This window comes from Procambarus clarkii, chromosome 72, assembly GCF_040958095.1.
Source record: "Procambarus clarkii isolate CNS0578487 chromosome 72, FALCON_Pclarkii_2.0, whole genome shotgun sequence".
Lineage (NCBI taxonomy): Eukaryota > Metazoa > Arthropoda > Malacostraca > Decapoda > Cambaridae > Procambarus > Procambarus clarkii.
In genome coordinates this window covers 7,467,749-7,539,837 of record NC_091221.1, presented here as the reverse complement: position 1 = coordinate 7,539,837, position 72,089 = coordinate 7,467,749, and the positions used below count along the sequence as shown (strand labels likewise).

Sequence of the window (72,089 nt, the reverse complement as noted above, 5' to 3'; positions counted from 1 at the left end):
AGGTACAAGAGAAGTGTTCTCAACGCTTACATCGAATGTGCTCTCAGCCACAGCTCAGGATGGAAGGAAGTCGATGAAGAACTCTGTAGGGTAAGGCAGGTCCAAGTCAACAACGGCTTCTCAAATGGTTTCGTCGAAGACATCATAAAAAGAGAAGTGAAACGCCATGCAACCTCTGAAGAGTCAACTAACACAACACCTGTTCCCCCCTATTAGACTATTTTATAGGAACTTCTTTTCCACAGCTCATAAAACGGAGGAAAGGGTCTTGAAAGATATTGTTGATGGGCACGTTATCCCTACAGACAAAAATCAGAAGATAAAATTGACGATTTACTATAAAACCAAAAAAACGGCCAATCTACTCACGAAAAACTCTCCAGGCACAAAGCAGAACGCCATAAAGGAGACCAACGTCGTCTATGCCTTCAAATGCCCACTTGGGGACTGTAAGCCCCAAAGAACTCAGTATATAGGCAAGACAACGACATCTCTTTCCAGGCGATTAACAATGCATAAGCAACAGGGCTCCATCAAGGAACATATAATCTCTTCCCACAACCTGACCATCACCAGAGAAGTCTTAACAAACAACACAGAAATTATCGATAGACACAGCGATAGCAGACGGCTTGACATTTACGAGGCACTACACATCAAAAAGTCAACACCAGCAATCAACAGCTAATTAATGCACAACTATATTCTACCCACTTCAAGACTCCGTACTAATATAGAAGCATCAAGAGGAAGTATGGGCCAATAGGACCTTTGCAGTTACTTACATTCTTCCTTCTCATTTATCCAATTTATACCCAATGTTCCGTGTTCTGTCTTGTGTTGGTCAAAAGTTTGTTCACCTCATCCAAAACTGTTGTAGCATATCACTTCACCCAAATGCGAGTATATAAGACAAGTTGTTCAATGTTAGCATTAAGTAAAACTCTGTTTAGTGTTTTCAGGTTACAGTTGTGTGTGTGTAAACTAAAAGTCTTTGAAAATCTAATAAGTTATTACGAAACGCGTTCAAGAATCACGTCAAACTAGAAATAAAAATGAATTTTGGAGAATTGATTTTTCAATTACCATCGACAGTAAAAAGAAACATAAGAAATATTGAGAAAATTCGTGTTAGAATTATTAATCTTACTTTTTCGGTCATATTTAAATATATATATATATATATATATATATATATATATATATATATATATATATATATACTCAGCAACTAAACCTCAAGTAATCATTCTTCACATCAAGATGTCCCAGAAGGGAAGGAAACGTTGTAGAAAATTAATCCTTCAATAATTACCAGAGTTTCTTTACCATAAAACTTGATATCCTGATTGCGACACCGCGAAAAATTATCGTACTAGAAAATTGAAGATGCTCGTGAAATTGTCATACTGTCTAGTTTTCTGTTTTGGGTCCTCTGGAAGGTTAGGATAAGGGCACTGTAGTACGACAGTTTCCTGACGTTGGGAGACTTTAGGAGGACGGGCTGCTCTCTCAGCAGGGAGGCAATCTTTCTGCTCTTTACTGGTATATTTAAGTTAAAGCACAGTAAGACAAACAATCAGTAAGCTACCATACATATTTTGATTAAATCATCTCAATATGTTCTTTATTTTTATAATTTAATACAAAAAATTGTAGTCTTAAGACAGCTCTTATCATCACATGGTTATGCTTCCTTATGTTCATTCCCGGATTGTCCGGATATTCCATATTCTTAGTACATGTTTGTTTCTCTACGCGGTAAATAATACTTCCGTTCTAAGGAACCTAAAATATTTACTAATTCCAATGATTGTATCCACAGTTACATCTTTTTTTATGCGTTAAGGCAAACCTAACTCAAAATGTAATTTTTTGAAGAGCGGATTCAAACTGCGTTTGTCTGTGCACTGTTGGGCAAGCCAGGGTTTTTTTTAAGCTTTCAGCCTCCAGTTATGTTGCCTTCGTTTTTCCTGCCTGACTAAGCTTGTTAAATCAACATTTAAAAATTGGTCACGACTAAATTTGGGTCAGAAATAAAACACCTATGTGCCTGGGGAAAAAGTAGCACGTTTATCCCATTAAGAGAATGCTCATCGGGAAATTTGTAATATTTCCACTTCTCAAACAGCCAATAATAGCTCATGGCTAAATCAATTAGCATTAGAAACCTGCAAGCATTGGACCGTATATAACTGGCCTCTGCTTCGAACAGACTCACTCCCACCCTAAACCAGCCTGCTGCCCTCTTCCACCCTACTGCCCTCTAGTACAATCTCGGCTCCACTAAACTCCAACATGAGGCGAGTTTTCTGGCTGGGGTTAACCCATCCTACAGAGAGACACTAGGCTGTTACATGCAAACCCGTAATATTCACTCTTATTGCTTTTTATCACTTAGCATTTTGGGAGGGGGTATATCAAAAGCTATATTCATGCTGGTATTATTATATATATTAATGAACATCTCCCAAAACAGTTCCTTTACTCACAAAACAACCTATGTGGCTCAGTCATATGAACTGTTTAATTATTTGTTTTAATAACTCATACCTACATCACCGGAGCTTCACCCATTCGAGAAGACAAAAGTATCCTTTCATTTTTTCTTTAATTATCTCCCCGTTTTAATTGTAATTAAATCAAATATAGTTGGCATAATCCATAGCAAATGTCTATGGTGTTGTTCTTGCATATCTCACACTGAGATATTCTTGATTGTATTGCGTTTCAATTTGAGTCGTACAATCGGTGATTTGTTCAAAATACTTTAACTATTACATAATTTAAACCTATCCTCTTACCTCTCCCCCACAAGTACATCTTCGTGTTATCTCACTCACCTTCTCTTCTTACCTCTCCTCTACAAGTACAGCTTCGTGTCATCATCTCTCTCACACCTTCCTCTCACCTCTTCCCTACAGATGCAGTTTCGTCTTATCATATCTCATATCTCTCACCTCTCCCCCACAGGTACAGCTTCGTGCTACTAGGTCTCCTGGCCTTCGTGTGTGCCACTTCAGGCTACGTCCTGGAGGACCAGGACGACGCTCTCAGCGACACGGACGACGCTCTTGGCGATACGGACGATCTTCCAGAAGGGGCTCTTTTCAAAGACGATGATGGGAACAGGTATACAATATTGCAGATTTCCTGTTAAGTGTCCCTGAACGTCGTGATCACTTGCATGGATTCCATTAGAACCGTGCAGCACCCTTTCTAAGGCTAATGTGGTCGACTAATCTTTGTAGATAAAGTGAAACTTTTGCCTAACATGCTGATTATTTCAAAAATTTTGATTTGGTTTCCATTCTACATCCATCATCTTGTACACAATTATGAGTAATGCAAGGCCTTATCGCCCTCTGGACCGACCTCTGAAATTTATCTATTTTCATGTGTGTCACCTCGTTATTCTATACTTTTCGATTATCTCTTAGACATGGTACATATAGCACCGAGAGAACTGCCTCCTGTTAGAGAAGGAGCCAATGGTGACAGTGTGTATATGTGTCCGTATGTGGGTATAGATCGCACTAGATCACCTGATTCAGAATTCTCATGTACCCTCATGTTTCACTTGTGCTAATTCATCTATATATATGTCTTGATGTTTCTACTTATATTAATGCATTTATAATCTGTCTCCCTCCCCACAGGTCAAAAGATAAAGACGATAGGAAACACGGCTCCCATAGCCACGAGCATGGTCGTTGGAAGTGTCATACTACCACCACTAAGAAACGTACCACAACTAAGAAACCTACTACCACTAAGAAACCTACCACTACCAAAAAACCCAGATGTCACCACACTCATACACCACGCCCCAAAAATCACAGCAACAGTCGCGAGCATTAGGAACTATGATCATAACAAAAACAAAAATACAATGACAACGATATTACGACCAACGACCTGAAGAACACCAAGAATAACAACGTGAATTACAAGGCAACCATAACAAAATAAAAACAATTAGAAGTTAATCAACGAAAAAACAGCAGAGCCATCAAAACAAAAGCAGAAATTCAGCAGTCAGCTTCGTATTTAACGTGAAACACGTTATTGTTAAGATGAAATTATGAACATGATTGTTTAAATAGCGTGAAACATACTATTGTTGAGATGAAGAGAAGCACATTATTGCTTAGATGATTTGAAGCACATTCTTGTCTAAATGACATGAAGCATATTATAGTTGACATGACGTGAAGCACAATGTTGTTGAGATGATTTAAAGCAAAGTCTTGTTTAAATAATACAATTTACAATATTGTTTACATGACGTGAAGCACTTGATTATTCAAAGAACGAGAAGCATAGTATTGTTCAGATAAGGTGAGCAATTTTATTGTTTGCTTTGTTAAAGATAATAAAGTATATGCTTTGTTGGATAATAAACAGTATTATACAGTATTATGGTCTGTGTTAATCCCGAAACTTTGTTCCTCATATATTGTAGTGTGATGTTCAGTTGATCATTGTAACTCACCCAGTTATTGATTAAATTATTTCATCATTCTGGTAATAATATTGTCCCTACACACTCTTGCTTGCACCCCCTTTACCAGTACCCACACCCTCCTCCAGCACCCACATCATCCTCCTATATCCTCAACCATCTCCTTCTTCACCCATTCAACCATGAACACAATCTATATATCAATTGGTATCCAAGATTCAGAAATGCATTGCCCTCATGGCGCAGTGGTAACACACTCGCCCCGCGCTTCACCAGCGATTTGGCCTAGGTTCGTCTGCTGGCTGGGGGAAGGATTGACTAGGCACCAATCATTAACTGTACACCTCTGTTTACCAGGCAGTGAATGGGTATCTGGTTGTTAGACGATTTGGCCGGTCATAATCCAGGGAAAATTAAGATTAAGGACCTGCCCGAAACGCTACGCATGCTAGTGGCTTTACAAGAACTTACATTCTTGTATATATATATAAATAAATTAAAAAACAAACATGCCCTCCCAGTCTCAACCTTCCCTGCGAGTGTAAATGACGCTTTAGGCTAGAGAGGTCTGATATTAGATGGCACTCTTAACATCCAGCCACCTTAACATCCAATCATCCAAGTTAAGTTAGTTTAAAGAACTGGATTATCAGTACAAATTTGTACCAGCTGCTAAGGAGACCTTTGGGGCCTAGGGGCAAAAGTGTCATGAGACTGGGTGCCAGGAGGATCTGGGTTCTAGAGTTATCGATATAATAAGAGACCCAAAAGCCGTGGTTTCTATTTTCAGCACCTGATCGTGGCAATGCAAATGGATTTACAACTTGGTATACCTTAAGATTTTACCTTATTTGCTTTTAGTTAGAAAATCATTTACATGGTTTTAAATTTACATTTAATAAGTGTAAATTTATAAAATGTAAGTTTAATAAATCTAATACTGATGCTTAAAACATGCAACTTACCTTGGTCAGAAGCCATTTATTTCCATCCCGATAAGTCAACTCACCTGAAATGAAAGACATTATGAAAATAAAATATTATATTATAGGGTAGAGAGGGTGTTAGAGGGACTATGACACTTACACACCCTCTATGTTGCAATTTTGAAAGTTGTGTGAGGGGCCCCAAGCGAATAGTCTCCTACTTTAGACAAAAATATAGATACAAATAATACCCTTTTAATTCTTGAAATGCACGGAAGGTATCGATTTTCGTAACTGTTACAAATTGGAGAGGTAAATAATGCGATATGATGAATAAATGAAAACTGAAACATATGAGAATATGTGTTCGACGCTTTCAGGATTAATGTTAGCGTTTAAAATTCTGAAACTGCTTCATGGAGGGTGCGTGAGTGTGTAAATATGAATAAGGAAGTGGTGTTCCTTTTTAAGTGAACATATTTTTTTTTTTTTAAGTAAAGTCGCACGTAAGGAATGTTGTTCGCATGTAACATATATTGGTACGGAGTCTTTAAGTGGGTAGAATATAGGTGTGCATTAATTGGCTGTTGATTGCTGGAGTCAACACCAGCTATCAACAGCCAATTAATGCACAACTATATTCTACCCACTTCAAGACTCCGTACCAATATAGAAGCATCAAGAGGAAGTATGGGCCAATAGGCCCTTTGCAGTTACTTCCATTCTTCCCTCTCATTTATCCAATTAATACCCAATGTTCCGTGTTCTGTCTTGTGTTGGTCAAAAGTTTGTTCACCTCATCCAAAACTGTTGCAACATATCACCTCACCCAAATGCAAGTATATAAGACAAGCTGTTTAAGTGTTTAGTCTCTAGATGACGTGAGGCATATTATTGTCGAGATGAAGTGAAGTATATTATTGCTGGCTTTGTTAAACAGTTATGCTAATAAAGAGTAATGTAGAAAATTATATTTTCTTTCCTTATTCCAAAAATAGCGACAAAAACCTAATAATTGATCTCCAGAGGTGATTTGTGTTTACCTAAAGTGTGAGTTGATTATCCTAACATTTCACTATAATAATTCCGTCTCTTGGTCCTTGTTATTTCTGCCTCGTGCAGACGATGAGACACAATAACGTGACTGAAGATATGATGACCAAACCTCATATCAGAAGATGGAAAACGACGACGTTTCGGTCCGTCCTGGACCATTATCAGGTCGTGTGTGGATTTGATAAAGGTCCAGGACGGACCGAAACGTCGTTGTTGCTTCTATATGTGGTTTGGTCATCATATTTCTACCTCACCAGCCTCCATCACTCCACTTGTAACTGGCCCAGAAAGCGCTCTCGACCAGGTTACATGCTTTCTCGGAGACAAAGACGAATTGAATGCAGAATAAGTGAATAGAAGACCTATATGATCCACGCTACCATGGGACTGGAAATTGTTGCTGGAAGTCACGTGCTCTAAGTAACAAATCCTAATATACCAAGACTTAAAGGCAAACGGGTTAAAAAAATTCAATAACTGAAATTTAATATAGTAAAATTCAGAACAATAGGAATAAAATATTTGAGTTAATAGTAAAGTTAATAGTAAATGATTAAGTAGGAGTTGAAGTCGAGAGCTAATGGTCCATTATAGAACACGGCATGAAATTTTAGGGCTGTCTAAAGAAATCCACAAACACTGCCGTAGAGATAAAACTTGATAGTTAGAAACTAAAACAAGTAATAGTTAATTATAAGGCCCAGGGCAACACCAATACATAGGGCGCAACGGTCCAGCGGGTGACCAAGGAATAAGGCATTATTAGGAATAGCCACAAAGAAGTCCCTTGCTTCGGGTGCTTGCACAGCTAGAAGTTACTTTGGGAATGCTTTATCCTTCCCAGAAGCTGCCATCACCATTGCCGATGCAATGTTCTCTACAATGGACTTGTCTCATTTGGTTTCTTTGCAGTCGTTTAGAAAAGCTGGTCGCGGGTTAGAGTTTAGAGTTAATATATATAAAAATATATATTGAGGTTAAATTACCTTTAAATATTTAATATGCACGAAAGGTACTGCTGTTTGTAAGTAACACAGGTTGGACAGGTAAATAATGTGTTACGAAAGTAATTGAGATTAAATATATGATAAAATGTGTTCGACACTTTTAAGATCAGTGATAGTTTAGAATTCAGTATTCTTCATTATTTATTCTTCACGGAAGAATAAATAAAATGGTTAAATTTAAACACGATAAATAAAATCGTGTTTAAATGGTTAAGTAAAAAATTTTATTAGCTCAAATATTAAAAGGTAGGCCATGTTCTCGACAAGAGAAGCACAATTATTTATGTTTTGTTTATATTTAAGCGAGGAGCAAAGAATTCATTAGAGTTTTTATTTGGTGATTGGTTACAAGTAAGAATTTTAATCTTAAAGTCTTTTAAAGACTTTCAAGACTTTAAAGTCTTTTAAAAGATCGTCGTGAGAGAACTCGGTCCTACCTGCTTTTCCCTTTCAAATATTTAACATGCAATCAAGATATTGCTCTCCGGAAATATGTCAGGTTGGGCAGGTAAGTAATGTGATGCGATGAGAAATTAAAAGCTAAAATAAACGAGAAAAGGTGTTCGATGCTTTGAGAGATTGATGTTTTCGCTTAGAATTGCCAATATTCTTCATCGATGGTACGTGTGTGTGCGGGAATATGTATAAGATAGTGTTGTTAATTTTTTTAGTTTATATATAAAGTTTTATGTAAAACAGTGTGAAATACGTAGTTCACTTGTAAAAAAGAGGTGGCTTTCAAGGAAAATGACTGTCGTATAACGGAGGGGTGACTCGTTAGGGAAGGTATTCTATAACAGCCTGTGTTGTGGCCTGGTGTTAGGGGAAGCAATGACACCTGGCTGTGTTGTGGCCTGGTGTTAGGGGAAGCAATGACACCTGGCTGTGTTGTGGCCTGGTGTTAGGGGAAGCAATGACACCTGGCTGTGTTGTGGCCTGGTGTTAGGGGAAGCAATGACACCTGGCTGTGTTGTGGCCTGGTGTTAGTGAAGCAATGACACCTGGCTGTGTTGTGGCCTGGTGTTAGGGGAAGCAATGACACCTGGCTGTGTTGTGGCCTGGTGTTAGGGGAAGCAATGACACCTGGCTGTGTTGTGGCCTGGTGTTAGTGAAGCAATGACACCAGGCTGTGTTGTGGCCTGGTGTTAGGGGAAGCAATGACACCTGGCTGTGTTGTGGCCTGGTGTTAGGGGAAGCAATGACACCTGGCTGTGTTGTGGCCTGGTGTTAGTGAAGCAATGACACCAGGCTGTGTTGTGGCCTGGTGTTAGGGGAAGCAATGACACCTGGCTGTGTTGTGGCCTGGTGTTTGTGAAGCAATGACACCTGGCTGTGCTTGTGAAGCAATGACACTTGGGGAAGGATTCATGAGCCTGTGTCAAGCAATGCTAAAGATCAACAGTTAAAACTTTCCCTAGCATTGCAACTACTGACTCTGTATTCGTTGCATTGCATGCTAACACACATGAACAGTCACCTGAAACCATTTGAGAAAATAATTAAAGTTTGATAAATTAATAGATCTATCAAACTTAAAAGTCGAGCCTCCTTTTGTGAATACAATAGGAATTTAGACATGTTTCCTCAGCTTAGTAGGAAATTGTGCATATACAATATAGAAGTGGCAAGTGAATTTCTAAAATACTATACGATAGTCCACATTCCCAACTGAAACAGCGCCATTTTTATTAAACATTAATAATTTACCTGTCATTTTAAAGAAGAACAATTAATTTAGCTTCTTACAGGCCGGTATTAGAGTTGAAAGTAACGGATTTATTCTTAAAAGACCTTAAAAGACTTGTTCTTAAGTTGTAAGCTAATTATTCTTAAGAAATATCCGTATTGGACAGCAAAAGCACACTGGACTTATAATGCCGTTAAAACTAAATAAGACAATAAGATCCTGAGCAGTACAGGCTAATCTGGTGGAAATTAAGCCGTTTATTATCACGAGAACTGAGCCTGACGATGCAGCAGCAGCAGGGGAAGCTAACCAAAAGCAAACTGAGTCAACATCTCAACTAGGATCTAAAAACTAGGCCGCAGGTGTCCAGCTCGAAGATAAATGGCGCACCTCATTACTCGTAGAGGCGGAGTGTCTATATAACCGGTCTCCTCTCCTACCCTTCACACATTCTCAGTGCTTTCTTGACCGCCTAGGTTAAGCTCCGGCTGCGTTCCGCCCGCCTCCGCTATGAGGTGAGCACCCCAGCTGCAAGTAATACTTGTAGCATCAAGTTTTTGGGTGTTCGTAGCTAAGCTGAACTAGATTAAGTTAGCTTAATTGTAAATGGTTAAGTTTTCTTCATTTGTCCAAAAATAGCTGTTGAATGGCATCGGGCATGAAAGAAAGAATGGCATCAGGGGCACCCTGATGATCCTGTTCAGCTAGCAGTAAATAGGCATCTGGGAGTTAGACAGCTGATACAGGCTGCTTCCTGGGGGGGGGGGGGGTAACAAAAAAGGTCATGAATGTGTGTGAGGAAGTGTGGACTCTGCAATCACAAATGTATCCAATAGGGTAGAGCGACGGTGTAGCTTTCTACTGATCCCCTGGCGTTTAGTTCCCGATCGTCCAAGTATTTGGTCACCATTCCTACCCTTTGTTTTATCTTAAATCCTTGTCTATATACCCCCTTCCAAGTGCTACATATTTGTAATGGATTAACATTTTCTCCTGACAATCACCTTTACCGTCAAAACTCAAATGTGGTTATTCTGCATTTAACGGAAGACTTGAGTTGCATGTATGTATGTATGGATAGATGAACCACAAACATTCTCTCTTGAGTGAAATACATGAACGATCGTGAAGTACATGTGGGAAAATTTGGTTTGTTGTCACGGGAATTATAAGCATAGGTAAGGCTATATGATACTATAGCTTCTATAGGAGGTCCGAAAAAGCAGAACACTCATACCCACACGTATATATAAACACCACCCCCTTGACGATCTGTGAAAAATACCCACTAGAGTATCCAATTCTTCTAAAAGATCTCCTCTAAACCTCTCCCCTACAGGTACAGCTTCGTGTTATCATGTCTCTAACCCTCTGCCCTCTCCTCTCCCTTACAGGTACAGCTTCGTGCTACTGGGTCTTCTGGCCTTCGTGTGTGCCACTTCAGGCTACGTCCTGGATGACCAGGACGACGCTCTCAGCGACACGGACGACCTTCCAGATGTGAACTTCGAAGACGAACAAAACGACGCTCTCAGAGACTTGGACGATCTTCCAGAACTGAACCTCTTAGAAGACGACCAAGACGACGCTCTCAGAGACTTGGACGATCTTCAAGAACTGAACCTCTTAGAAGACGACCAAGACGACGCTCTCAGAGACTTGGAAGATCTTCCAGAACTGAACCACTTAGAAGACGACCAAGACGACTCTCTCAGAGACTTGGAAGATCTTCCAGAACTGAACCACTTAGAAGACGACCAAGACGACGCTCTCAGCGTAAAGGACGACCTTCCAGAGGTAGCCAACCACGATGACGATCAACCAAAGAGGTAAAGTTCAAGTTGGGCCCATTATGCAGGTTGAAAACAGAGATGAACATAACAGGTTTAGAGTGGAAGTGATATCTAAACGAATAGACACTTTCACATGCGTAGTTATGTCCGGATAAACTAACTCACAGGTACGGATACACTTCTAACCTTACAAGATCCATCTCTGTATTCATAAATGCTCGACGTCTGCTTCTCTCTCTATTATCTATGGTAGTACCAGCCTAACATTCTGTTTGCTATTATATTAACAATCTTCATGAAAAAAACTCCCTCTATAAAAAACCTGGGACTTCTCCCCCTCTCCCAAGGCTGGGACCACTTTCTCCACCCAATTTTTATTGTTTAAAAAAAAGGTTATGAAAAGTAAAGTTTCTAACACGTTTCTAATGCTTGCAGGGCCATACCTGACAGACCTGGGGACAGCAAAATATTGGTCTGGCCACCCATATTTTGGCCAACCAAATTTACTTGGCCACCAGGATTTTGGCCAACCATAGCCCCCAGGCCAGGCCGTTAACTCAAAAGAGTCTTCTAGCCAAGTTGAAAGGGTACAAGATTCACCTTGACCTGATGAAACACCACACGGCTCGCTAGGGCAATCCATTCTCCCGATCGTCCACAATATATAAAATATATAGAAAGTGCGGATATCTGTGAGCTGCTTCTTTGCACAGTACATCGTATTTTGAATGTTAGGAGATAATAACGTACAAAATGAGAAGTAGTTCAGAGGACGGGCAACCTTCCTCTGAACTACGTCTCATTAAACCGTTCCACTCGCCTTAGAACCGAGTAAACAACTAGATCCAGCAGTTTCTAATCCTGCAGACTCCCTGGATCAAGCTGAATTACCGGATACACTCAAATAGATCAGGCTCATATGATAAAAGATATCCAGTCCTCAACGGTAAGAAGATTTTGGTAAAATTAAACAAAATGCAGAGAAAACCTGTCGAATGATACGAGCAAAAAATGAACCAATACCATCTCAAGCGGGAAGAATATCGGCCAGCTTGGTGATAATTACGAGCAAGTATAGAAATATTTAGAATAAGAATGTTGAGAATAACAACAATAACAAATTACTGATAACATTTTGAACAACAGGGACAAATAAACAAGAACATAACACCAATAGAAAACATTCACAACAAAGATATTAACAAGATAACAAGAACATAGCAAAACTAAAGCCAGCAAAGACAAAAACAACTGTAACCTCATGACTAATATCGATAACAAAAACGTACAATAATACGATCAACAGAAGGAATAATTCTGTGAAAGTCTTAGTCAAGTTATCTTGCACACATATTTTGTACATAAACATTGATGTTGATTTAAATAAAATTGTTTTTATGATACCAATGTCTTCATGACATGAAGCTTTCAGTTATTAGTGTGTGTCGAGAGGATATTGTTTAGTAAAGAATAACATTGCAAATATCTTTTATTAATTTACCTATTCAGTGAAAGATTTTGAGCGGAAGGCAAGAAATCAACCCGCTGCATGCCGCATTGTATTGAAATATAATGAGCATATCAGTCGTTAATTTTGTTAAATTTATAAAAGAAATTTCACTTTTTATATTTCTAATTTATTTGGCAATTCAAGAGATAGAATCTAGAGAGAAATTATCGATAATATCAAAGTTTTTAACAAATTATAAACCTTTAAGTTAAATCTTTAAGAGAGGAAGAGCGTATGTGTTTTTAAACAATATTACCCTCCTCTTTGCCTTACTCAACTGATCCATTACGGTTTATTACATTTTTAATAATGAAAACACTGAATAGTGTTCTATTAAACTGAGATTACTCAACTAATTTAATCTATTAAAACTAAGATGTGTCCAAAGCCGCCTTACGAGTCTTCGGAAGAAATTAAAAGAGATCATGAAAAGTATATCTTGATGTGAATGATGAGTATATCATCCTCAAGACTAAAATAGAACCGTCATCACCTCACCTATTGATCTAGCCAGCTAATGAGAATACAAGGCAAGATTACCAACTTCCCTCGAATAAGTGATTCATCTCTCTTATATATATATATATATATATATATATATATATATATATATATATATATATATATATATATATATATATTTATATATATATATATATATATATATATATTTATATATATATATTTATATATATATATATATATATATATATATTTATATATATATATTTATATATATATATATATATATATATATATATTTATATATATATTTATATATATATTTATATATATATTTATATATATATTTATATATATATATATATATATATTTATATATATATTTATATATATATATATATATATATTTATATATATATTTATATATATATATATATATATATTTATATATATATATATATATATATATATATATATATATATATATATATATATATATATATATATCACCCACAAATATATTTCATCTCATGAAATATATTTGTGGGCCAAGAGTCGCAGATCCTATAGAAACCCAAATGAACCGGTTATCTATTTTTCACTGTACTGTACTTTTCCCTGTTATGATTGGAACCTAGGGACCAGTGATTGAACCAAATGATTAATTTTTAAAAAATCTAATTAATTTTCGTATGAAAGAAATATAGGACATAAACAAGTAATATTGTATGCATAATTAACAAGCGCAATCTCCTCAAAATTATGACCTAATACATGATTAAGTAGCAAATATATATGCAGGAGATACCAAATTATTTTGGTCGGAAACTTTAATTTACAAATTCTTACGTGTGGCTCAAGGTATATGTTCCTACAAATGAGGTTTTATTCAACTTTAAACCTATTGTTGTTAAGCTCGATTAAAAAATACATGTTGTTTGTATTATAAATTTCTGTAATAAAACGTATATAAATTTTGGGAAAAGAACCAGAATTCATGAAATGCAAATTGAGTGAATATTTTGAGAATTTCCAATACCATCCCAACTAATAACTGAAGAACACCATTCCTCGCAACTCAGATGTACGGCACATTGTGCTTCACCATTCAGAAGTACACTGCACTTCGTCACTCATAAACACACTGTACCTCACCAATCAGAAGAACTTCACACCTCAGTAATTAATGCATCAGTACTGGCTCAAGTTTTACAAATTATTCCTAACAAATAATATCTGCATCGAAGTTGTGTTTTATTTTATTAATCTGTTCTAATAATTACGAAAACTTTGCCACGTGATGAATGCATATGAGGATAATAGTAATTTGTTTTCAACCTTCAAGTTAATACATATTTTTTAACTGAACACCAATGATAATATACAAGAAGACATAAACACACACATAAACGTGTAGCGGGGCTATTGACAATCAGCCGCTTCAGCGTTACATTAAATTATTATCAGAAAAATCGAGTTGACAGAATCATGTCACAATTTTGCCAAAACCTGAAACGAGTATAACCCATTCATGTCGCTGTGAATAAACTAGTACGACACGCTGATTATAACTGGGATGAACGTGCATTAGAGGAAACTCGTGTATAGCGGCCCCTGGCACCTCGATGTTGAATGCATGAAATTATCCAATATCCACAGGATGAGTATATAACTGTCCTCTGGTGTGACCTATCTCAATATCACCCACTACCAGCCAGCCTTCGTCTCCCGCTCCAGAGACTCTACAGGTCCAGCATGAGGTGAGTTTTCTCTGCTATGACTTAAGCTGTCCTACTAAAAATATATTAGAAACTTAGCTTACGAGTACTAGGGTACGTGCAGTTGGATTAAGAGTAGTAGTGTTACCTTTACTTGAAGTTGGACTAAACTGAGCTGTGTGAGGTTTATCTGTGATATAACAGAGATTAGCAGTGTCTGGTTTACGAGAGATTGACTGGCTTAAGACTGACAGACAGATAAAGACTAACTAGCAAGTATTTCTTGTAACTTTGCTTTCCTTGCGAACCGTGAGAGGAATTACGAATCACAATCTTTAGAACAAATACACGTCTTTCAATTATTTTGGTAACTCTACAAGAATTAAAACTGAAGATATTGGATTCCTCTGTGAACAGAGCAGCTGGAAGACTTGTAGGGAAAGGATATTATGCATAATAAAGAGGCCAGTATTATTTCCAGTAAAGGTATATGTGTAAATTTCAGAAATTAAAGTGAGAGTAGAAGTAATGGAAATCCGTTCTATTATAGGTTGCCCTAAACTGAACTAAATAATATGAATAAGCAGGTAATATTTGATGGTTTTATAACTAACGCTTTTGGATATTAATCCCAGTATCCAAATTGTCTTGTCAAAAAATTATTTTACGTTAATTTGTCTGGCTTAAAATATCTTTTAACGTCCCTCAGTTCATATCCGGCAACTTCATCATCTTTTCCTAAGCTCAAAACCCTAACTTTGTTGGGATTAAACTACATCTGTCAATATTTCTCTCCTTGGCGATATTGAGTTCATCTGGATTTATGTACCTCTGTATTTCAATATAATTTGTAAATTTGCAAATATCTTAAGTCGTTTTTGTATAAAATAAACAACAGAAGTCAGAGGATAGAGCCTTTAGAACACTCTGTTTTCATCAGTTTCCTTATGACCATAATTTTATTTGCTAACTCCGTTTCCTTTGAAATTACGAATACTAAATCCAATTTAATTAGTCCATTATATAAAAAATTTCCTATATGTTGTAAATACTTTTAATGAATAGCAATATCAAAGATTTTGTCCAGTTACAAAATCCAGTTAGTTAAGTCCAGTTACATAACATCACAATCTTTTTCCCTTCAAACTAATTTAAATATTATAAAAAGAAAATATGAGAGGTCTTTATGTATCTGATTATTTGAAGTTGTGTACGAATAGAATTTGAGATATTCAATCCACGCAATTTTAACACAATAGATGTCATGCTAATTGGCCGATATATCAACGCACGTAATATATATATATATATATATATACAACTTCTTAAAAATTGGTACAACATAGGCAACAGTCAGTGATTCCTATACTTTGTTAATTTCCTACCTCTTCCTAACATCCCGGAGGTACAGCTTCGTGTTATATCTCTCACCCTCTCGTCTCACCTCTTCCTCACAGGTACAGCTTCGTGTTATCATATCTCTCACCCCTCCCCCACAGGTACAGCTTCGTGTTATCATATCTCTCATCTTCTCTCCCCTCTCCCCCACAGGTACAGCTTCATGTTATCATATGTCTCACCCTCTCCTCTCACCTCACCCACAAGGTACAGCTTCGTGCTACTAGGTCTCCTGGCCTTCATGTTTGCCACTTCAGGCTACGTCCTGGAGAACCAGGACGACGCTCTCAGCGACACGGACGACCTTCCTGAAGAGGCTTTCTTTGAAGGCGTTCCAGTGGATAGGTAAGTAACCTTATGTACTTCCATTTGAGGATTGGGCTAAGTATTGGGTGAACTGGATTACGAGGTCGGTTATAAGTGGAGTTGAAATGATTGAAAGTGGGTACAAAACCAGTTATAACTGATTATAGGCTTGTAGCTCAACCTCTCAAAGATTATATGAAGCCTAACCTAATTGTTGTTTGGTGAACAAGGAGAGAAGCGCGAATCTGAGTAATCGGTTAAGGGAAACTGAACTAATGATCGAAAAGACCTGAGTAATCGGTTGAAAAAAGCTGAGAAATCGGTTAAGACAAACTTAAATTGGTTGAAGTGATTTCCAATGTGGATCAAACTCAAAGCTGAGGTGAAAAGGAGAATTAGCATTATATATATATATATATATATATATATATATATATATATATATATATATATATATATATATATATATATAAATAATGACCTTAAGCCTCCAGTTCACTTGCTATGTTACAGACGTAAATGGTACTCAGGCGGTGAATAGGAATTCATGACTGATGAGCCGGTTTTAATAAGGGATTGATCGGAGAGATTAACAACACTTTCTGGTATTTCTAAATTTGATGATGTTCAAGTTAGCGATGGTGGGTTGGTGTGGCTTGCTGAGAGCAAGCCAGTGACAACAGGGTTCCCAGCAAGAGGATTAGTGACAACAGATCCTCCTGCTGGGAACAAGATCCCAGCAAGAGGATCCTGTTTCCTAGTTATCTGCTGTGAGTCCCCAGAAGATAACACTAAGTATACACATTAAGGTGTGGAATTATCTATCACTTCCCTACTGTATTCTTGAATACTTACTGTTCACAAGACACATAAAACTGATTAAGATAAAGATATTTCTATAAATTTGTTCCTCAGAATTCTTCTCAAGTATATTATTTGTCTCAAGAAATAATCTCTGCGGCTTTTAACCTTTTTCTTCTCTGGCCTCCCACAGGATGCGCGTCGACGACACCATGGTTGATAACTGCACCACTAAACCCACCTCTAATCCCACCACCAAGCCCACCACTAAACCCACTACCAAACCAACCACTAAACCCACCACTAAACCCACCACTAAACCCACTACCAAACCCACCACTAAACACACAACCAAACCCACCACTAAACACTCAACCAAACCCACCACTAAACCCACTACCAAACCCACCACTAAACTCACTACCAAACCCACCACTAAATACACAACCAAACCCACCACTAAACCCACCACTAAACACACAACCAAACCCACCACTAAACACACAACCAACCCCACCACTAAACCCACAACCAAACCCACAACCAAACCCACCACTTAACCCACTAAAGAAACTTCAATCAAGATCACTACTAATTCCAGTACAATCACCATTTAATTAACCATCCACCACATTTAATTCTACAAGAGCAACGAAACCAGCAAAGTACATCCAAAATTACCAATAAAACTTAATGTGGTGTTGACCCATCTGCCACTAAAAATATTGTATTAAATAAGAAGCAAATAAGAAGATTTTCACCTCAATTCATTTAAGCTTAAAACTTTTCACCTAATTAAAAAAAAAGTATAAATATATTTTAACATTAGCTGAAATTAGCAGATAAGTTAATAACTATTAATTTGAATATAAAAAAAAAGAGTATTGACGCAAAAACAACAAAAAATACTTTGGAAAAAAAAAGAAATGTTAAAATCTGCATAATTATAAATGAACAAAAAAACAAAAACAAATATTGACAAAGACATGAATAGCTACTCCAACAAGACCAGCAAAAATAACATGAACATATGTTAATGAGAACAAGAACAAAATCAAAAACCTAAATAACATGACCACGAAGAACAAAATTACCAAAATAAGTAAACACACAAACAAGAGCACAAGATTTAAGTAAAACAAACGAACAATAAACCAACAACTACACCAAATAACTAGAAGGGAAACAATCAATCCCACAAACAATTATGATCATAATCAATTGTTGTTTACGTTGAGTCTTGGAAAGTTAATAATATATATTCTAGAAAAATATATTTTTATTATTGATTAAAGATTATTGTATTTGATTATTGATTATTGTATTAGAGATATATATGTCTGCAAATAATGTTCAGCTTTATTATTTTTATTGTTTCAAGAAGATTCGCTTGTAAACGTTGCAATATAAGATGACTTTTATTTACCAGAAAATATCCTTCCACAAATAGGAGGGAAAGAAAGAGAGAGAGAGAGAGCTCCGGCACAGTTCTCTACGGGCTCATCCCGTTCCTTATATGATTGTTACCTAATGTTGTGAATAAATAAATGCTATTCCTATTGATGCATATAACAGATTCATGAAACAAGTGGGTCTCTAGGTTTCAACAGAGCTGAGGAAGGAATACAGCTCTTGCAGTTTCACCAAGATCCTTATAAGATTGTTGCCTATGTGATAGTTTCAAAGTACATTCTCATGAAATGAATGAGTCTCTAGAAGCAGGCTTCAGAAGAGCTGAGATAGGATAACAGTTCTTGCTTGTAGTGTCTAAGTACGTCATCTGATTGCCCTTATGAACCCCCCTAGTCTTAGTTTAAAAAAGAGAGAGAGAGAGAGGGACAGAGAGTGAGAGACAGAAAATGAGCGGGAAAGACATGCAGAGAGAGAAGGGGATGTTTGAGAAAGATAAGGAGAGAGTGGTGGGGAGAATGGTGGTGAGAGGGAGAAGGAGGGAGACGGGTGAGAGAGGAGACAGGTGTGAGGGAAGGGCTGAAAGAGAGAAGGGTGAGAGGGAGGGGAGAAAGGTGAGTGGGGATAGGTGAAGAGAGATGAGAGTGCATGTGAAATTATATAATATAATTAATTATAATATTTATATTACGTACTTCATCGGATACCCAGTAGTTCCCCGGTTGACTAATAATTTGCCCCACGTAAGTGCTGGGAGCCCGCACAGTGCAACTCTCCCATAAGAACACGTATTTTGGCATGCTTTCTGCTCATGAACTTCGTAAAGTTCATTAATGTGAGCGTGGGAGCTCACCCCCAAGTCCCTTATGACCCTCCTTGAACACCAACCAGTTACCCTGCAAAGTTTTTTTTAGGCTAGCCCAAAGTATCTCGTCTACAACTTTGGGGAGATATTCTCTTCTCTATTTGATATACTGTAATACCTGGACTCCCCATCTAAACAATATATACTGAATTGTGTTTTCAAATATGTGGAAAATATAATTAAATGATAAACTCTATGGACCTGGCCCGGAACATTTGATTTTCATAAACTTGGTTTTGCTTGGGGGACTGAACCAGATCCCAACGATGACCATTCCAAATATACCCACCAGTCACCCTGCAAAGTTTGGTGAGCCCCCAAACGTTTAGACTCCAACCTTCGACAAACATCCTCTTTTATACAAATATGAACCAACGTCTAAACCTAACGATTATTTTGGGAATCATTCCAAAATATCGACTAAATTTTCGTGTGAAAGACATATAGGACATATCAAAGTAATATTTAATGCATAATTAACAAGCCACAAACACCTAATATTTATGACATAATTTACGACTAACTATAAAATTCATTTATACAATGGCATGAAATAAGTTTAATCAGAAATGTTAACAATATTGAATTGTGGCAAGATGGACTTTCAGACAAAAATAAAAATTTGACTTTCAGCGAAAAGCCTAGTTCAAATTATGTTTAAATTATTTCTATTATAAATTGCTGTAATAAAATATACGTTAATTTTAGAAACAGTAACAGATACCAAAAACAAAAAAATGCTTTTAAATGCTTCGAGGCATTAATGCCAACCAAATTAAGAGCAGAAGCACACCTTTCTTCCCCCCCTGCCTCTTAAGAACAACATATTACCAGACAACCCTCTAGCAATAATCTCGCATTTTGTATCCATTACATAATTGAAAACAGAATATTTTAAATAAGCACAAAGTCAATTCAACTCATTTTTTCAGTGTCTTAATTTGTCATTTACCAAGCATGTCTATGTATATACTATTGAATGACATATACATCATTAATTTCATATTTTTTATTGCATTCATCTACAAGCATTTTCATTGGTTAATGGGAACAATTTCCACTCATGCCATTGATGGGATAAATTTTCATTTTGCTATTCAGCTTAATTATTTTATTATATTACTCCTAGATACTATATCGATCTCATTCTCCGAGACTAAGTTGTTTAAAACTAATAATTTGTATTTCTGCCATCATTTTGTGCGTATTTTATAACGATTTTCACCTTTACGCTTCCAAATTTGAAGCTCACGTACAAGCATTTTGCACTGCAATAAGAGAAACTACTCATTGCCCATTCATGAACATTATTCCATCATGAACTTTATTCATGAACATATTCCATTCATTTTCAATCACTCTTGTTTTTATAACATCTACTCCAGTCAACTCTTTTATGACACTTTCCCCTTTATATTTTATTCGCACATAAATCAAGCACATTGCATCTTACTCTTACCCTCAAACTTTGATACTTCCGGTTTGCTCTGTTCGAGCTTTTACCTGAATACCAATTCGAAACTGTCTTTGCTTTCTGTGGCTAGGACAGCTGTGGGCGCCAATGTTCGAGACAATTTTTGCACCACCGTGGTATGGATAGAGGTCCCATAATGCCTATGTGAAAAAGTTACTTTCGTGTCATGTAAAATAAATTTTAAGTCCTATCTTGACGTTCTTTTCTTTAAGTCAGTTTAGACTATGCAGTTCAGTTTTTGACCACAGAGTGAAAATAAACATAAATATCATTGCGGGTGCTCAAATATTTGCTTAAACATCAATGATTTTGTGATACGATTATATGGTCTTTGTGATTTTAATGTTCCTGATTATTTCTTCATTGATCAAATACAATGTATTTTAATCTTGAGTTCGTTGTCATTCTGTATTATATTAATGTTCTTATAATTTTTCACATGCAGTGGTTACACATGCATTATACACATGCACGAATGTGTATAATGTTTCATATAATAACAGCTATTCTTTGCTCTCTACCTTAATGCTAATACGCAGTTTTAAACTGAACACGAGAGATGAAGAGCAGGAAGAAATAAGGACAGCACTCACACTCACACACACACTTGTCGTGGGGACATATGACTGCTTGACGCTCAAGCGTCACACTTTATCATTAACAGAAAATTGAGAAAACGGAAGAATTGTACAATTTTGCCAAAATCTGAAACGATTAACCAACTTATGTCGCTGATAATAAACTAATACGAAGCACGAAATATAATTGGGATGAACCTGCATTAGGGGAAAAACTTGACCTTATCGTATGTGAAGCGGCTTATGGCACCTAGAGGTTAAGTACATCAAATTATCCAATATACATGTGAAGAGTATATAAGTGTCCTCTGGTGCAACTTGTCTCATTACCACCCACTACCAGCCAGCCTTCGTCTAGTACTCCAGAGGCTCAGCTCCATCATGAGGTGAGAGTCTCTCTGCTAGGACTTAAGCTGACTTCAGCAAATGGATATTAGCAACTCAGCTTAGGCGTGCAAGGTTTACGTGCTGTTGTTCTAAGCTTATTAGTGCCAGGTGTACTACATTAAACTGTGTGAGGTTTATCTGTGGTAGTTCCCAGATTATCTATTAAAAAGTTTATTCTTTTTTAATTACAAATTCATTGTAAATCCCAGGTTTACAATGAAATTAGGTACAAATATAACGTTCATGCAAAAAAAGGGGTAAAGAACGACAAGGAGGACTCCGCGGGGTCTTATAATATATGCAAAAGTAACATTCAACACCGTTCAGCAGAGCTATAAATAGGCCAGACGAGATTGAAACTGACCTAACTACAGCTGCGTGGGACACCTGCTGTACACCATGCCCTTAAAGTTAAACGCCTGCACACTATAACCCCATGTGAGAAAGCTAAAATATTGTTGTTATGGTAAGTTTCTTTAACATATACTCTAACAACTTTAATAAACATGGAACGTCGAAATTGTACGTCAATTTACGTTTTTTTGCGTTCGAAAGCGTGTTCTGTTTCTGATAATGACATTGTCTACGTGCTTTCTATTGTTATTATATACCCTCTTTTGTATAGTTAATGTGCTGTAATTCTTATGTAAAAATCCCAATTGTCAAAGAACAAAGGTTTATAAATGAACAAAATTATGTAAATAGAACCTTAGATTTGATTGAATAAATTCACCCTCTCCTCTCACCTCTCCCCCATAGGTACAGCTTCGTGTTATCATATCTCTCACCCTCTCCTCTCCCCCACAGGTACAACTTCGCGCTGCTGGGTCTCCTGGCCTTTGTGTGTGCCACTTCAGGCTTCGTCCTGAAGAAACAGAACGACGCTCTCAGTGACAAGGACGACCTAACAGAGGGGGACATACATGAAGTCATTCCAGTGTTTGGGTACGCAACCTTACGTATTTCTTGTTCAGAACTGGGCTGAATATGGGTTGAGAAAAGTTGAGAAATCGATTGAGGATAATTCTTGGGGAGCCTTGAACCTTGGGGTGGCTATATCTGTTACTCTAATAATCTCAACCCTACATTTGGGTGAGCATATATGACAAGAGCGATAATAGTGTTCCTAGCAGCAGGACTTGTGACAACTAGTTCCCAGCAGACAAGGTTCGTATGCAAATTAAGGTATTGGATTACCTGTTACTGCCCCGATAACGTGCTTGACTATCAACTCTTCCTAAGCGTGATAAGGATCGCTGTCGTGTTCTCCAGCAAATATTCGTCGTGTAGGACAAGTTTTTTTCTTGCGTCTTTAAACATTATTTTACTTTTACCTTGAACAGGATGCGTGTCGATGACAACACCACTGAACCCACTACCGAAGCCTCCACCGAGGCCTCCACCGAGGCCTTCACCGAAGCTACCACCGAAGCTACCACCGAAGCTACCACCGAAGCTACCACCGAGGCCTCCACCGAAGCCCCCACCGAAGCCACCACCGAAGTCACAACTGAAGCCCCCACCGAAGCCCCCATCGAAGTCACCACTGAAGCCCCCACCGAAGCCACAACTGAAGCCACAACTGAAGCCACCACCGAAGTCACAACTGAAGCCAGTAAAGAAGCCACGACTGAAGCAACAACTGAAGCCACCATCGAAGCCACAACAGAAGCTCCCATTGAAGCCACCAACGAAGCTACCACCGAAACCATCACCGGAGTCATAACTGAAGCTCCTATCGAAGCCCCCACCGAAACCACCCCCGAAACCACCACAGAAGCCACCACAGAAGCCACCGCAGAAGCCACAACTGGAGCTAACACAGAAGCCATCACTGAAGCAACTGAAGCCACCACCGAAGCCACAACTGGAGCTAACACAGAAGCCATCACTGAAGCCACCACCGAAGCCAACACCGAAGCCGCCACCGAAGCCACCACTGAACCCACCAGCGAAGCCACAACTGAACTCACCACCGAAGCCACAACTGAAGCCACCACCGAAGCCACCACCGAAGCCACAACTGAAGCCGCCACCGAAGCCACCACTGAACCCACCATCGAAGCCACCACCGAAGCAACAAATGAAGCCACCGCCGAAGCCACAACTGAAGCCACCACCGAAGCCACCACTGAAGCCACAACTGAAGCCACCACCGAAGCCACCACCGAAGCAACAACTGAAGTCACCACCGAAGCCATAACTGAAGCCACCACCGAAGCAACAACTGAAGCCGCCACCGAAGCCACCACCGAAGCCCCAACTGAAGCCACCACCGAAGCCACCAATGAAGCCACCACCGAAGCAACAACTGAAGCCACCACCGAAGCCACCACCGAAGCAACAACTGAAGCCACCACCGAAGCAACAACTGAAGCCACCTCCGAAGCCACCACCGAAGCGACAACTGAAGCCACCACCGAAGCAACAACTGAAGCCACCACCGAAGCAACAACTGAAGCCACCACCGTAGCAACAACTGAAGCCACCACCGAAGCAACAACTGAAGCCACCACCAAAGCCACCACTGAAGCCACCACCGAAGCAACAAGTGAAGCCACCACCGAAGCAACAAGTGAAGCCACCACCGAAGCAACAACCGAAGCCACCACCGAAGCAACAACTGAAGCCACCACCGAAGCAACAACTGAAGCCACCACCGAAGCCACCACCGAAGCAACAACTGAAGCCACCACCGAAGCCACCACCGAAGCCACCACCGAAGCAACAACTGAAGCCACCACCGAAGCAACAACTGAAGCCACCACCGAAGCAACAACTGAAGCCACCACCGAAGCCACCACCGAAGCAACAACTGAAGCCACCACCAAAGCCACCACCGAAGCCACCACCGAAGCAACAAGTGAAGCCACCACCGAAGCAACAAGTGAAGCCACCACCGAAGCAACAACTGAAGCCACCACCGAAGCAACAACTGAAGCCACCACCGAAGCCACCACCGAAGCAACTGAAGCCACCACCGAAGCAACAACTGAAGCCACCACCGAAGCAACAACTGAAGCCACCACCGAAGCAACAACTGAAGCCACCACCGAAGCAACAACTGAAGCCACCACCGAAGCCAACACCGAAGCAACAATTGAAGCCGCCACCGAAGCAACAACTGAAGCCACCACCGAAGCCACCACCGAAGCCACCAATGAAGCCACCACCGAAGCAACAACTGAAGCCACCACCGAAGCAACAAATGAAGCCACCACCGAAGCAACAACTGAAGCCACCACCGAAGCAACAACTGAAGCCACCACCGAAGCAACAACTGAAGCCACCACCGAAGCCACCACCGAAGCAACAACTGAAGCCACCACCGAAGCCACAACTGAAGCCGCCACCGAAACCACCACTGAACCCACCACCGAAACAACAAATGAAGCCACCACCGAAGCAACAACTGAAGCCACCACCGAAGCCACAACTGAAGCCGCCACCGAAGCCACCACTGAACCCACTACCGAAGCCACCACCGAAGCAACAACTGAAGTCACCACCGAAGCCACAACTGAAGCCACCACCGAAGCCACCACCGAAGCAACAACTGAAGCCACCACCGAAGCAACAACTGAAGCCACCTCCGAAGCCACCACCGAAGCGACAACTGAAGCCACCACCGAAGCAACAACTGAAGCCACCACCGAAGCAACAACTGAAGCCACCACCGTAGCAACAACTGAAGCCACCACCGAAGCAACAACTGAAGCCACCACCAAAGCCACCACCGAAGCCACCACCGAAGCAACAAGTGAAGCCACCACCGAAGCAACAAGTGAAGCCACCACCGAAGCAACAACCGAAGCCACCACCGAAGCAACAACTGAAGCCACCACCGAAGCAACAACTGAAGCCACCACCGAAGCCACCACCGAAGCAACAACTGAAGCCACCACCGAAGCCACCACCGAAGCAACAACTGAAGCCACCACCGAAGCCACCACCGAGGCCACCACCGAAGCCACCACCGAAGCAACAACTGAAGCCACCACCGAAGCAACAACTGAAGCCACCACCGAAGCAACAACTGAAGCCACCACCGAAGCCACCACCGAAGCAACAACTGAAGCCACCACCAAAGCCACCACCGAAGCCACCACCGAAGCAACAAGTGAAGCCACCACCGAAGCAACAAGTGAAGCCACCACCGAAGCAACAAGTGAAGCCACCACCGAAGCAACAACTGAAGCCACCACCGAAGCAACAACTGAAGCCACCACCGAAGCAACAACTGAAGCCACCACCGAAGCAACTGAAGCCACCACCGAAGCAACAACTGAAGCCACCACCGAAGCAACAACTGAAGCCACCACCGAAGCAACAACTGAAGCCACCACCGAAGCCAACACCGAAGCAACAATTGAAGCCGCCACCGAAGCAACAACTGAAGCCACCACCGAAGCCACCACCGAAGCCACCAATGAAGCCACCACCGAAGCCACCACCGAAGCAACAACTGAAGCCACCACCGAAGCAACAACTGAAGCCACCACCGAAGCAACAACTGAAGCCACCACCGAAGCAACAACTGAAGCCACCACCGAAGCAACAACTGAAGCCACCACCGAAGCCACCACCGAAGCAACAACTGAAGCCACCACCGAAGCCACAACTGAAGCCGCCACCGAAACCACCACTGAACCCACCACCGAAGCAACAAATGAAGCCACCACCGAAGCAACAACTGAAGCCACCACCGAAGCCACAACTGAAGCCGCCACCGAAGCCACCACTGAACCCACTACCGAAGCCACCACCGAAGCAACAACTGAAGTCACCACCGAAGCCACAACTGAAGCCACCACCGAAGCCACCACCGAAGCCACAACTGCAGCCGCCACCAAAGCCACCACTGAACCCACCACCGAAGCAACAACTGAAGCCACCACCGAAGCCACCACTGAAGCCACCACCGAAGCAACAACTGAAGCCACCACCGAAGCCACCAGCGAAGCAACAACTGAAGCCACCACCGAAGCCACCACCGAAGCCACAACTGAAGCCGCCACCGAAACCACCACTGAACCCACCACCGAAGCAACAACTGAAGCCACCACCGAAGCAACAACTGAACCCACCACCGAAGCAACAACTGAAGCCACCAACGAAGCAACAACTGAAGCCACCACCGAAGCAACAACTGAAGCCACCACCGAAGCCACCACCGAAGCAACAACTGAAGCCACCACCGAAGCACCAACTGAAGCCACCACCGAAGCCACCACCGAAGCAACAACTGAAGCCACCACCAAAGCCACCACCGAAGCCACAACTGAAGCCGCCACCGAAACCACCACTGAACCCACCACCGAAGCAACAACTGAAGCCACCACCGAAGCAACAACTGAAGCCACCACCGAAGCCACCACCGAAGCCACCACCGAAGCAACAACTGAAGCCACCACCGAAGCCACAACTGAAGCCGCCACCGAAACCACCACTGAACCCACCACCGAAGCAACAACTGAAGCCACCACCGAAGCAACAACTGAAGCCACCACCGAAGCCACAACTGAAGCCACCACCGAAGTCACCACAGAAGCCACAACTGAAGCCACCACCGAAGCCACCACTGAAGCCACCACCGAAGCCACAACTGAAGCCGCCACCGAAGCCACCACTGAACCCACCACCGAAGCAACAACTGAAGCCACCACCGAAGCCACCACCGAAGCCACCACTGAAGCCACCACCGAAGCAACAACTGAAGCCACCACCGAAGCCACCACCGAAGCAACAACTGAAGCCACCACCGAAGCCACCACCGAAACCACCACTGAACCCACCACCGAAGCAACAACTGAACACACCACCGAAGCCACAACTGAAGCCGCCACCGAAGCCACCACTGAACCCACTACCGAAGCCACCACCGAAGCAACAACTGAAGTCACCACCGAAGCCACACCTGAAGCCACCACCGAAGCCACAACTGAAGCCACCACTGAAGCCACTACCGAAGCCACAATTGAAGCCGCCACCGAAGCCACCACTGAACCCACCACCGAAGCCGCCACCGAAGCCACCACCGAAGCAACATCTGAAGCCACCACCGATGCCACAACTGAAGCCACCACCGAAGCCACAACTGAAGCCACCACCGAAGCCACCACCGAAGCAGCACCTGAAGTCACCACCGAAGCCACAACTGAAGCCACCACCGAAGCAACAACTGAAGCCACAACTGAAGCCACCACCGAGGCCTCCACCGAAGTCACCACTGAAACCACCACCGAAGCCACCACCGAAGCAACAACTGAAGCCACCACGGAAGACACAAATGAAGCCACCACCGAAGCCACCACCGAGGCCTCCACCGAAGCCACCACTGAAACCACAACTGAAGCCACCACAGAACCCACCACCAAATCCATCACTGAAGCCACCACAGAAGCCACCACTGAAGCCATCACCGAAGCCACCACCGAAGCAACAACTGAAGCCACAAATGAAGCCACCACCGAAGCCACAACCGAAGCCATAACTGAAGCTACCACTGAAGCCACCACAGAAGCTCCCACCGAAGCTACCACCGAAAATACTACAGAAGCTACAACTGAAGCTCCCACGGAAGCTACCACAGAAGCTTCCACAGAAGCCACAACCGAAGCCACCACCGAAGCCACCACTGAAGCCACAACTGAAGCCACCACTGAAGCCACAACTGAAGCGACCACCGAAGCCACAACTGAAGCGACCACCGAAGCCACCACTGAAGCCAAAACCGAAGCCACAACTGAAGCCACCAACAAAGTCACCACCGATGCCATCAACGAAGCCACCACCGAAGCCATCAACGAAGCATCAACTGAAGCCACCACCGAAGCCACCAATGAAGCCACCACCGAAGCCACAACTGAAGCCACAACCGAAGCTACAAACGAAGCATCAACTGAAGCCACCACCGAAGCCACAACTGAAGCCACATCTGAAGCCACTACCGAAGCCACAAACGAAGCATCAACTGAAGCCACCACTGAAGCCACAACTGAAGCCACCACCGAAGCCACAACTGAAGCCTCCACCGAAGCCAAAACTGAAGCCACCACCGAAGCCATAACTGAAGCGACCACCGAAGCCTCTACCGAAGCCATAACTGAAGCTCCCGTTGAAGCTACCACCGAAGTCACCACAGAAGCCCCCACCGAAGCCCTCACTGAAGCAACCACCGAAACCACCACAGAAGCTCCGACCGAAGCCACCACAAAAGCCACTACTGTACCAACGAAAAAACCCTCCAGTACACCCACCAAAAAACACACCTCCAAATATACCACCAAACCCACCACCAAACATGCCACCAAACATGCCACCAAACCCACCACCAAACACACCACCAAACATGCCACCAAACCCACCACCAAACACACCACCAAACATGCCACCAAACCCACCACCAAACACACCACCAAACATGCCACCAAACCCACCACCAAACATGCCACCAAACATGCCACCAAACACACCACCAAACATACCCCCAAACATGCCACCAAACACACCACCAAACATGCCACCAAACATGCCACCAAACACACCACCAAACATACCCCTAAACACACCACCAAACACACCACCAAACATACCACCAAACACACCACCAAACATACCACCAAACACACCACCAAACACACCACCAAACATACCCCTAAACACACCACCAAACACACCACCAAACACACCACCAAACATACCCCTAAACACACCACCAAACATACCACCAAACACATTACCAAACATACCCCTAAACACACCACCAAACATACCCCTAAACACACCACCAAACATGCTACCAAACACACCACCAAACATACCCCTAAACACACCACCAAACATACCACTAAACACACCACCAAACATACCACTAAACACACCACCAAACATGCTACCAAACCCACCACCAAACACCGGAGCCACCCCCGAAGCCACCACAAAAGCAACCACTGAAGCCACAACTAAAGCCACAACTGAAGCCACAACTGAAGATGCAACAGTAGCCCCCACCGAAGCCAGTACCGAAGCCACCACAGAACCCACTACCGAAGCCACCACCGAAGCCCCCACCGAAACCACAACTGAAGCCACCACCGAAACCACAACTGAAGCCACCACCGAAACCACAACTGAAGCCACCACCGAAGTCACCACAAAATGCACCACCGAAACCACCACTATACCAACCACAAAACACACCAGTAAACCTACCACTAAACCCACCACCAAACATACCACCAAACATACCACCAAACACACCACCAAACACACCACCAAATACACCACCAAACACACCACCAAACACACCATGAAACCCACTTGAAAACGCACCATGAAACCCACTTGAAAACGCACCATGAAACTAATCACCTAGCACACCACCAAATCTATTACAAAATAAAGTACTGAACCTGCAACCAAATTTACCACTGACCCCCATCTATCCCTCTAAACTCAACCACAACCACATCCCTGATAAAAGCACAACCACATCCCTGATAAAAGCACAACCACATCCCTGATAAAACCACAGACACATCCCTGATAAAACCAAAAACAAGCCAGCTTAAACAACATTGGCCTGACTTCAGTAAGACTCATAATGCCTGGTTAGCAATCTATATCTTTGTGACAGTATAGTTCCTTCAACATTCCAAATATCGAGATGGGGTCCTCCTTGCTTTCTCTGCTGGTTAATTATTTTATTCTATCCATTTGACCTGCTACACAATTCTATAAATATATATCACTCATTCTTAAGTTGTATTTCCAAACAAGTAAGTTGATATTTCTGGATAAGCAGGAGGGTCCAGAGATAAACAATTGTCCTGGATAAACAAAACAAAAAGAGGTGATTGTGTTGAATGCACGATTCCCTTCAGACACAACGATGTCATTCATTTGGAGATTATTTCGTCGAGTGTGAGTGAATTATTTTGTAGAGTGCAGTCTCCAGGCTGGAGACTGCAATGAGTGCAAGGATTAACTCTCAATGAACGCTCTCAGCATTTTCCTACATTCACAAATAAGCTTTCATAGGTCAGCATTTTGTAGGCCTCATAGTTCACATCCATACAAACGTAATAGACAGTATATAACTGCTGAATTACTTTTGATCAGGTATGAGAATGATCAAAATTCACTCATAATGACAGTTGTTCTGACTTTCAGGACTCTGATAGTATGAGAAAAATGTGCAAGTGGGTCTTTTTGCGGATATAATATGTTCCTGATGCTTGAATGAATACTTTACCAGAATCTGTGGATAGTAATTTTAGCTCACAGACAGACGAACTTGCTACTCTCTAGCTCACAGACTGACAAACTTGCTACTCTCTAGCTCACAGACTGACGAACTTGCTACTCTCTAGCTCACAGACAGACGAACTTGCTACTCTCTAGCTCACAGACTGACGAATTTGTAACTCTTTAGCTCAAAGATAGATGAATTTGCTACTCTCTAACACACGGATAGACGAATTTGATTCCCTGCACCAGAACACTAAGGTATTTGTTCCTGACTGTTCATAATTCGAACAGCAAACCGAATCATCTCAGAGAGAGAAGCTATCCCTCACATATTCCATGCCACAGAGTTGTTAATTATCGTATAATTTTATTAAGTGTATGATCAAGTTGAACTCTATGTTATAACATCCTGAGACAACACTTTTGTTGGATTATTTATTGTGTAACTTTTATAATAAATATACGATAACCAAATCCTTTGTTTTACTCGCAAGGTAAACCTACATTCACTAAGTCTTTGTATTAGTCAACATCTCCCACTGGTTTTATCAAGAGTTTTATATATAAGAAAATTGCACGAATACCAATTTCCAACACCAACTACATACTAAAATTCAATGCAAGATCCTGAGCATAACCCATATTTTTTGTTCTTTTCAAATATGTAACTTAAGCACACACAGTTTTCTTTATTGTCAATTACAATAGACCCCTGGGAGAAGGGGAGACAATTGATGGGCTGACTACAAACACGGATCAAGTCTGCCTGAGACTTCAATTCCGTTTTACGCTGCCAACCACAGGGAAGCAGTTAAGAACAAGGAGTGAACTGAGCAATTCGTATACATTTATCTCTATAGCCACTAAAACATTGGGTTTTCTCATAGAACTGGATTCAAGGCCGATTGTCACTAATCAGAGATCCAAGGGCACCCAATTTTCTGTTCCAGCGCCTCAATTAAAATTTTGTAACGTTTCTGGGAAGTCGCAAAATATTTTTTGGGTAAACTGCAGTTTTATTTCGAAATATTTTTTCAAGACGTATCAAGAAATTTATAGATAAATTTCCTATTGCTGGAAATCAGTTCCTGGAAGTACCTGTCTTGTCTAATAATGCCTTAATCCTCCTCACTCATTTATCTCGATTTCAACTTAAAAAGCATCCAGGATATAAGAAAATATCTTCAATTTCATTTACTTTCACATGAGTAAGTTGAGTTTATTTATTTCTTCCTTCCACGTTATAATGACTCTGGGTATCAAGGTTTTTACGTGTAAATATACTTTTTATTCAGGAATTATTGTTTAAACTTAGGGATTTTATATAAGTTAGCTTCAATTAGGATCTAGTTTTTGCATCCTCCAAGACACTCATAGAAGCTGTATTGTGTGGGAGAACGTCTCGCAAGGAGAAGAATTTGTTTTGGTTCCGAGTTGAGAAATGTCAAACTACGTACAAGCAGTGTGACCCGGACCTAAGGTGTCGAGACTCGAGTCACGCCGATACGATAAGGGTGATTGACAACATTGACGATAAAACGCTTTACGATGTTGTTTGTATAACAACAGCTTCCCTGAAATGTTTTAGACGCTTATTTTAATGTTTTACATTTTTTAAAATTTAGAAACTCAGCCTACAGGCTTCTGGAAACGTTGAGTACGAAATATTTTGCAACAGATATGGGATCAATTCTTGACGGTCACGGAAGATTGTCAGGTGTTGATACAATCAGACGAGCTTAAAAATGAGTGGGAGATGGTCAGCTCTCACGGATTCACGTCAGTACACCCAGACCTTGCAACGAGTATTACCATCTTCCTCCACACCTGCATCTACACCCTGATTATACACCTACACCCACCTCCAGCTCCCTGCACACCCTTCTACAGCACTCACACCCTCCTGAACCCAAACCCTTCTCCTACACCCACACCCTCTTTTCTTATTCAATACATACTACGTTTTATTCAATATTTGGCGTTTCTTATCCGTTTCTCATTATTTTCCTTTTCTCCTTTATACAGAGCAGATTTTTACTGCATTGACCAGAAATGTATTCAAGAATACTTAATTATTCTTTCCTTTTGACACGAAAGACAACGACTTGATGGTCGCTGGATCACTTGGACTGTTCCAAGCGCTGGTAAGAAATATGTCTATATGCGTTTGGGTTTATATAAAGATGCCTCGTATGGGCAAATAGACGTCATGTAGTTCCAAAAATTATAATGTTCTAATTTTTTCATTCGTATTGGACAGTGACGCAGGGAACAATATCGCATCTCTATACAACTGGAAGTGAAATGAAACAAGAATCCGGATGCAAGCGATTCTATGACGTTTTCAAGGCACGTGATTCATTCAGCCTTGGGTTTTTCTAAAGTCCTCAAACTTACTTAAGATTTATCGAGATATTACGATAATGTAAGTTGGAATACTCCTTAACAATTCAGTTTCGAAAGTTTGGGAAAAAAACGGTGGTAAATCCTATAAATTATTTATAGAAACTGAAACAATTCTGAAAATTAGAATTTGTCATTATAATTATTCTGCAAGAAGGGGCCAAATAGTTAATGCATTATTCATTAATTTGTCTGACAAAAACTCAATATATTCTTAGAGTGTTAAATTCTTCTCTAACCTAAGGTAAAAGCATTATATATAACATAACGTAATATACTTTAGTACAACTTACTATAACGTCATTCTCTTTAATGGTTAGGTTAGGGCACTATAGTACGACACTTTCTTGACTTTGGGAACGCTCACCAGCACCAATTCCGGGTTGCACTCCTGTAATCATGGACGTAAATCGAAACAAGATAATCAAAGCCAGTTTTCCAGTCAAATTCTGTGGTATAATTTGGTGCGTTCCTTAGAAATCACAAAAATCCGATTTTGCTCAAAATGTGACTAAAATGGGTAACGTACGGTGCTGGTACAAATAGGTAACGCATGGTACTGGTACAAATGGGTAACGTACAGTACTGGAACGAATAGGTAACGCACAGTACTGGTACAAATGGGTAACGCTCAGTACTGGTACAAAAAGGTAATGCACAGTGCTGGTGCAAATGGGTAACGCGCGGTACTGGTACAAATGGGTAACGCTCAGTACTGGTACAAAAAGGTAATGCACAGTGCTGGTGCAAATGGGTAACGCGCGGTACTGGTACAAATGGGTAACGCTCAGTACTGGTACAAAAAGGTAATGCACAGTGCTGGTGCAAATGGGTAACGCGCGGTACTGGTACAAATGGGTAACGCTCAGTACTGGTACAAAAAGGTAATGCACAGTCCTGGTACAAATGGGGTAACGCGCGGTACTAATATACAACTGCATTTACTATACTCACCAAATACAGTAGCGTTGAGTGTGGGATGACTCTCGTTGGTAAATAGATATTACGTTAAGAGCTATTTAGATTTGGAGACAGAACTATCTATTGTGTAATCATTCAAGAGCTCTGTTTGGCTATTTTCTTGCCTGTATTCACCGCTTCACACCTTAAGTAATAACAATGTCCCATGCTTAGTCATGATCACTTAAAAAATTCGTAATTTGTTTGCAACACCGTTGTCTGTCTTTCATAAACATTTTGTAGGTCTTAATAGTGTTACACAGTTTGTGCTCGCTGTCGTAGATGACAGGCTACGAGGCGAGGCATTGTACGCAGCCAATAACGAGACATAATATCCATTTAACACTTCACTCTTTCACTCTCAAAACGTACGGAATTTCATGGCTGACTTTGGCCTCGAGTAGTCAATGTCATTTTATTGACGCTGTCCACTCCTGTTTGCTGGCGGAGTTACTAAACGTACACAGTTTTAAACGGGATATATTTATATATAGGAACGACTCGAGCGACTTCAATGGCTTTGTAAACACCGAGATGTCGTTTAAGGTGCGGCGTGCCTTTTAGACTCAGTTGAAAGAAAACGGCCACATTTGTATTAGAAAAAACGGCGCGTACATCAGATTTAAGAGTTGTAAATCAAAAATTTTGTCTTAAAAGCTTACTGAACAAAAGTCAAAAGGACATTAATCGAAAGGTCAAAAAACGAGGAACAATTTTAAATTGTCTCTTTCGATATTAGTTCGTCCTAAATAAAATCTACATATAACGATGAATGCATGAATCACTACTAGCTCAGTTAGGCTGAGTTGTGCCAGTTAGGCAGTACTGAGGAATAACTGGCGTTTTAGATCAGGATGTAAGTTAGTTTTTATTTAAATTTAATGTTTAATTATTTGTCATGGCAAATGCATTTATATATATATATATATATATATATATATGTACAGTATCGAGGGGACGTAGTGGTTCCTGGCATCTTGAAGAGGAGCGAGAGAAGGTGAAAGAGAAGGGGGTGAGGGAGAAGGGGTTAGGTAGAGGGGGGGAGGTGAGAGAGAGGAGTCGGACTACGACTCTCCTTAAAAAGGCTTCCGCGCCCATCCTCCCTCAGTATCCTACTCCCAGTCACTGAAGACACTCACTGGAGGCCCTCACCTCACACACTCATCATACCCTGCCGCCAGACGCTCTCCCCAACACACTCTCAAACATCATGAAGTGAGTTAACGCACCTTGTTTTTAACTGTTTGAACAGCTTTACATGCATCTAATTCTGACATTTTTTGTCCATAACCCACGATTATTTTCTAACAAACTCTCAAGACTCTTAATCCCAGGTCAAATAAATTGTGTAGATAATTAATCGTGGAATTGATTGTTTCAAGCGTAGGTTAGATATGTGTACGAATAACTTTGGAAATAAATAAATAGAAGCTGAAGGCCTTAGGCATTTTCATTAATTATTACTCTCTTATGTTCTTAATTATTACTGACAAGTAGGAGTATCTGAAAAAATAACCAAGTGAATCTCTTCGTTATATCTAGTATTACGTCATTTATCTCATGTCATCCAGTTGTATGCATCGAGTTTCACCTCATCCATCCATTTTCTCACTTTCTCCTGTTCGTTCTCTCAGCCATCTCTTTTACATAAACTTACTCCCTTCCCTTTCATCATCCCGTTACAAAATATCCGCTCTCAGATAACCCTCCCATTCACACGCAGATATAACATCCTAGGGTGATATCTCTGCTAGAAATTCATCAACATCCCACATTCCAGATTGGCGTGGATGATGCTGGCCCTGGCTGCCTGTGCCAGTGTAGTCTATAGCGACCCTCTCTCTACTGGCACTCTCCTGGCACCAGGAGACCCACAAGATGATGACAGCACCCAGAAAGTAGCACCCGGAAGGGTCAAAAGGTAACTCACCAATTGGCTTTCTGGCCACCATATTAGGTTATTATCTTCAAACATTTGCTTATTGAACGTACAATTTGTTGAAAACAAACCCCGCTTCCTAACTATAACAGCGCCCCATGCTGGGGATTTTTTCTTTACTGTGCCCAACTCAGTGTTGAGAACTCGCCTTAATCACGACGCACTTCGTATGGGTGTAGCCCTTCGCCTTGCCGCCCCTATCCTCACTGAACTGAGGCGCATCTGCAGCAATAGTGGAATGGCAGGTCAATATGGCCAATACGAACACATCAACGCTCAGAAGCATCCAGACGGGGTCACCATACTATACTGGAAGGACGGCTAGCTAGTAGTGTGGGACTACACACGTGCATCCATGTTGGCCGGCATCTACCTTCAATACAGCCCAGTCAAGTAGCGTGGCACTATTTTTTTTCTGGAAAACACAGAAAGCCATCAGATACAGAGCTCAGGCACATTGCTACGCAGTTTTGTTCCAATTGTACCCCTGAAACCCTCTGTAAGTGGAATAAATGTGCATTTAAATTCCTGAGCAAACAGGACGACAAACTAATCAGCATTACAAAAGACCAAAGAGTGACAAGTTTCTTGTTCCAGCGCCTCAGTGTCGCGGTTCAGAGGGGGAAATGGCTGCTGCCTGCTGCATCTTGGGCACACTTTCAACTCTGGAGGAGTTCAAGGTGTTTGATTTGCAATACACACACACACACATATTATATATATATATATATATATATATATATATATATATATATATATATATATTAAGAATTTGTATGATTTCTTTATAGAGACGATAATGACGACGACAAGAATGATGATGACGAAGAGGATGATGACGACGATGATGATGATGACGATGATAAAGACGACGATAAAGACGATAAGAAGAAGGAGAAGAAAGAAGATAAAAAAGAAGAGAAAACAGAAGAGAAGAAAGAAAAGAAAAAGGATGATGATTAGAAGAGTTAAGAAGTGCATAATGATGACCAATCAAGGAGGATTAGATTTAGAAAACTTTCGATTTAGACGAAGCTATATTAAGATGATTATCTACAGTATTTAAAATTGTCATCTCTAATTGTGAGTGAATATGTGTTTATATTAGAATGATTTGCTATAGTAACTTTTGTATTTGATGTCGAACTTTTATAACTGTTGAACTTATTTACAAATTTTTGTTGCTGTTGCATTTGAACATTTTCTTTATTTAGTGCATCATCTGAATCCGTATTTCAATTAGGTTCAAGTGAGGTTTATTTAAGGATGTACATGTTTTCATTGTTGCTTTTAATAAATTATGTTTCAATATCTTTATATTTGTTACCTCTGATTATGGACGTGTGTGTGTATGTACTCATCTAGTTGTGGTTCAGAGGGTTGAGCTCCGGGTCTTTGGTCCCGCCTCTCAACTGTTGTACAGGTTCCTGAGCCTACTGGGCTCTATCCTATCTATACTTGAAACTGTGTATGGAGTCTGCCTCCACCACATCACTTCCTAATGCATTCCATTTGTTAACTAATCTGACACTAAAAAAATCTTTCTAATGCCTTTATGGCTCATTTGCGCACTCAATTTCGATCGGTATTCTCATAGTGCGTGTGCCCCTTGAGTTAAATAAATTACCTTCTCTTCGTCTACCCTATCAATTTCTTTGAGAATCTTGTGTGTTGAATTCATATCCCCCCCTAACTCTTCTGTCTTCCAGCGACGTGAGGTTTAATTCCCGTAGTTGCACAAGTATGACAGGAACGCGTTGTGTCGCCATGGTCACACGTGGGATTCGAACGAGTGTCCTGGTAAATACCAGACGCTTTAACTCCGGTTTCGCCACCAAGCGTGAAAATTGCTTTCGGGAGAAAATTGCAACAGTCGTGACAAGTGAGAAACACCTTGTACGACGCCTTGGAGACGTGTGGAAACCACCTTGTTGGTTCTTAGTGTGTGTCTAAACAGCGTCTCTCAGTGACTGTGAGCCCTGTGACACGAGTATTTGAGAAAAAACATGCAGAATATTCCAAGAATTTCGATGCCAAATATTCCTATATTACAAAAGCAAATATAAAAATGCCTGTAGTTTTTCCTCTCTGAAATATGATTCTAAGTGATATTTGGAAATATATTTACTGACTAGATTGTTTAGCATATAAACTAGTTATTGTGTATATTTTACAAATAATAATTTCGAAATTATTGCCCCTTTAATAATGTTAATATATTATCTTCACTACATGAATTATTAACATAGGACTAATAAATGCGGTGCATAGTAAATTTTTTTTTTTTTTTTTTTTTTTGAGATATATACAAGAGTTGTTACATTCTTGTAGAGCCACTAGTACGCGTAGCGTTTCGGGCAAGTCCTTAATCCTATGGTCCCTGGAATACGATCCCCTGCCGCGAAGAATTGTTTTTTCATCCAAGTACACATTTTACTGTTGCGTTAAACAGAGGCTACAGTTAAGGAATTGCGCCCAGTAAATCCTCCCCGGCCAGGATACGAACCCATGACATAGCGCTCGCGGAACGCCAGGCGAGTGTCTTACCACTACACCACGGAGACTGCTAACAAAAATAAACAAAATTAAAATATTCACCTAACTAGCAGTAACCTCCAAAGACTTACACACACTCTCTGTTCATCCAGGTCTCTCTGGCTGCTACACAACAACCCTCAACACTTTGTTAGCCCGGGGTAACCACCGAACTAAACCACCATTCACAGGACACTGCCTCAGGCCGGGAGGGTCACTTACCACTAAATGCAGCTGGGGCACCGTGGCATTTCTGGCACTCCCTTATTCCATAAGGGAGGGACGGGGAGGGTGGTGAGAGATGGGAGGTAGGTAGGGGAAGAGGAGCGAGAGAGATGTAGGGCAATAATACGGTGTCACCCTACGGGCAACGCCCCCAGCACCACAGGCCCTACTAGATACCACACTATACTAGGTACCACACTACCACCCACCACACTACCACCCACTAGACTACCACCCACCACATTACCACCCACCACACTATCACCCACTACACTACCACCCACTACACTACCACCCACTAGACTACCACCCACCACACTGCCACCCACTAGACTACCACCCACCACACTACCACCCACCACACTACCACCCACCACACTATCACCCACCACACTTAATCATCACCAATCAATCAATCTTCGTTGATGATACTTATTTAAGACGTGCTATAATTACTACGAAAGTGCTCAAGTAATTTCATATTTCATTTCCCTTCGTGGTTATACATTTTCACATTATTCATCATGTGTTATTTTGTTCGTGATTTACACACACACACAAAGGCAAATAATAAATAAATAAAAGCACAGCTAATTTATTATAAAATGCAGTTAATATACAGTTGAACAATAAGTGATTTCACAATCTATAACTACCAAATATTGCCTTATAATTTTAAACACTTAATACGTAATGCAAAGAATTACTCAACATCAGTTTTTAAAGTACTAGGCCACAGATAATTCGGTCCTGCTAATGTTGCAAACATTAACAATCAACTCGCGAAAACACTACTAGTAGACAAAATAGATTATATACCGGATTATAGTGCATTATATATACCGGTATAGTATAGCACTGTTTACCGGTATAATGTTGCAATATACTCGAGTGTTACTGGTGTTTATTGGTGTGGACACGCTTACAATAGCAGACTAGGAACAAATACAGATCTGGGTTTCACTTCATGCAGGTCGGCGTTCAATCCCTGATTGTCCAAGTGGTTGGGCACCATTCCTTCCCACCGTCCCATCCCAAATACTTATCCTGATCCCTTCCAAATGCTATATAGTTGTAATGGCTTGGTAATTTCCCATAATAATTCCATTCCATTCGGCAGCTCTTTATTCCGATTACCGAGACTTAGTCGGTAGTTACCAAACACCTTACGACCTCTTAAGCGCTGCACGAACTCGTTCTAAACTCATTGATATAATTACTTTAAAATAAAATTTCTGAGCGTTTCCGTTCATGTTAACTCTGTAGTAAATACCAAGAGAGCCTCAACGATCGACATACAAGCAACCATACAATCAACAATCGATATATGAGTTACAATCAATCAATCAACACAGAAAACGTTTTTCAAATATCATAAAAAACGTGACTAGAGCATCTGCTTTGCCAGATAGTAGCCACAAATGACAGATAGATTTGCCAGATAATGATGTATTGATATACGGGTATCAATACATCAATAATACAATTATTGTATGAAAGTTTTACAGTTACTACAAAGCCATCAATAAATAAACAAATTCATATGATTACTAATGCAAGTAAAGATAATTATACTTTATTATCTGATAATGCATAAAATACTAAGTTGTAATTTGATGACCAATCAAGACTTAGCTAATTGTTATCTTTAACCTCTAATGTAATCTGCTGCGTTGCCACACAGTAAGGTGTCATTAACCCTGAGAGTGCAATCTTTGCTGAGGATTAGCAATGCAATGCTATGTGCTGTTACAGAGGAGAGGAAACGGAGTACCTATCATACTCTCTCAAGGAGATCTGATTGGTTCTCTTTACTGCCAACGAAACCGTTTACTAACCTCTTTACTGGGCTAGGTAATTAGGCTTCAAATAACGTTTATTGTACAGCAGGATTTAGCACCACATGCTTCTGAGCCACTCAGACGAGAGGGTGAAGTAACCCATCAGGAGATAGCATTCAGGGAAAGAAAGATTGTTGAGTTATAAGTTGATGTTTTTGTTTCCCCTGGTGTTGTGCTCATGAACTACAGCAGCCATTCTCAAACATACACACACACACACTCTCTCTCTCTCTCTCTCTCTCTCGACAGACAGACAGACAGACAGACAGAGACAGTGACAGACCAGTGTGAACTCTTAGTAAATGGGTTGAAAAATATTTATAGTTTACAGGTCATATACACGTTAAACATTAATGAACACATTCCTTGTGATTTTGTTCAATCATGGGAGTGCAAATTTGAACATCACAAGCACATCTGCTAACAATACCCTTTGTCACGTGGTGCCTCTACCCAAAATAATGTGCAATTCAACGACATGGTGTGCAAGTGAACAGCATGATGTTCAGTTGAAGGCCATGACGTGCATTTGGTATCATACAGATGAACAACAAGGTAAGCAAGTGAACAACATTGTGTGCAACTGAACAACAGGACAACATATATATATATATATATATATATATATATATATATATATATATATATATATATATATATATATATATATATATATATATATATATATAGGGATCACAGATGATCCCCCTAACATTCATTGCCCTCTTGCAACGCCGTAAATGATATTATCTCGACAGCATCAACAATAACAACCCGCTTGAACAGATTCACAGATCAAAATCTTGCTTATGTTCATCTGGTGAAGAACTCCTCTATAACCTCCTGTACCGGGTTCATAGTTGTCTCTTCCTCATCAGCATCATCACCCCCTCCACATCCACCCCCTTCCTCGTCCTCATCATCGTCATCTTCATCATCGTCATCATCGTATTCGTCGTAATCATCATCATCTTCGTCAGCATCATCGCCGTCATCGTAGCGGTCATCGTGGTACTCATCGTCGTGGGGGTAGTCGTCAATCATGTCGATCTTGTTGAGTCGAGCTGTGTACTTGGCGCTGGCGTCGTCTGCATGATGGGCTGAGTATTCCTGTAATAACAATAACATAACATAGCAGTTAAAATAGCATAGTATCCCATGCAAGCGGTGACTATCGCACGTTTTCTGTCTCATCAACGATATTTTATATCATAGATTCTATTTATTTTTTTGAGATATATACAAGAGTTGTTACATTCTTGTACAACCACTAGTATGCGTAGCGTTTCGGGCAAGTCCTTAATCCTATGGTCCCTGGAATACGATCCCGGAATACGGAAATACGATCCCGGAATACGGAATACGATCCTGGAATACGGTCCCTGGAATACGATTTAAGGTCAGTCTGATGCATTCCCAACCTATACAAAATAATTGGTAGGTTTTGAACTGAATATAGACATAATTCTAAGTGCTGTAACTAAGTTTGGCTATGTTCACACTTAACAGAGACGGTTTGGCAGACTTCCTTTCACCTGAATCTTATGTTCACTAAGCAGTAAATGGGTGCCAAGAGTTAGATAACTGTTTTATGTTGCATTCTGTTTTAAGGGGATCGTAACCCTTTTAACAATCAGAAACCCACTTGTGGATAACCTATGATGTGCCCATACCCCATTGCCAGACTATCTACCAAGGGGGGAAATGAAACGTCATTGTAGACTAGGTAAGTCTAGCTATAAGCCTCCCCTACTTATAATAATAATAATAATAATTTTTATTTAGGTAAGGTACATACATAAAGAGATTTTACAAAGTTTGTTGGCTTTATAGATAGAGCTAGTACATACAGCCAACAAACTTTGTAAAATCTCTTAATCACACAAAATCCCCCACCTACTTAACAACCACCTCCCCCCCACCTCAACCACCACCCCACTCTCCTCAACAAACAAGCGGGCGCTGAAGTCCCCAGACTTACTCTAAGGTCATCCATGTAGTCAACATCTTCGACAACATTTGAATTCTTAAGATTTGTAGTCGCGATGTCCCAGCAGACGCACGTGATCACTATAGCCAATGATAACCTGAAACCCAAAAGTAGGAGTTATGAGAAACGCTAAACTAGAATTACTGCATAGCACTTAGAAGGAGGTATATGGACAAGGAGCTGGGATGCAAGGACAAGGAGCTGGGATACGAGGATAAGGAGCTAGGACATGAGGACAAGAAGCTGGGATACGAGGACAAGGAGCTAGGATACGAAGGCTAAGATCTGGGATACGAGGACAAGGAGTAGAGATACGAGGACAAGGAGTTGAGATATGAGGACAAGGAGCTGGGATACGAGGACAAGGAGCTAGGATACGAAGACAAAGAGCTGGGATACGAGGAGAAGGAGCTGGGATACGAGGAGAAGGAGCTGGGATACGAGGACAAGGAGCTGAGATACGCACTAAGGGACACATGTGGAAATTGAGTGCCCAAATGAGCCATAGAGACAGTATATTTTTTTTGTCAGAATAGTTGTCAAATGGAATGCATTAGGCAGTGGTGTGGTGGAGGCTGACTCCATACATAGTTTCAAGTGTAGATATGATAGAGCCCAATTGGTTCAAGAACCTGTACATCAGTTAATTGACAGTTGAGAGGCAGAACCAAAGAGCCAGAGCTCAACCCTCGTAAGCACAACTAGGTGAGTACACACACACACACACACTGGAGCCGGCGGCCGAGCGGACAGCACGCTGGACACGTGATCCTGTGGTCCCGGGTTCGATTCCCGGCGCCGGTGAGCAACGATGGGCAGTTTCTTTAACCCTAATGCTCCTGTTACTTCGCAGTAAATAGGTACCTGGGAGCTAGTCAGCTGTCACGGGCTGCTTCCGTGTGTGTGTGGTGTGGGAAGGGGAAAAAATAGCAGTTACTAACAGTTGATTGACAGTTGAGAGACGGGCCGAAAGAGCAGAGCTCATCCCTCGCAAGCACAAGTAGGTGAACTAGGTGAATACACACACAAAATTGTATTCTAAAACTATAGTCAGAACACTCAGTTTCCGGAGTTTCCGGAGCAGCATTGCGTCATGCCCGGACGAAAGTGTTTAACAAAGCTATCTTTACCTATTGATGATTCGAGAGTTCCTCTCTTATCGCTGCATTTCCCGTATCTGAAGATCCTTGAATAACAGCTTTATGACAAACACACGGACTTAGTTCTATGAACCGGACACTTCGTTGAGCGTTCCCAGTGCTCTTTTTGTACAAATAACGTCATCTGAACAATTTTGTACAAATAACATCTGAACAATTTTGTACAAATAACGTCATCTGAACAACTTTGTACAAATCACGTTATCTAAGAACTTTAGGGGCACGGTAGTTCAGCTGGGTTCGTTCTTGACTAGCAATCGGAAATGCTGGGTTTGAATCCCAGGAAGGAAAGAAATGGTTAGACACGTTTTCCTAATGAACGTTTTCCTAATTTCCTAATGCTCGTGTTCACCAAGTGGTAAATAGGCACCCTGGTGTTAGTGAACAGTTGTGTGGTTAGATTCTGGAGAAAGTCAGTAGTTCAACATTGAGGGGGATGGGGATCTCGATATATACCTAACGTATATATATATATTCACAGGCTGCCTGTCTCCGACAAAATGAGTTATTATATTTACTTGAATCAAAACACTTCATTTAATATCTATGTGTAGGTAAGAAGACACGCTTCACTTAAAAACACACTTCAGCACAGGACACACTTTAGTAACTATATATAGTAACTACACTTTATCAATTATGTTTCCAAAACAGCTTCCATAAAGGCTGATGGCAGAACACGTCGCAAAACAACTGAAACCAACACACTTTGCAGACGAGCAAGAATCTGAGCGGCCTATATATAGACCCTATAAGGCCTATACATACGTATAAGGTTCACTATGTCATCACATCTCACAGACGGACTCAAGCCACGACATTTTCCACTACACTTACCGCTACACATACCGCAACACTTACCGTAGCGTAAACATCATCCAATCAGAAGCTTTGACCGTAGGCGCTCACAGGAGAGTGGCCTGACTGGCTCACACTAAAACCACCACAGTCGAATCACCCTACTACTACTCTAATAAGCAGTCCCTCACTAACGAGGGGGACTCAGAACATCACTCGGCACCAAGACGATATCAAATTATGTCTTCTGTCTTCGTATCTTTGTATCTGAATCCGTCTCACTGTCCTTTTCTCTCTCAGGTGCGTGACAGAAGCACGTGATCGTCTTGAGAGGATGTGCGTGGGTAGGTGGTGGTGGAGACGGCCCCGTGTTCAGTAGTGGCGGAGCTGGGACATCCACGTGGAGTTCCGCCCCCAACCCCCCGCCCCACCAACCAACCCCCCACACACAACACCTGTGTCTAACACGTTGACGAGGATGATGAAACCGGGAGGAGGATGAGACCGGGAGGAGGATGAGAGTTAGAAAACAATGAGGAAGATTAGAGCGGAAAGAACAAGGGGAATATAAATGCATTAGCAACTGAACTTCAAAGAAGTGGAATCCTATTATCAGGGGGACTTCAGGAGAGCATAGAACTTCAGGACTATTATGCGGCTCTGGATTAATTAATTCAACTCAACGTCCCTATTTTGATAGTACGTTTTCTAACTATGTATTTGATCGTACCAATATGCCGTAATGGAGCTCCAGTTAGTAATTTTTTGTATTATATTTGTTTATATATTTCGAATAAAATAAAGCTAAAAAAATAATAATATTCCTAGGCCTATTGTAGCACATGTTTGTACTGTATAGGCCTCAGATTGCGTATATTAAGCCTAAGATGGTTAGGTTTGGTTTTATTAGCAACATAAATTACAATACTACAAAAAAGAGTACTTTCAGTACTACTAAAGTGTACTTTATTAGTACACTAAATGTTCATACCACTCACCATTGTGTGTGTTCATTCCTCCTCGTTATGTTTTGAACGTTCAAACTCCACAATCGTATAGAAGGGTAACTACCAATCGAAGGTAACTACCAATCGAAGGTAACTACCCTCCAATCCGTACCGTCCTGCTGGTCTCCTGTCCGTTCTCATTTTCATCACCTTATACTTACCGGTGTTGAAATCCAGTAACCATTTTCTGAATCAAATTATCTAAGTGATCTCGGATCATAGTACTATGTTAATTTCTTAACGTTTCTCACATATTTTGAATCGTCAACATATAGGACTCTATCTCCATACATACATACAAACTCACACGCTTATAAAACACACACACTCACCCAAGAACACCTGTTGGCGGCACAACAGGTGCTACGCAGGTGTAGATGAGCTGACTAACACAATACACTCATACGCCTCTGTCTTCCTCTCCACGCGGTGATTTGCATTTCCTGAAACAAGCAATACTCAAACAATATTATGAGGGTTGAATGATTAAATTATTCTCTAATTTGCGTTTCAGAGATGAGTTACTGTCGATATTGTTTATTTCTAGCAATAGATGGCGTCACAGCCTCCAGCGTGTCAGGAACAACGTGGCCGAGGACACAAGTGTTCTTCCTCGCCGTCCATAAACTACGGTCTCGCCTCCCTTTGTACAACGTATCGAGCCAACGTAAGCACCCCCCCTTATCCCCCTCCCCCCCCCCAATCGCCTCCCGTATCTCTATATATTCATATCTATATATACACATGTCATTAAAGACAACAGCATTGTGACTACTGTTCATTTTCTTATGGATATATTTTCTTTTGTTAATTTTTGTGTGGATATTTGTCTATTCTATGCAATAACTTTTGACTAGTTAGAGGGTGAAGAAATACTAGATCATTTAATCTTTTCATTTTATTCTGTTAATAAATTTTGACGTCTTCAGGAATTCACTCTATGTTCAATATGGAGAGGCGGGTTGTTGTGCTCGGGTAGGAGGTTCCAAGCTCCGCCCACAGATAGTATGGGGTGCATAATAAATGGCATATCATTGGTAGAAACTCTTTGTTGACATTCACACAACAGCCAATCACAGGAAGGGATCAGCTAAATGCTCCATCCACTTAATAAATCATCTTTATTCAGCACACCATCCTTGCTTATGACATACTGCTTTAACTTTAACTTAACTAAAAAGTGAAATGTTAACTATTTAAAAATATTAATATAGTGATAATTAAATACTGCAGGATGTAACGGGTGTTACAGAAACATGGGCTGGCTACCTAGCTTGTGACGTCATCAGTAGGAGTTGCCTTGACACAAATAATGATACGCTGCTCTGCCCTCTTATTCGATTAAATTATTCAGTTAGATGGAGATTTCTGTCAGGTGCAAAACTGAAATTGTTGTTCTTTTTTACAACAACATTGTTGTTGTGCACAAGGACCTATTTCTTAGTTTAAATTTTATTCATGAAAGAGTGTTGGTATTCCCCGCAACAGCCAATCACAGGAAGGTATTTCTGGAAGCTCGGCCTCCTTATGGACTCAGCACATCGCTCTAGCTCATGGCTCTCTGTTTCATCTCTTGTATATACAAACTATGACTTTTTTCGATTACTGTTATAATTAATAATATGAGATATAAAAGTTTTTACACAAAATGGCTAAATTTTGTCATTAAATGGACTTGTCTGGTATACATACAAACATACACCAATTTATTACCATTCATCCATTATTAATTTCAAATGTAATGTATATTGTCTAGTTTTTTTCCTTCTCACAATTACTTGCGAAGCTTGCTTGCAGCTTCGTTAGACAGAATCCCTGGTCTTAATTTTAAAAATAAAGAACTAGAAAGCGTATTTTATTGCTAACTTTTCGAGAAATAAATCCCAGTCTCGTATTTGCGAACATTTATGCATTGATTTTTTGGCTTAAGTTCTTATCGTAATAACTTTTGCAATCTCAACACCATCTTGTAACTATCTTCGTTACTTAGCCTCAAAACCTTACATTTGTCTTACATATCCTCAACAGTAGATAAAAAAAAGTACTTGCAGAATTCTAGTTACCTAATACCAGCTTGGTATAAAAGCCTTATTATAAGCTACCAGACGTATAGATCAGTATTTAAAGTAATAATAATACATTATTATTACTGTAATAATATTATTAAAATAATAATAATACAGCTGATGCCATCTGTTGGCAGAAGAGAACACTATCAACTGGCAGGTCAACAGTGGCCATAAGGTACAGCTTACGCCATCTGTTGACATCAAATTACACTTATAACAAATTACTCCACAAAATACAACTAACGCCATCTAGTTTTTTTCCAACGCACTATAAATAGCCAAACAGCAACCCATAAGGCGCGTTGTTGTGCTCGGGTAGGAGGTCCCAAGCTCCGCCCCAAAATGGTATGGGGTGCATAATATATGGAATATCATTGGTAGAAACTATTTGTTGACATTCACACAACAGCCAATCACAGGAAGGGATCAGCTAAAGGCTCCATCCACCTTTTTTTTTTTTTTTTTATTTTGAGATATATACAAGAGTTGTTACATTCTCGTACAGCCACTAGTACGCGTAGCGTTTCGGGCAGGTCCCTGGAATACGATCCCCGCCGCGAAGAATCGTTTTTTCACCCAAGTACACATTTTACTGTTGCGTTAAACAGGCTACAGTTAAGGAATTGCGCCCAGTAAATCCTTCTCGGCCAGGATACGAACCCATGACATAGCGCTCGCGGAACGCTAGGCGAGTGTCTTACCACTACACCACGGAGACTAATCGAGACCTAATAAATCATCTTTATTCAGCACACCATCCTTGCTTATGACATTCTGCTTCAACTTTAATCTAACTAAAAATTGAAATGTTAAGAATTTAAAAGTATTGATATAGTGATAATTAAATACTGCAGGATGTAACGAGTGTTACAGAAACATGGGCTGGCTACCTAGCTTGTGACGTCATCAGTGGGGGTTGCCTCACACAAATAATATCGGCGATACAATGCCTCCGTCCTCTTATTGGTCTACATTATTCACTTAGATGGAAGTCTGTCTTGTATAAAACAGGAATTGTTGTTCATTTGTACAACAACAAGGTTATTGAGCAAAAGGACGTATTTCTTATTTTACATTTTATTCATATAAGCATTGGCATTCCCCGCAAGAGCCAATCACAGGAAGGTATTTGTTAGAAACTCTGGCCTCAACAAAGTTGATTCCTAATGAACTCTAACAATAAATTCGTTTAATAAACGAGTATTTAGGGTCAAGCTACAGATGAACATTATAGGATAACGGTGTTTTAGCTTGCAGCTTCGTTAGACAGAATCCCTGGTCTTAATTTTAAAAGTAAAGAACTAGAAAGCGTATTTTATTGGTAACTTTTCGAGAAATAAATCCTAGTCGCATATTTGCGAACATTTATGCATCGATTTTTTGGCTTAAGTTCTTATCATACCCTTTTGCAATCTCAACACCATCTGGCTCGTATCTTGTAACTATCTTCGTTACTTAGCCTCAAAACCTTACATTTATCTTATATATCCTCAACAGTAGATAAAAAAAAGTAATTGCAGAATTCTAGTTACCTAATACCAGCATAATATAAAAGCCTTATTATAAGCTACCAGACGTATAGATCAGTGTTTAAAGTAATAATAATACATTATTATTACTGTAATAATATTATTAAAATTTTAATAATACAGCTGATGCCATCTGTCGGCAGATAAGAACACTATCAACTGGCAGGTCAACAGTGGCCATAAGGTACAGCTTACGCCATCTGTTGACATCAAATTACACTTATAACAAATTACTCCACAAAATACAACTAACGCCATCTAGTTTTTTTCCAACGCACTATAAATAGCCAAACAGCAACCCATAAGGCGGGTTGTTGTGCTCGGGTAGGAGGTTCCAAGCTCTGCCCCAAGATGGTATGGGGTGCATAATAAATGGAATATCATTGGTAGAAACTCTTTGTTGACATTCACACAACAGCCAATCACAGGAAGGGATCAGCTAAAGGCTCCATCCACTTAATAAATCATCTTTATTCAGCACACCATCCTTGCTTATGACATTCTGCTTCAGCTTTAATCTAACTAAAAATTGAAATGTTAACTATTTAAAAATATTAATATAGTGATAATTAAATACTACAGGATGTAACGGGTGTTACAGAAACAAGGGCTGGCTATGCCTTCAAATGCCCACTTGGGGACTGTAAGCTCCAAAAAACCCAGTATATAGGCAAGACAACAACATCTCTTTCTAGGCGTTTAACGATGCATAAGCAACAGGGCTCCATTAAGGAACATATAATCTCTTCCCACAACCAAACCATCGCCAGAGAAATCCTAGTTAACAACACAGAAATCATCGATAGATACAGCGATAGCAGGCGGCTTGACGTTTGCGAGGCATTACACATCAAGAAGTCAACACCAGCAATCAACAGCCAATTAATGCACAACTATATTCTACCCACCTCAAGACTCCATAGAGTCTATGGAGAACTGAACGTGTTTTTATAATACACTACAATGTCTTCCCTTGGGGGCCGATTTTCTACCCCTGGAGCCTGATTATTCCCAGTCATGTGGCGACTTAGCTTCTTACGATTTCGTCGAATTCTGTATTGCTGTAATCGCAATTCACAACAATTTGGCGGATCCATTCAAGTTCGCGGTGCATGTGCTGCCAAGAAGAACATGTACGTATTGCAAGACCAACATATGCATTGACGACGCTTCTCTTATACCTGTCAGTGCGTTCACTCTTACCGTTCATCATACATTTTCCTGCATCAGTTAGTTTACGGTGCACATCCGTGATGAACCTTCCCGAGTTACCATCAACAACATCGAGGAATGGAAGCCTGGGTCCTACACTCTTGAGAAAAGTGTAGGATGAAGACAAGGGATTCCAGCTAATATGAATATACAGGTGAAGACAGAACTCAGGTATGTAATGATAGAGACTTAACCATCAATCTCGGATTGGAAAGATGGAATAATATGAGAAGACGGAATATACAAACGTGAACAGGAAAGATAAATACAAGCCAAAAAAAAACTGGCTTCAATAAGAACAAAAAATAATAATCGTGATCAAAAACACACAAAAGGGGGGTGAGTGGGGGAAGAATACTTTTGTTAGGCACAAAGTCAAGGCCTAAACGTCTTTGACAAACATCCTAAAAAGCTCGTAAAAAAAGGGTAGAGCTCCTAAAATATAAATATATATAAGAAAACATTTGCATGTTATGTCTCTCCATCCTCCCCTTTCTCTCTGTTTTGGTTGTTGCCTCCGACAAGGGGCTTAATTTTGGTCTAGTGTGTAAATCGTATTTATCCTGTCAGAGGTCGTGTATTATGAACCATTTACTCAACCGGTAAGTGATAGTTTATTTTGCACCCTTTAATCAACCTGAGAGCAGTATAGTTTCTTGTGTAACCACCCCACACTCATCCTGTGAGTGGTAGTTTATTGTGCATGCAATACTCATCCTGTGAGTGGTAGTTTATTGTGCACGTGGTAGTTTATTGTACACGTGGTACTCTTCCTGTGAGTGGTAGCACATACGTATAACATGGAGCACCAAAGGTGTGAATCAGATACCTGTATGTGTTGTTTGACACTGATTGTTACATTTTTCATTCTCACTTTAAGCTAAACACATAATTGCATTGCTGGTAACAGAATTACTGTTTTTCCTACGATTGTTTTGTGTAATAGTGTAAATATTACACTTTATGTAAGGGATAAGGAGCTAGAATGCCAAACAAGTTGTGTTCTGATCTTAATAGATGTAGCTTAGATCAGAAAACGCGACTCAGTTTACACACAGCACTGTGTAAATCTTAGGGTTTTGATCTTAGATTTCGACGGTCTCGCTTCATGCAGGTCGGCGTTCAATCCTTAAACGTCCAAATGGTTGGGCACCATTCCTCCCCCCCCGATCCATCTTAAATCCTTATCCTGGCCCCATTTCAAGTGCTATATATAGATCTTAATGGCTTGGCGCTTTGTCCTGATAGTTCTCTCTCTCTCTCTCTCTCTCTCTCTCTCTCTCTCTCTCTCTCTCTCTCTCTCTCTCTCTCTCTCTCTCTCTCTCTCTCTCTCTCTCTCTCTCTCTCTCTCTCTCTCTCTCTCTCTCTCTCTCTCTCTCTCTCTCTGTCTTCGCTTAATTTTATTTTGCGAAATTCTTCCTTATCTCAATATAAAAAAAAATTCCACACATTCACGTTCTCTCACTCTAATACTCTCATTTTGTACACTATTTTAAACTATACTCTTATAGTATTTTTCTTACTGTAATTATGGCTAGTTTGTTTCGGCTTGTTGTAAGCAAATTGAAATAATGTTGAACACTTGGAATATGGTCAGTGACCCTCACATACCATCATCCTGGGATTAGGAAATTACATCACCCACGCCAAAGATTTCTATTTAGATGTGTAATTACATTACTACGTAGTCTTCCCGGCTTGCTGGGCTCATTTATTACTCTACACGAGGACAAGTTTCTGATATGCGAAGCAAAATCAATTTTCATATAGTAGAGGCATTAGAAACAGGTGTGTTTCACCTGAATGGAGCCACGCTGTCAGCGCCACGTCAATGCTGCGTTGATGGGAGTTCGGAGGTGGAGGGGGTGTGGAGAGAGTGATGAGGGGGGGGAAGCGGCTCCTCCACACACACACATAAATACCAGAGCACTACAGTCTCTACCACACTCGCACTCACTAGTCTTGTTGCGTGTAACTGTTTAATCCTCGTATTACTTCAACCTTTCAACATGAGGTGAGTGTCTCCTGAAGGAAATATAGAAGGGAAGACAGTTTCTAGTGTGGAGGATAGAGGACAGTTTCTAGTGGAGAGGATAAAGGACAGATTCTAGGGAAGGGGAGAGACTGAATCTAGAAAGGGGAGATAAAACTACAACCTTACTTTCGAAATCCAATGCTCATTATTCAGGAACATCTACACATTTCTCTATGCTTCAATTCGCCCCTTCAGTTTGTATTGCTCTAGTCCGTAACGTAGATAAATCGATGCATTTGGAGTGAGGACAGGTAAGCACCACAGGTGTTTTCCTGGCACTGTGTGGAGGTTTTTAATTAATTTTGAGAGGTGCATATGAAGACAGATTGACAGACACCCCTTATACATACATACGTACATACATACATAAATACATACATACATATCTAAATACACCAATGTATAACATATTTTTTCATTATTATTTGTATAGCTACGTTCGCAATGATACAGCTGCTCAAGAACAAGAAAGTTAAAATACTAAATATGGTTTCACCTCTACGGTTCTACAACGCCACATTTCATTTGTTTCTCATTACCAGGATCGCTGTTTTGGTGTTGGCTATGATGGTTGGCTTCCAGGCTGCCGCCGCCGCCACTGTTGAAGATGCAAAGGTGGAGAAGGTGGAAAAGGTGGAGAATGTGGAAAAAAGGTAAGGCCCTTTCAGGTATTTACATCATTACAATCACTCACATGTTTCTCCACTGTCATAACTTTTGCATTGTTATAAGATATTAAATTACTTACAAATTATTATTATTCAATTCCTTTATTTTTATTTATTTTTGACTCTACGGATCTGTAATTTTTGTTTCTTTGTATATAATGTTTTGCCCTCTTTCTCATGTATTCAATTCTGCTGACTAGCTCAGGAAGCATACCACAAATCATCTAGTAAGGGAGCTTTCTCAACCGATGAAGTAACTATATTGAAAATAACAATACAAATATATAATGTTATACAAAAGGTACTAGCATTCTGGTCGTTGGAAACACAATTTGTAGATAACAATATGTCCAGTAGGTAGTTTCTCTAATCTGTTATCCATGCTACTTCTTCTACAGCTTCTCAAATGATACTGTTTATCAAAAATATTAACTCATAATTACATTTGGCGACTAAAAGTCGCCATGGCAACACACACCTGCCACCTCAGAGCTGCAGGAAACACTCGTGAATACATGACTCCTCCATCAAAGACACCGGCTTTAACCTCTCCACTGTGGCAAACACTTGTGACACTACACCCGCTCTATCACAAACATGTACAACGTAACTGATGCAGCAAAACCCACAGCCACTATCCCCCACATCCTTTCCTCTTCTCGGTGGTGGGGGAACAACCCAACCCACAGCGCCAACCCAAGACAACCACAGTGGCAACCCATGATAACCACAGTACCAACCTGGATAGATATTAAGATTGATGATTTTAACACGAAGCTTCTCAATATTTCTAATGTTTTTCTTCACTGTCGAGGGAAATTGAAAAATTAACTCTCCAAAGTTCATTTTCTCAATTTATTACGTGACTGAGGCTTAGGGAGACGCGTTTCGCAAGGCACTTCTTTCCTATTTTACTTGTCATCATTTTTTTTCTATATTTTGTATTTCTCAATTATTTCAGTGCTGGCGAAGGGCAGGAAGAAGAGATAGGCGAGGAAGGGTTGGAATTTTCACCAGATTTGGAGGAGGAAGAGGAGGAGGACGAGGAGGAGGAGGTGGAGGACGAGGAGCCCCACAGTGTATGGAAGAGGTAAGCGATGCACTATTGTTGTCAGAAAAATATAATTACAAAAAGATAATTGTATTTTCCTTACATCTACTGAAAAAGATAGGGTATAAAAAATTATATTAAGTGTTAGCAATTGTCATATTACCTAAATTGCTATTATTTGTTTTCATTAGGATAACTGCATTAAAAAATAAATTATTTTGTAATATAAATAATTAATCATACTTAAATTAAGTCATTATTTGGTATTTATAATTTCAAAACCAATAAATCAAAAGCCAATTTCTTTAGTGAATTTGGTAAGATAGAATTCTGTATAAATATTTTTACATTCATTACATTTGTATTTTTTTAATTAAAGTAATTAACTGGTCGCTATTAAAAAGTATTATTAAACCATTTGATCAAAACATGGCTGAATATAACAATAATGTTATTTAGAAACATTCATAGGAATACACTTCTGTAATTAATTTTTGGATATAGCAATTGCATATTATATATGTATATTATGTATGTATATTGTTTATGTGTATTGCATATGTATATTTTTTGTATATAATATATGTACATGATACATCATATATGTATATTGTATATATACATACTATATATAAATATCTTGTATATGTATATTATAATGTTCAAATATGCCTTCATTATTATTTTGTATTAATTGATAGTAGTAAAGAAATCATTTTGAGAACAAAAGACGAAAATCAACCTTTGATAATTTTTTTATTCTAAAAATCATTAACTAAATATATATATTATTCAGAACACTAGAGGTTACACATTCTCTCACTTACTCACACATGTGTACTCACTCTCTTTATACACACTCGTGATAACATAGACATATTTGCCTTAACAGTAGGAGAAGTGACACTATGGGCGTCTGGGTATTACAAAACATCAAAATCGAACACACTTTCAAACTAATTATCTATGGTAGCTAAAGAGTTGTGTGAACCCCTTGTTATGTCCGTATCCAAGCTCTCTTTCGACAGGGGAGAGCCTTGAAAATTGGGAACAAAATGTCTATGTAGTTGACCAGACCACACACTAGAAGGTGAAGGGACGACGACGTTTCGGTCCGTCCTGGACCATTCTCAAGTCGATTGAGAATGACACATAGACAAGTCGACTGTCTATGTAGCTCTCCGCTGTTTCCATGAAAAAAGGGGAATATATAAGCTGCTCAATTAAAAAACTGACGTAACAAAGAAGCATCACCCTGCCATGCGATGCTTGATCCATAAGAGACTGTTGCCTTTGGTATCAGGAGTCACTGATGTCAGGGGGTCATTGAGATTACTGGTCATTAACATCTCGAATCATCACATCAGTTAAACGATAGTTATAAGACGAAACTGAGAGTTGATATCCATTTCCAGCACACCTATTCAGGGAAGAACATAATGTAAGAAACACCCTCACACATATATGACAGATGCGCTTTGTTTCACCAGTTAATTTTGTCATCCATAAATAACCAAATTAAAATATACAGACAAGCAGACGAGGAGGAAGACGAGGACGAAGATGAAGAGGAAGAAGAAGAAGAGGAAGAGGGAGCAGTGGAGGAGGTAGCAAAGAATGTGGAGACAACAGCATAATTCATGGTAAAGGCCATGTTTTCTCTTTATTATTATTTTTATAAACACTATATATATATATATATATATATATATATATATATATATATATATATATATATATATATATATATATATATATATATATATATGTGTGTGTGTGTGTTAATTTTTGCTTATTTATCAAATTTTTCTTTCAATTTTTTTTCAGGGCTGTTATGGGGAAAATTATAATCAGTGATGTGAGTGACGAGGCCGATTAGATTTCTAAACGACATAACAACTTGATCAATCAATCGGGTGATGGTGGTAGTTATGGTGATGATGGGAATAATTGTGATGACAGAAGTGATGATGATGAAGATGATGAAGATGAAGATGATGATGATGATGATGGTAGTTTTTCTGCAACTTATTGATGCTCAGGGAAATGCTTCTTCATCAGCATCAACTGTGACGTTTCTAAGATGCTGATTACATTACAACATCATCTTGTGTTGCTGTTGATTGGCTTACGTTCCATTTATCACGTATCTGTCACAGGTTGTTTAATTTATGAAGGTCGTTTAAGGTCATCATTATGATGAGTTCCATCAAAATTTACTTCCAGTTGATAGCATCTGTGATTCTATACAAGCATAAAAATTTTCATTCTTAAATCATACTTCATTTTTATGGAAAGGATGCATTAAAAAATCGTTAATCAGTATTCAGGTAAACATTTTCTTTCTTGATCATTCTTACCTTTTGAAGATACTCTTCACCTGTACAATTCTCAACCTTATTGGCAGGGAATGACTGCGATTTGATTTATTTATTATAATGGATTCTTTCTAGAGAAGTTACGGTTCTTCAATATCATAATATTCACTGATCGTTATCAAAAATTATATATACATATATATTTTGGGGCATATTTAACTCGATGATGTATTATTATATAATCTGTATAGGTTTATGTATAAATATATAAAAATGCAAAGACATATTTTTTTGTTTATTTGTACCCTACTTGCTTTTGCGAAAGTTATCAGACTCTGTAAATACCAACAGCTGAAAATATATTAATGATATCATGAAAATGATTGGTATCAAGACCTTACTTAATGTTTAGTTAATATTTTGAGACCTACCAGCTGCTAGAAATGTATAGAAATGATAAATAATTAGGAGTTTGTTCACTGTTTTGTGTTCCAATTTCAGCAATCCCACTAAATATACAAAAGCTATAAAAAGCAATTTTAATTGGCCCATTGTAGATTTTTGGCTCCATTTTGACCTACTTATAGTCCCAAAAAAAATTGCATTAATTCTAAAAATTCCTGTTTTTTTATGTTTGGGGAATATTGTTCCATCATTTGGTGTTTCCATGATATAACATAACTCCTGAGCAGTGCAATTAGTGAAGAAGTTTTTTTATCCGTAATTTTGATTTAACTGCACTGCTTGTCATACCCATTGACACAAAGCAACGAGGCTTTATGTCTACCCAAGCAAGCAATGGGTATGGCAAAAGGTTGCTTTGTCCAAGTTCCTGACGACTATTCATTGTCTCCTTTATCCAATTTCCTGAAGACTATTCAAAATATCTCTGAATTGTCTTCTGAAAAATCTGAATTATCTTAAAGAACTTGGGTAACCTAGTTCCTGAAGACAATTCAGAGGCTTTCATTCCAAATTCAAAAAGACTATTCTAAGACTCATTTGTCCACGTTCCACATTACTGTTGAAAGGTGTCTTTGTCCAAGTTCCTGAAAACTACTCAAAGACTCATTCTTTAAAGTTCATAAAGTCCATCCAAAAGCTCCTTCGTCCAAGTTCCTGAAAAATATCTGTTTGTTTGATGTCTCTCTTTTAGTCTGACCTCTCCTTCTTCACTATTACTGCGTCCTGTTTAGGAAAACCCTTTTCTCGCTTGTTCAACACACTTCCAGCTTTCCTCTGCTCGTGCAACACGGGCTTGGTTGAGTAATGGAACCCATGGCTAGAACCTATAGGCAGTTGCAGAGGAAGCCCTTGCATGGCCAGACAACTTGGATGGAAGTTGGTATTTAGAGAGTCTTTTAGGGAGCTTGGGCCATCCACTTTGATTGGTACTTGTTTTCTGAAGGATCGTCTTTTAATCCTCGACTGTCCAAGAGGTTGGGCATAATTCCTTAACTTTGTTCTCATGTCCCAGCTCTTTGGTTTGACTTTATATCCCAGCTCTGTCCTCATATTCCAGCTCCTTATTTGTCCTCATATTTCATCCACGTGCAATATGGTCATGTTGACTTAGCGCTATCTACTGATAGTTAACTTTTCTAGTGCCAATGGATTGGGAATAAGCTTCCCTGATCTTAATAACAACATTTAGCGAATCTACTAATTATGATAGCGGTATTTAATGAGCCGTTACAAAGTTTGTCTGTGTCCTACTATCAAAGTATCGCTGAAACCCCTCACCAGGAAAGGTAATTAGAATATTGCTCCTTTCATCCTTTCAAAGCACTCAAACTTGAAATAATTGCCTAATATATATATATATATATATATATATATATATATATATATATATATATATATATATATATATATATATATATATATATATATATATACATATATATATATATATATATATATATATATATATATATATATATATATATATATATATATATATATTATTAAAAATCTTCAGCAGGATCTACTGCAGCAGTCTGAAGATTGCAGAGGAGTTATAAGTGTATACAGATTATCATTATATCACTTGGAAGGGGTTCAGGGTAGGGATTTAGGATGGAGACGGGGGGGGGGGGAAGGAAGGAATAGTGCCCAACCACATGGGCTAGATGGTAGAGCGACGGTCTCGCTTCATACAGGTCGGCATTCAATCCTCGACCGTCCAAGTGGTTGGGTACTATTCTCTCCCCCCGTAACATCCCAAATCCTTATCCTAATTCCGTCACAGTCCTATATAGTCGTAATGGTTTGGCGCTTTCTCCTGATAATTCGTTCCCTTCCCCTCACGGCCCTATTCTTTAATACTCCAAACACCTACCTTGAGGCTACCTTGAGGTGCTTCCGGGGCTTAGTGTCTCCGCGGCCCGGTCGTCGACCAGGCCTCAAGGTCACCTGTCACACTTTCATAATTGTAACAGAAAATAAAAGAATAAATTCAGACACGTTCATTTCATTAGAACTTTTATTTGAATATTGATTTTTACATTAAAATATTGACCATTTTCGGAAGAACTTCATCTGAGTTTTACTTCAAACTCATCCTTCACCGCAGCTTTCTTTTCTCAAAATTTATAGTGACAATATGATTCTTGAGTTTGCAGCTGCACAACCAGCTTGGAAATTCTTGGCTGTCTATTTGCCACAGAAAATCTCATGTTATCCTCAACATTTATCTTGTTCATTGCCTTTGTTTTAATTTGAAAAAGTGTTGAAAATTCAATCTCACGAAGAAAGGTGAAGGGAAAGGAAGGTATAGTGACATTGGGATATGACTGATTCACAGCACACCAAAAGGGAGTCATCAATTTTCCATATAACCAGTTCTCTATAAAGCAGATCTAAGAACTCATTGTGGAATTCATCGGAAATGCTGAATATATTCAGGCAAGTAGAGAACGGGCTTTGTAGCATAGCTGTTTTTTTCCTCCTATGAGCTCAGGGGAGCAGGGAAGAGCTCAGTTTTTTCGCCTGTGACCTAAATTCCTTATCAAAGGAGTCAAAGTGCTCAGAAATCAACTCCTCCTCATCTGGTCCACCTGGAGATTCTTTCACGGTGCTGTAAAAATTGTCAAACGTGGCAAAGTTTCACAAGTTTTCTTCCCAGCGTCAGGTGTGTACTGTGGATACAAATGCCTTCAGATTGTCTTGAAAACGGAGAATGTGTGTTCCCACTCACTGTAGTTTCAGGTGTGGAGGCTTTAATCTACGATTGAGTTCTGAAGGTTTTATAGAGGTTCAGCTTCGAGGATAACATTGCACAAACGCATTATGGCATCTCAAGGCCACGTACATTGATGAAGCCAGGTTTTAGGTAGCATTCTCAATATTTTTCGTTTTTTTCTCAATGCATATAAATTTCAGACCAATAAATAAATTATTTAAATAAGAAACGATATACGCAAAAAAAACACCACACGAAGGTTACACAACCCACTTTCTGATGCACAATAACACATTGGTATACTGGTAAGGCAAAAATAACTTAAAAATAAATGTTTTCAACGGAACAAGGAAAGGCTGATATAGGGAACATCGCGAGGCAATAGTGCCACCTTTCATAGTTTTTCGTCGCAATCAGTCACCTTAAAAACTTTCTGAAAAGAGTCAGTTTTTGGGGTAGAATGTTATGATAAATTGCTTTATTTATGATAAAAAGAAAGTCTATCTTTGAACATTGAAATTTGATAAGAAAAACTTTGCAAAAAATAAAATTTTCTAAGATATTTAAATCTGTTTTCAAAAACTTAAAGAAATTATATATAGTAACACTAATTACAAAAATATTTAATTAAATTTAAATTCAATTAGTTACAAATAAGTTTTAAATTAACAAATCAAAATTTACTTAGTTCTGCAAACCATTTAAATATGCACTTTACTGCCAAATAATCAATGCAAGAGTGGTTTCTTTCAAGGATGAGTTAAGGCATAACTAATTGAGTCCAGGTGTTTTTTAAATGAATTAGAACTTGATCTTAACATATATAAATAGCATATAATAATTGCTCTCAGACTCCCCTAAATTTTTTGATAGACTTTACATGCAGTCAGCTTTTCTAACGTGGAATAATTTTTACATTTTTGTGTAAATTCCTTTCTTGAATTGACTTTAATACTGTAAGCATAATTACAGTAAAAACATACTAGAAAACTAGACATACTGGTATAAACATTTTCAGATTTTATAATGTGAAAAAATTTAAACATTGCGTAATAAGGATACTCAACACTTGCTAATTCTCCATGATTCCTCTATTCTCAGAATTTACGTTCCGCGACCGACCAGAAAACTTTCCATAACTCTTTTTGTGGTTCGCGATGCACGGGTGGAAAGCCTGCGTTTCTGTGCATTTTCTCTATCACTAAATTCAGTGTTGTGAACATGATATCTACTCCTACTGTGAGTAGTCACAGTTGGAGTAGGATTGTAAACGATGAGTCACAATAACGTGGCTGAAGATATTATGACCCAAAACCATACCAAAACATGAAGAGACGATGACGTTTAGGCTCGTCCTGGACCATCGACTTGATAATCGTCTTGATATCGACTTGATAATCGTCTTGATATCGACTTGATAATCGTCTTGATATCGACTTGATAATCGTCTTGATATCGACTTGATAATCGTCTTGATATCGACTTGATAATCGTCTTGATATCGACTTGATAATCGTCTTGATATCGACTTGATAATGGTCCAGGACGGACCGAAACCTCGTCGTCTCTTCATCTTCTGTTGTGTGATTTCTTCACCAGAATTGTAAATAAATTTGTAAATAAATTGTAAAGCTAATTTAAAACTCTTCTCCAATCCGATATAGTTTAATTTATCAACATTTGTTTTTGAGGTTTTATGCAGCTACCTTAAGGCTACATAGCTTGTGACACGAGAGTGCATAAAGCATTTGCAAAGTTCTGAACATCAGACCAGGAGGTCTGAAGGGTCTAAAGACTGGACCTTCAATAATGTCGTTTGGGAAATCATGCAGATCATGCCCCAGTCCCTCCTTACAGAGTTTATGCGAGGAATGATCAAGATATATATATATATATATATATATATATATATATATATATATATATATATATATATATATATATATATATATATATATATGTATATATATATATATATATATATATGTGTATATATATATATATATATATATATATATATATATATGTATATATATATATATATATATATATATATATATAATATATATATATATATATATATATATATATATATATATATATATATATATATATATATATATATATAAACTGTCGACAATTTGAGCAGGTCATTGCCACCCATCTTGTCATCGCCTGCAGAAGTACCACGTTGGCGGCTGCCACGTCAAACATGCGGTGATGGAATGGATGTGTTGGTGGGGATGGAGTTGGATGTTGCACGCAATCACATACACACACATATATATATAAGCACTGTCGCACCAACACACCACCAAACACAGCACAAGCACCGAACCTCAACACATAACAGCCAGCGAGTCTTGCTGTGAATTTCTACTGCATCCGCATCTCAAGTCAGCCTTCAACATGAAGTGAGTTTATCCTCATCTTTGGTCTATTTTATTTCATAGAGATTGACCAAAATCTACACAGGAAAAGGTTGCATAAATCATGAAACTAGACGGAACATAACTTCTTTATATCTAGTTAGTCTTATCGAGCCATGCGATTTTTTTTACACGAATGCACGAATGTTCGTTTATTTCTCTTGCTGTTACTAATGGCCGTTCGTCTGTTCGTGTGGCCGGACAGGAACATCTTTGTTCTATTTGTTCAAAAAATTAACTCGTGTTTTAGGAATTCATACAAAATTACTCTTTTAGATAAAGCTACAAATAAAATGGGATAGAGTATATCTAGTTTCGCGCATGATACGAAGAGTTACGAAGCTTATGTCACAGCTTCGTTATACTACATGAAGCTGTGACACAGCTTCATGTCTGTTGCGTGACCACAACACACGCAACAGAAGGACACATAAATGTAGGATTCGAACGATTGAATTATCTTTTTATCCCATTAATGTGAAGGTTGAGAAAGATGCACAGTGATACATAAAAATACAGATGAAAAGACAGATTTATAAAGAGTTTTAGAGATATATTAATACATATAGACACACTAAAAGGCGCACCCGACGGTGCTCGGGGCGACCACAAAATATTGAGCCATTTACGTGTCAGTAACTCTCCAAATCTCTCATTAGAATATGCGTTTAGGCATGTATACCTTGCCAAAGTTGTGTACAAAGACTGTATTTGCTAGTCCTCGAACATTTCTTCTTCACCGACTTTATGAAAGTGACTTCGGAAACGACTTCTGCCCTCCTTCAAGTGAGGCAATTGGGCCGACCCTTACCCCCCCGTGACAGTCCCAACACACCCACTAGCCACCCTGCAATGTTTGATTAGGCTAGCCTCAAGCGTTTGGGACAAAATTTTAACAGACAGCCAAACATACAGACATCATATTTTGCAAAGACAGATATACTGAGACAAATGTACAAATAATTTGATGGACACATAGATAACTACAGCAAGAAGTAGATAGATGAATACATTGAGAAGAAGATAAATAGATGCACGGAATGATATATAGATACAAAGATATGACCCTAGACACAAAAATACACGCAACAGATTCAGTGACAGATACATTACTGTATACTGACATACAACACATATAAGTTTCTACGAGGTTCTGACGCCAAAGTTAATTTGTTTTCGCTCCTTTTTCTCTCCCAGGATCGCCGTGTTGGTGATGTTGGCCATGATGGCTGGTTTCCAAGTCGCCTCTGTCAGTGGTGGAGAGGCCGAGACAAAGGTGGAGAAAGTGGCGCAAGTGGAGAAGATAGCAGAGGTGGAGAAGGTGGCAGAGGCAGAGAAACGGTAAGACACTCCCAATTAGAATACAAAGCTATCACAATGGAGTGACAAATCGATGAGAAAATCATTTGAAGCAAGGAGAGGGGGATTTAAACCAAGTGTCCTAATGATTTTTGTTCTGTCGTGGCTGAGTGGGTTAAGGCAAGCTTCTGGGGGCTCTAGAACGCTGGACCAAAATCCGCGTCTTACTCCAGACGATTTTCTCACATTCTCAATTAATTCTATATTCTCCAGCATATCGTTGGAGATTCTTCCATAATTTCTGCATCATTTTACGAGAATAATTGCTTCTTACATAGTTTTATATTTTAACTGTTTTTCTTTAATAAATTCTTGTTTTGTAAAATCTTCTTTTCATAATGGGATTTTAAATGTTTTATTTTATACAGCTTCTTTTTTTTTTCTTTTTTCCTTCGACTGTCACAGACTTTGAATTGCTTTTGTGATGTGCTTCAGTGTTAACAACCGCGAGAGGGCTATTAGGGTCAGCCAGTGAGACAATTAACAACGAGCCAGCGAATATACATTCGTCTTAAACATATTGAAGACAAAATAAAACTCTTTGCGTGTATGCACCATTTAGTGGGGTAATAATTCTGGTTCATTAACTCGACCAACAATTATTACATCACTATTCCAACTGTCACTACTACTACTACCACTAGTACTACTACTACTAATACTACCACTATTAGTACAACCACTACTACCACCACAACTGTTATTAAGGTGGTAGTAGTTAACTAATGCTTCTGTTAACACTCTAAATCTTACCGTGATTCCGAATACGAGTAATTTATCAATCACTACTTCTACTACGCTCTCTGTTATTCCTAGTTCAACAAATACACTTGTCTTACTACCACCATATATAATGCTAACTCATGACCGTAACTATCTAGTTAGTCTAACTATTTTTCTCTTGTGAATATATTCACCCCAACACCGCTCACTTCAGAGCAAGATTTGACACAAATAAATGAGTTAATGACGAAAAAACGAACATTTATACCTATTTACCCATAGCTTTATATTTGATAATAGATGGGGCTACCCGGCGATGCCTGGGTCTTTGTCTACCTCATTTTTTCCTCTCCCTTAACCCCTCTCTCCCTCTATACACACAGGCTCTTCCACTCTCCCTATTTCTCTCACCCCTCCCTCTTTCTCTTCCACTGTACTCAGGCCTAACGTTAGCATCGAGAACAAGACGAAACCTCCATCACACTGCCCCCATCCAACAGTGAAACATAATTGACTGGATAGTAAGCTGTAATGGGCCTATTGGTCCATACTGATGCGCTTCAACTCACTCCGAGTGATATATATCTATCCAGCTGCCCAAAGCATTTAACCACTTGTACTCTGCTTCTGAAAATGTTGACAAGAGTCAACGAAACGCAGTCCTTAACGTCAGAGCATAATAAAGCTGTGAAATGAACTTTGGAGAGTTAATTAACTTCCTTCTCGGGTGAAGAAAAATAGAGAAGAATCGTGGTAGAATCACTTCCCTCACTCTTTCTGACATATCCTATAACATATGTCTACAACAAAGATGGCTTGTTGATATATATATATATATATATATATATATATATATATATATATATATATATATATATATATATATATATATAAATAAATATATATATATATATATATATATATATATATATATATATATATATATATATATATAAGGCAGAGATAATTGAATAAAAGTATAAATAATTAAATATTTAAATAAATAATTAAATAAAAGTACCGACGTTTCGGTTCATCCTAGAACCTTATGCAGTCGTAAACAGAACGAATCGAAATGTTGTCAGTTTCCATGCATTTGTGTGGGTTGAGTTTTGTTCAGCTAGGTTATTGTGGTTTGTAATCTGCAAAGTCAAATCTATGTCCATAAAAGAGAATGTATGTTGTTTTGTTTGTTAAACGTTAGAGAACAGACGTCAGGGCTATTTTCACCCAACGTTTCAAGATGACACGTGTGAGGTTTGGGAATATCATGGGGCTGGTCAGGTTTGGCCCTTTTAGAAGGATCAGCATCAATTTCGACTCATATGAAGTCTAAAGTGGATTTTTTGTCCCTTCATGGTCTTTCAACAGCTTTTCATCTAGTTCGGGCTATTAATCATATGCCCCTTAATGAATAATCATCCTGCAAGATGGGAAAGGTTTGGGATCATTGGTGCTTCACTCACTGTTGTGTTCTTGGTGATATTATCATGATGCAGCCAGAGTTTATCAGTGTAGGTTAGTGATCACATGGCCCTGTATATCTAACCGTCCAGTGTGGTGGGAATTTTTTAGTATCAATATATACAATTGAACTAAATTATGTTAATAAAACACATATATATATATATATATATATATTTATTTATATATATATATATATATATATATAAAGTATATTCCACACTTCCCGTGGATATAACCATTATCCTATATCCTATTCCTTTCCCTATTAAGACTACTCAATAGCTCGATCGATAGAGCTTCGGCCTCACACACGTATGATCCAAGGTTCGAGTCGCCTACAGCCCAGGTGAATGGATTATATATTTGAATATATATTTACATTTTCACGTGGAGATTTACTGCATCATCTCTCGCTATTTCTAATTTATCCATTTGCCTTTATAGGGATGCTGGAAACGCAGAAGGAATAAAAGAGGAGCGGGGAGGTGAGGAGGGAGAGGAAGAGGTGGAGGAGGAGGAAGAGGAAGGGGAAGAAGAGGAGGACGAAGACTACCACAATATATGGAAGAGGTAAGAACTGTTTTAATATTGACTGAGAAATTGATTTTATTAAAATTATTCAATTTTTCTTTGCAATTGATAAGTAATATGGTTAATAATTTGCAATAATATCCTATATATATATATATCACCCGATGAGGTATGTATACCGGCTAGGTATATCTCCCTGTTAGTTATCTCTTTTCCAAATCCTAATCCTGACCCCATCCCTTCCAAGTGCTATATAGTCTAATGGCTTGGCCCTTTCACCTGATAATTTCCTTCCTTCCTTCCTTCCCTGCTAGTTATATTATCCCTGCTAGCTATATCTCCCTGCTAGCTATTTTATCCCTGCTAGCTATGTCGCAATACTAACAATATCTGCCTACAAGCTATATCTCACTGCTTGACATATCTCACTCCTGAACATCTCTCTCTCTAATAGTTATATCTCTCTGCAAGCTATGGCTCTCTCCTAGTTAAATCCTTAGGTTAAGGGTATTTACTTTGGAAGAACGATTGCTTATTAATAATCATTATTCGAACACGTGCTTACGTGTACAATACGTACACACACCTGTCCGGAAACAGTTACACGTACATGTGTGTTTTCTGTCCCACACGCTATCTCCTAAACACGCACAGGCACGTACACCAATCAATGGGCACTGTCAGGAAGCGTCTGGCACAATACACGGCATGACACTATAGGAGAAAGGGGAGGGAAATGATCGGAAGTTATAGAGGAGGTGTGTTTATTTCGTGGATAACGGTGTACCTAAGCGACGAAAAACAGAGTCTCAGGGAGATGTTGGCAGCTGGGGTCTAACGTGGGGTCAGGACACAAATCTAAGACGAGACAAATATAATCCAGAGATATGTTGCTACACTTGTTCCTGAGGCCCATGTGTCGCTAGAAAAGACTGAAGGAGCTTAACTTTGCATCTCTGGCTCAGAGAGTAAACATGGGGAGGGGAGACATGATCGTAACATTCATGATACTGAGGGGAAATGAAAAGGCAGGCAAGGATGAGCTGTTTGTCGAAGGTGACACACTTTATAAAGTGAAAGGCGGATAGACTACATATACCAGAATGGCTGTAAAGACCTCCTGGCTGTCTTTAGGTTCCTACTTACATGTAGGAAAGTTACATGTGTGTTACATATCTGAGCAACATGTAACTTAGAGTAAAATAAAGAAGCAGCCTGAGTCTCTGGACATAAGGTAATAATCAGAAGAAAACACTAAAGCCAGTATGACTATATAACACTGGGAAAGGATATGTGGATATGATAAGTGCTGGTGGATAAAGTGTAGCAGCAGTGACGAACCAGTTGGGACATCGGGGGATCGAGCGCTGGCCTGCTGCGCTCAAATCTTTTATGTTAATATCCAATATTTCACTAGAAAAGGGGGAAAATTAACAAACAGCTGGAAAACCCTTATTGACATACCAATATACTAGACAGTATGCTCTAAAATCTAACACAATGTCACCGATACAAGAGGCACACACACGCAGACACACACACACACACACACACATAAACACACACACACACACACACACACACACACACACACACACACATACACACACACACACACACACACACACACACACACACACACACACACACACACAAACAAACGTATTACAGATTACCAACAAAAAGAGTGAAAGTCTGTGAAAGAATTAAAAAAATAAATGTTCTACATTATCAAATTACCTTATACAGAAGCGCAGAGGATGAAGATGAGGAGGATGAGGATGAGGATGAAGAAGAATAGGAAGAAAATAAGAGGAAGGAGTAAAGAAGAATTAGCCAGCTTCATAACTATGGGTAACTATTTCTATATCTAGCTGAAACCCATATTTATACAACTTTTTAATTCGTGTTATACTTGTTAAAATAATAAATATTATTTATTTATTTATCTATTTATTTATTTATTTATTTATTTATTCCAGGAATGCTTGTTTGGACAAACATAGGCTTGAGAAGACACTGATGTGAATTCTTATATTGAAGACGTTAAAAAAGACAGAACCTCAATTCATCTTTCTTTCTTATCTAAATATATACAAATATAATGCTTAAGCTTACTATGGTGTCAGTGATGATAGATCCTCGAGAGCACATCCTCTTCTTCATACTGATGAACTTGGTGAAAAAATTTCATGAAATTTAGGAACAGTGATTAACCTCGCGATGGTGATAATGTTAAAAACATGGGAGATATATAATTTGAAAATTATGCTGATGGAAATAAATGAATTATAATGATGTTAGTGACAGGAAGAAGGGAAGATGATCTGTATTAAACTAACCTATCCTAACCTAACCTAACCTAACTTAAATCTACTTCATGCTGTTTGTCATAAATAGAGGAATATTTATTTCTTAATCAAAATATAATTTATATCACGAATTCTTAATCTATTTGGTGCTCACCTTTATCAAAATGGAGGTTGCAAAGATATCTATGACAGTGAACAGGCTATCTTCATCATACTTTGAAAAGATACTCACAATTTTTTTAGATCTTATTCATGTTGGTCGTTAACTCTCGTCTTCCATGTGACCTTTATCCATCAAACTCTTATCCATTGGGTTCTAATCCGTATAACTTTTATTCATTTGATCTTATACTTATAGCTCTTACCCATAGCACTTTTATCTTTTGTCCATGCAGTTCTTATCCCGTAGCTCTTTTCCATGTAACCCTTATCCAGACAACTCTTATTCATATAGCTTTTGCCCAGGTTGTTCTTATCCACTAAAGCTCTTAATCTTGCAGATCCTATCTATGCAACTCTAATCCAAGTAGGTTTTATCCAGGGGGTTCTTATCCAAGCACGTTTTATCCACACGGCTCCTCTCCATTGATTTCTTAGATAGCATTGAATACAATATCTTTAGCACTAAAATTTTCGACCTAATTTGGTCCACTGATGTAATGAATATCACTGTAAGCAGGTGGTTATGCAAAAATATATAAATATATGCAACCGTTATCCTCTATCCTTGCACCTTGAAAAGAAATATTTGAATCGGAAATTACAATAATATGTGAGAGAATGATTGGTATCTTTATTCGATATCTTAAGTAAAATATACATTTTTTGGCACATCTACCTGTCGTATTTGTACGTCATGGAAAAAAATTATTTTCTCTGACGACTGTACCAGACGATTGCTGGTGCAGTGGTCAGAATACCAGAGCTGTTGACCCCTGGCGGCCTGGGTTCGAATCCTCTGAGGGATCATAGAGTTCAGATGAACAGCAATCCTGACACTGTTTTGGATGCTGCGAGTGAGAATGACATGAAGAAGATCATTATCTTCCTGAGTGATGATGATTGATAGACGACTTGTAGGGTGTTAATGGGGATCATGAATGATGCCTGTAGCGGCATGTGAAGTGATTCTTGTTGATGATGGAGATGGCAATGTTGATGATGGTTCTAGTGAGTGGTAGTGGACCCCATACCTATCCTGTGAGTGGTAGTGGACCCCATACCTATCCTGTGAGTGGTAGTGGACTCCATACCCCTCCTGGGTGTGGTAGTGGACCCCATACCCATCCTGTGAGTGGTAGTGGACCCCATACCTATCCTGTGAGTGGTAGTGGACCCCATACCTATCCTGTGAGTGGTAGTGGACCCCATACCTATCCTGTGAGTGGTAGTGGACACCATACCCATCCTGGGTATGGTAGTGGACCCCATACCTATCCTGGGTGTGGTAGTGGACACCATACCCCTCCTGGGTGTGGTAGTGGGCTCTATACCCCTTCTGGGTGTGGTAGTGGACCCCATACCCATCCTGGGTGTGGTAGTGGACACCATACCCATCCTGTGAGTGGTAGTGGACACCATACCCATCCTGGGTGTGGTAGTGGGCTCCATACCCCTTCTGGGTGTGGTAGTGGACCCCATACCTATCCTGTGAGTGGTAGTGGACACCATACCCATCCTGGGTATGGTAGTGGACTCCATACCCCTTCTGGGTGTGGTAGTGGACCCCATACCCATCCTGGGTGTGGTAGTGGACCCCATACCCATCCTGTGAGTGGTAGTGGACCACATACCCATCCTGTGAGTGGTAGTGGACCACAGACAAATCCTATGAGTGGTAGTGGACCCTATACCCATCCTGTGAGTGATAGTGGACCCCATACCTAACACGTTACAGTCTTACTAAGCTCGTTACATGGTTTTAAATATATAAATCAACAGTCTTTTACAGAACATAATTGGTAAAGGAATTTCACTCCAAAGCTCGTTTAGCTAAGTTGCAGACTGGAGAAAAAGTCAATTTCCTGGTTTGTAAACATGTTCGTCAATTCACAGTCTTTACCAAACTAACCCAACCGTGGTCCCAAAAAGCCCCCTTCCTAACACAATGAGTGAATCAAAGTTAGTTTAATTAGTTTATTATGGATCTCACTCACCTTGTGGGTGAGAGGCTCAAATGTTTCAGCGTCATGTAATAAATCTACGAATCAGACTACTAAGCAATTTGCGTTTGCTACATAAAATTTGCTTTGCTTACAAGGCACCTCACGCCTTCCCAATGGGCGGCAGTGGAAAGTTTACAATCACGTGCTTTGCTCTACCGTAAACTGACCATACTCGTCCAAGAGTTTTGGTAGTTGTGTATCGTTTTGAACTAAACGCTTACATACACATGTCTTGAACATTTGTGATATGATTCTTTCTAACTTCTTGACCTTTTCACATTCAGTTACATAAAGATGTTAAGTAGGTGAATAGTTCTGCTGACTAGTGTGAAGAGTTTACATTTGGCCAGGTGCAGGAGGCGCAGACTCGCAGAGGTACTGGTAACCGAGCCTGAGGCCAGCAGCAGCAGCAGCAGCATCTCCCTGTTAATGTCTGTTGTCCTTGTCCTGTGATCCATAGACATGTGCCTCTTCTTTGTTGATGATGATGATTAAGGCAATGGTGAAAATTAGACTGAAGATTGTGATGACGCTAAATATAATGACGAGAAAAATGATAATGATGCGTGATGATTCTGGTGATAAAGAATGTATGAATATATTTCGATGATGCACAGAAAATCAACGGAAATCAATAATCAGCATTATAGAACTGGAGCCAAGCGAAATCATGATGATATTGATAACAAATGATATCACATACATAGTTAATTACTCTAAATTATTGGCTCAACATTAAACAGAAAGATTTACATCTCCTCCTCAAGCTGTCTATGACTAATTCCAAATGTTCTCGTAAATTCAAGATCCATAAATACCAGCTGACATTGTCGTCTGCTGGGGAGTAGAAGAACTCCCGAAACCCTCTATAGGTATGCTCCAGGAATGCCCTTGTAAATGCCAGATTTATAATTAGTTTTGTAAATTCCAGACCCGTGAATTATCAAGTAAATTTCTGTCTACTCCCTGTACTTTGAATGGGCCAATTTGTACTTTAGACTGGCTTTGAAGACAAAAAATACACTAAATATTACAGAAACTACAACGGATGGTTTTCATAAACATATTTAAAAATATATTAATA

General features: G+C 39.5%; 7 protein-coding genes across 13 annotated transcripts in view; 5 read left to right on the top strand and 2 right to left on the bottom strand.

The window, feature by feature from the left end:
• Positions 1–14,623: 14,623 nt before the first annotated feature.
• On the top strand, positions 14,624–18,464 carry LOC138356479 (uncharacterized). The gene is made up of 3 exons (XM_069312641.1): positions 14,624–14,666; positions 16,230–16,367; positions 17,323–18,464. The coding sequence occupies exons 1-3, from the start codon at positions 14,662–14,664 to the stop codon at positions 17,687–17,689; spliced, it is 510 nt and encodes a 169-aa protein (XP_069168742.1). The 5' UTR covers positions 14,624–14,661; the 3' UTR covers positions 17,690–18,464.
• A 3,373-nt stretch (positions 18,465–21,837) lies between these two features.
• LOC123773577 (fap1 adhesin-like) lies at positions 21,838–32,057 on the top strand. Its single transcript, XM_069312559.1, has 4 exons — positions 21,838–21,842; positions 22,651–22,788; positions 23,187–29,070; positions 31,983–32,057. Exons 1-4 carry the CDS (start codon positions 21,838–21,840, stop codon positions 32,055–32,057), a joined length of 6,102 nt encoding a protein of 2,033 aa, XP_069168660.1.
• Positions 32,058–34,455: 2,398 nt separating this feature from the next.
• On the top strand, positions 34,456–37,706 carry LOC123773602 (uncharacterized). 2 transcript variants are annotated; one of them, XM_069312640.1, is made up of 3 exons: positions 34,456–35,314; positions 36,239–36,379; positions 37,189–37,706. In XM_069312640.1, exons 2-3 carry the CDS (start codon positions 36,249–36,251, stop codon positions 37,358–37,360), a joined length of 303 nt encoding a protein of 100 aa, XP_069168741.1. In that variant the 5' UTR covers positions 34,456–35,314; positions 36,239–36,248; the 3' UTR covers positions 37,361–37,706. The 2 variants fall into 2 exon arrangements, with proteins under 2 accessions (XP_069168741.1, XP_045623350.1); XM_045767394.2 differs by lacking the exon at positions 34,456–35,314 and adding an exon at positions 35,468–35,673.
• Positions 37,707–39,736: 2,030 nt separating this feature from the next.
• LOC123773644 (coiled-coil domain-containing protein 1) lies at positions 39,737–45,329 on the bottom strand. 2 transcript variants are annotated; one of them, XM_045767466.2, is made up of 3 exons: positions 45,010–45,329; positions 42,980–43,085; positions 39,737–42,108 (listed from the first exon to the last, which is right to left on the bottom strand). In XM_045767466.2, exons 1-3 carry the CDS (start codon positions 45,024–45,026, stop codon positions 41,812–41,814), a joined length of 420 nt encoding a protein of 139 aa, XP_045623422.1. In that variant the 5' UTR covers positions 45,027–45,329; the 3' UTR covers positions 39,737–41,811. The 2 variants fall into 2 exon arrangements, with proteins under 2 accessions (XP_045623422.1, XP_069168526.1); XM_069312425.1 differs by lacking the exon at positions 45,010–45,329 and adding an exon at positions 44,917–44,974.
• A 7,356-nt stretch (positions 45,330–52,685) lies between these two features.
• On the top strand, positions 52,686–57,121 carry LOC123773643 (sodium/potassium/calcium exchanger 1). Its single transcript, XM_045767465.2, has 5 exons — positions 52,686–52,777; positions 53,341–53,451; positions 54,428–54,556; positions 56,049–56,160; positions 56,345–57,121. Exons 1-4 carry the CDS (start codon positions 52,773–52,775, stop codon positions 56,152–56,154), a joined length of 351 nt encoding a protein of 116 aa, XP_045623421.1. The 5' UTR covers positions 52,686–52,772; the 3' UTR covers positions 56,155–56,160; positions 56,345–57,121.
• Positions 57,122–62,337: 5,216 nt separating this feature from the next.
• Positions 62,338–68,730, top strand: LOC123773642 (parathymosin). The gene is made up of 5 exons (XM_045767464.2): positions 62,338–62,433; positions 63,646–63,789; positions 66,442–66,567; positions 68,278–68,382; positions 68,511–68,730. Exons 1-4 carry the CDS (start codon positions 62,429–62,431, stop codon positions 68,327–68,329), a joined length of 327 nt encoding a protein of 108 aa, XP_045623420.1. The 5' UTR covers positions 62,338–62,428; the 3' UTR covers positions 68,330–68,382; positions 68,511–68,730.
• An 889-nt stretch (positions 68,731–69,619) lies between these two features.
• LOC123773640 (uncharacterized) overlaps positions 69,620–72,089 on the bottom strand; it is an 11,233-nt gene continuing 8,763 nt past the window's right edge. For 2 of the 5 annotated variants that reach the window (XR_011224425.1, XR_011224424.1), the window contains 3 exons: positions 70,694–72,089; positions 70,364–70,483; positions 69,620–70,153 (listed from right to left, as the gene is read on the bottom strand). The exon at positions 70,694–72,089 is cut by the window's right edge and continues 923 nt beyond it. The gene's annotated coding sequence lies outside the window, so the exon portion shown is untranslated. The other 3 variants (XM_045767463.2, XM_069312424.1, XR_011224423.1) reach the window with 2 other exon arrangements.

Excerpts from the sequence above, each read along its gene's own strand:
- LOC138356479 (XM_069312641.1), top strand. Across the intron at positions 16,368-17,322 it reads GAAGGCGTTCCAGTGGATAG|GATGCGCGTCGACGACACCA; the intron begins GTAAGTAACCTT and ends GGCCTCCCACAG.
- LOC123773577 (XM_069312559.1), top strand. Across the intron at positions 22,789-23,186 it reads GAAGTCATTCCAGTGTTTGG|GATGCGTGTCGATGACAACA; the intron begins GTACGCAACCTT and ends TACCTTGAACAG. Across the intron at positions 29,071-31,982 it reads CCACCACAAAAGCCACTACT|AACTGGATTCAAGGCCGATT; the intron begins GTACCAACGAAA and ends GTTTTCTCATAG.
- LOC123773602 (XM_045767394.2), top strand. Across the intron at positions 36,380-37,188 it reads GCACCCGGAAGGGTCAAAAG|AGACGATAATGACGACGACA; the intron begins GTAACTCACCAA and ends ATTTCTTTATAG.
- LOC123773644 (XM_045767466.2), bottom strand. Across the intron at positions 42,109-42,979 it reads ACTACATGGATGACCTTAGA|GAATACTCAGCCCATCATGC; the intron begins GTAAGTCTGGGG and ends TTGTTATTACAG.
- LOC123773643 (XM_045767465.2), top strand. Across the intron at positions 53,452-54,427 it reads GTGGAGAATGTGGAAAAAAG|TGCTGGCGAAGGGCAGGAAG; the intron begins GTAAGGCCCTTT and ends CAATTATTTCAG. Across the intron at positions 54,557-56,048 it reads CCCCACAGTGTATGGAAGAG|ACAAGCAGACGAGGAGGAAG; the intron begins GTAAGCGATGCA and ends TAAAATATACAG.
- LOC123773642 (XM_045767464.2), top strand. Across the intron at positions 63,790-66,441 it reads GTGGCAGAGGCAGAGAAACG|GGATGCTGGAAACGCAGAAG; the intron begins GTAAGACACTCC and ends TTGCCTTTATAG. Across the intron at positions 66,568-68,277 it reads TACCACAATATATGGAAGAG|AAGCGCAGAGGATGAAGATG; the intron begins GTAAGAACTGTT and ends TACCTTATACAG.